At 46.6% G+C, this 72089-nt stretch overlaps 2 protein-coding genes across 3 annotated transcripts; both read right to left on the bottom strand.

Annotated features, from left to right (window-relative positions):
• Positions 1–19905: 19905 nt before the first annotated feature.
• On the bottom strand, positions 19906–56425 carry LOC146186829 (sperm-specific sodium:proton exchanger-like). Of its 2 annotated transcripts, XM_084605738.1 has the most exons (22): positions 56377–56425; positions 53241–53336; positions 52645–52918; positions 51820–51963; positions 50656–50827; positions 49959–50040; positions 49709–49902; positions 48419–48502; positions 47745–47839; positions 43550–43610; positions 43166–43435; positions 42646–42849; positions 41458–41670; positions 39147–39284; positions 33215–33340; positions 32337–32432; positions 32021–32200; positions 31632–31769; positions 26634–26831; positions 22408–22410; positions 20042–20194; positions 19906–19968 (listed from the first exon to the last, which is right to left on the bottom strand). In XM_084605738.1, exons 1-22 carry the CDS (start codon positions 56423–56425, stop codon positions 19906–19908), a joined length of 3033 nt encoding a protein of 1010 aa, XP_084461864.1. The 2 variants fall into 2 exon arrangements, with proteins under 2 accessions (XP_084461864.1, XP_084461865.1); XM_084605739.1 differs by lacking the exons at positions 22408–22410; positions 42646–42849; positions 53241–53336; positions 56377–56425 and having other exon boundaries at positions 52645–52915.
• Positions 56426–56856: 431 nt separating this feature from the next.
• On the bottom strand, positions 56857–66677 carry LOC146186828 (uncharacterized). Its single transcript, XM_084608118.1, has 3 exons — positions 66590–66677; positions 57988–58264; positions 56857–56872 (listed from the first exon to the last, which is right to left on the bottom strand). Exons 1-3 carry the CDS (start codon positions 66675–66677, stop codon positions 56857–56859), a joined length of 381 nt encoding a protein of 126 aa, XP_084464244.1.
• Positions 66678–72089: the final 5412 nt, after the last annotated feature.

Genomic DNA, 72089 nt, shown 5'->3' with positions numbered 1-72089 from the left:
TGACATTTCTTTTCTGTATCACTTGTCTAATGAGAGCTTTGTTTTTCTTATCGCCGTTTCAACCGTTCAAGTGTCTGACACTACTATTGGAAAGTCAAATTTAGTTTCAACCCATCAAGACGCAAAGTTCCTGCTCTGACCTGCAGTACTTTAGAATGAGTCGAGACACTGCCTGATTTATTATACCATACCTAAATACATATCATACCTAATTAAGCTCTCTAAATATAGCACAGACAGCATACTGCCCAGCGGGTTGCCGTATACTGACTGCCCATCAACTCTGGATAGACAGACAAAAGTATTCTCCAAAAATGAGGACATCTCGCCGCTTAGGAAAGTTGACTGTTCACATGTAGAGTACTGGTGGCTTGAGTTTGCCGACCTCACAACGAAGCGAATGCTTCTTGCGATTAATGTCAGATAATCTGACACTGTAGCACTGCTTCAAAAGCTCTAAACGATTTCCTGACACCGAGTAATGTATTGCCGCGAAACCTTCAAAACTGTATATGTTGTTTTTTAACAGCCGGCTGCATGCGGCCATATCACTCCGATTCTGTAACGCGTATCAATTCTGTATCCCGTGTTTGTCATGCTCGTTGTCGCGATACGACGCGTTATCATTTTCTTTGTCGCGAACGATGCGTCGGGATCTGTCTCGAAGATTCCGATCATTTGCGTATGTTTCTACAATGTACCAGTTTGTGTTAGTAGCAGTTTGCGACGTTATCTAGATTGTTCTGAGCAGCCTTTAAATTGAGCGTTGACGAGTGTGACGAGCATTCTTTGTTCAACGATCGACGAGCACGTTTTTTGCTGTCGCCGCCGCCTAGTTGCTTAGTTCTTTTGCGAGCGCAAGTCAGCCCTATAGAGAGTCTTATTAGTGCAATCACCGACTCCTCATTTGTGTCATCGACCTTGTCACCACCACGTGACATCTGGTTTAGGTGCTGCCCTTGATCCTTCAAGCGAAGACCTCAGCCTTGTTCCTGTCACCCTGGAAGACCAGCCTACAGGTCACCGAGCCATCCGCCGACTCCAAGGCCTACAACCCGAACACGGTCTGCTGTCTGACCCCGTTCGACTCCGGAAGGCATCAACTTTATAAATAGCCCAGTCAACAGCCCCCGTCGTCTTCGTGCAGCCCAGGGAGCCCCCCATATATAAAGGATTGCCCAGTGAAGATGAGGAAGACTGGATGGACCTTTTCGACCGTGTGGAAGAATTCAACGGCTGGAACGATGCCGCGAAAATCAGGCAAGTATACTTTGTTCTTCAAGAACACGGCCGAGTTTGGTTCGAAAATCATGAGGCAGCTATGAAGGATTGAAAGAGTTTCAAGGAAGCGCTTTTGACTGCCTTTTCAAGCGTCCTCCGAAAGGAAAGAGCTCAGGCCCTCCTTCAGTGAAGACTTCAACTCCCTAACGAGCCTGTATTCGCGTAAGTTGAGGAGATGAAGCGCCTCTTTCGACAAGCCGATCCCAACATGACCGAATGTGAGAGAGTCAAATGTTGAATGCGAGGCGTTAAACAATCGCTTTTTGCAGGTTTTCGAAATCCGCCAAAAACCGCGGTGGAATTTGAAACGGAAGCGTCTATCATCAAGACGACTTTGGACACCCTGATGCGCCACTACGAGCGATCACTTCAATCGGACTATACTCATGCCACTACCCCAGCGTATCTGCAAGTGGGGAGAATCTTCGGGAACTCATCCGGGAGATCGTGCTAGAGGAGCTCCGCCGGTGGCTGCCATAATCTCAACAATCTCAGGTGGCGACGCTCGTGGACGTCGTACGTCAAGAAGTCCAGCAGGCACTGGGTGCTCATCAAGCGACGACGCCAACGGCTCCAGTGCATGAATCAGAAGCGATGAACTATGCTGCTGCATTACGTCGTCCTGCACCCCGATGCGACCTCCCAAGCCCTCGTCGCTACCCTCCTGCCCCCGAAAGCCGCCCCTTGGCCCCCGTCCGCCAAGTCTACCAACGATCTCCAAGCCCAAGCAAATGCGACGCCTGGAGGACATCTAACAACCGATCGCTCTGCTTCCATTGTGGGGAGGGAGGACACATCCTCCGTCACTGCCCGTACAGGCGGATCGACCTCCGTGGTTTCACTGTCGACGCCCCACGACCCCGTCCTGGCGAGTAACCACAGGAAATCAACGACGTCCTGCGCAGCGGAGAGCACTCGTCGAAAAGGCGTCTGCCACGCTCCCCATCGCCATACAATGCCCAATTTGCGTTGCCACCCAGTCGGAAAGAAACTACAGAAAATTTTCTGATGTTACGACAGAATTTCTGTGCGGTTTTTGACGGGAAACCTGTTGTGACAACAGAACATTCTGTAGTAACATCAGAAATTTCTGTAGTTACAACAGAAAAGTGCTACAGAAGTACAGAGAACAGAAATTTACCACAGAAAAACTAAATAAATACAGAAAAGTACTGCAGACCTACAGAAAAATCTGATGGTTACGAAAGAACTACAGGATATTTTGTCGTATTTTTGACACAGTTCTGTAGTTTTTTCGACTTTGCGGGCCGCGGTTACTTGCAAGGACGGTCTGCTAGCCCCCGTAGGGGAAACTAAAGGCAGCAACCTCTGGAGGTGAGGTTGCTCAACGGCGAGGCGAGAAGACGAAGATCCTTCGCCTCCGACTGCCACTAACGACGACGCAGCCATTTCACCGCCGCTCCACACGACGACATCGAAGACAACACGACCAGAGTGCAAGCCGACACCGCCGCCCAGCGATGTAACAACGGTATGCCCCGGTCATGACCTGAAGAAACGACGGAGCCGAGATCAAACACCAAGGCCCACGTGCAATGCGAGGACGCGAACAAGTGACCTTGAAGGTGACGTCGATGGTCGCAGAGTTACTGCCCTAGCAGACACCGGAGCTGTCTATTCAGTCATCAGTGGACCGCTAGCCTCCCAGCTCAGGAAAGTTACGACCGCTTGGGATGGCCCGTTGATTCGCACCGCAGGTGGCAACCTGATTACTCCATCGGGACAATACACTGCAAGAATAACCGTAAATAGGCGTACTTACCCCATCAGCTTTGTGGTCTTGCAGCTGTGCTCCCGAGACGTGATTTTAGGCATGGACTTCCTAAATGAACGTAGGACTATCATCGACCTTCGATCCAAGCTCATCAAGCTCTCTGCAGACAAAGCGATACCTGCTACGACGACTTCGATGCAACACATCGCTATAAACGTCCTCGACGGAGAGTTGACTGTACCGTCTCGATCAGCGTCGTCGTCCCTGTGGTTACAACAGAAGTCGAAGTCATGGAAGGGGTTCTCGAAGGAAATACTCAGTTTTTATTCGATAGAGGACTTGGCATCGCAAGACGCATCGTCCGTTTCCGTCATGGACAAGCTGATGTGCTCGTCACGAACTTCACCGACGAATACCGGCATCTTAACAAGGGCATGACGATTGCTTTCCTTTACGAGCTAGCGGGAACCCGAGAACTCTTCTTCCTCCCCAGCCAACTTGAAGACGATGCACCCAACCGAGCAAGCAGCCCAATTTCGACATTAACCCAGCGCTCCCCCAAGACAGACAAAACCGGATTCGCACTCTTCTTGAAAACTACAGCGAGTGCTTATCTTCAGCGTCGAAGCTGCGTCAAACTCCGTTAGCAAAGCATCGGATCGTCACGGACGAAACCACTCGACCGCTACGTCAAAGCCCCCACCGCGTATCGCCACAAGAACGCCAGGCAATACGCGATCAAGTTGTGGAAATGCTGCGTGATGACGTGAACCAGCCATCCAACAGCCCCTGGGCGGCACCAGTCGTTTTGGTGAAGAAGAAAGACGGCACACTTCGCTTCTGCGTCTATTACGGCCGCTTGAATACGATAACTAAGAAGGATGTCTATCCACTTCCCCGCATCGACGACACACTGGACCGGCTCTGCAAAGCACGGTACTTCTCATCGATGGACCTGAAGAGCGGATATTGGCAAATTGAGGTCGACGAAAGAGATCGCAAGAAGACCGCATTCATCCCACCGGACGGCATTTTCGAGTTCAAGGTGATGCCATTTGGCCTCTGCTCCGAACCAGCGACGTTTCAACGAGTAATGGACACTGTGCTGGCGGGCTTGATGCGGCAGACTTGGCTGGTATACTTGCATGATGTCGTTGTCTTCTCGTCAAACTTTGAAGACCACCTGAAATGGCTGCAGACAGTGTTGGAAGCCATCAAATCATCGGAACTAACGTTAAAACCAGAGAAGTGCCACTTCGCCTACGAGGAACTGTGGTTCCTAGGTCACATCGTTAGCAAGTATGGGGTTAGGGCAGGCCCGGAGAAAACAGCTGCAATCGCACAATTTCCACCGCATGCTGACAAGAAAGCTGTGCGCAGGTTACTTGGGCTATGCGCTTATTATCGACGATTTGTCAAACATTTTCCGCGCATCGCCGAACCGTTGACACAGCTTACAAAGGCTGATGTACCTTTTAAATGCGAAGCGCCGCAAGGAGCAGCCTTCGAAGAATTTAAGTGCCGCCTGCAGTGCCCTCCTGTACTTGGCCACTTTGATCAAAACTCCGAGACTGAAATTCACGGAACCTAGGAGCCGTTCATGTCCAGAAGAGTGCCGGACAGGAGAAAGAAATCGCTTGCGCTAGCAGGTCCCTCACAAAAGCCGAGGTCAATTACTCTATGACTGAGAAGGAGTGCCTTGCGATCATCTGGGCCACTTCTAACTTTTGTCCATACCTATACGGCCGACCATTCAAGGGGGTAAGCGACCATCACGCTCTCTGCTGGCTGGCTAATTTGAAAGATCCCTCCGGCCGCCTTGCCAGATGGAGCCTACGACTTCAAGAATTTGACTTGACTGTAGTCTATAAGTCGGGCCGGAAGCATTCCGACGCAGACTGCTTATCACGCGCTCCCGTCGACGCTCCCCCGAAAGACGATGACGACGACGCCTTTTTGGGACCGGTAAGCGCCAGCAGTTTCGCAGAAGAACAGCGATCAGACCCTGAGCTGAAAGTGCAAGCCGATTACTTAGAAGGAAAGACCGCTTCCCCTCCTGGTGTGTTCAGGCGACATTTATCATCGTTCGCGTTAAGCGATGGCCTCCTCGTGAAGAACTTCGCACCCAGCAGGACTGCGCAGCTTCTTGCAGTGCCTAAAAACGTCCAGCAGGAAATTCTCCATGCGTTGCACGATGACCCCACAAAAGGCCATCTCGGATTTTCGCGCACGTAGCGTCGAATCCAGGAGAAGTACTACTGCCCGCGGCTGCCTGCCGAAGCTGCCCACTACGTGAAGACATGTCGTGACTGCCAACGACGCAAGACGCCGCCTATCAGACCAGCAGTACTACTAAACCCGATTCCGCCCCCAGACATGCCCTTTCAATAAATTGGGATGGATCTCCTCGGCCCCTTTCCAGCTTCGTCTATGGGTAACAAGTTGATCATCGTGGCCACTGACTACCTTACCCGCTACGACGAAGCAAGAGCACTGCCCAATGGTACCGCGGCAGAAGTCGCCAAACGTTTTGTCGAACAAATTCTCTTGCGACACGGCGCCTCAGAAGGGCTCATCACGGACAGGGGAACGGCGTTTACAGCAGAGTTGACGCAGTTCAGTTCAGTTCAGTCGTGTCCGACTCTTCGTGACCCTATGGACCATGTCACGCCACGCTTCCCGGTCTCTCACTATCTTCCTAACGTCACATAACTTCATCTGCAGTGCCTCGAGGATGCCATCTAACCATCGCGTTCGCTGCCTACCCCTTCTCCGGCGACCCTCAACCTTTCCCAACATCAAATCTTTCTCCAGCGACTCCTTTCCTCTCATCAGATGACCAAAGTAGCTGTGCTTTAACTTTAGAATTTGACCCTCCAATGAGCAGTCAGGGTTTATGGTCGACAATATCGACTGATTTGATCTTCTGGTAGTCCAAGGAACTCTCAAGAGTCTTCGCCAGCACCACAACTCAAACGCGTCAATTCTTCGGCGGTCAGTCTTTTTCACAGTCCAACTCTCGCATCCATACATCACAACTGGAAAGACCATAGCACAAGTTATACGGATCTTACTTGGCAGACTAATGTCTCTGCTCTTTACTAGGCGGTCAAGCTTAACCATTGCTCTCTTTCCCAGAAGCAGGTGTCTCCTAATTTCATGGCTACTGTCTCCTTCCGAGGTAATCTTGGAGCCCAAGAAGACAAAATCTGTTACAGCTTCCACTTCTTGTCTATTGATGCTCCAGGACTTGATAGGGCAAGACGCCATGATCTTTGTCTTTTTAATGTTCAGTTTAAGCCCAAACTTCTCACTCTCTTCTTGTGCGCGAATCAGAAGTCTCTTGAGTTGCACTTCACTTTCTGCCATTAAAGTGGTATCATCCGCATATCTAAGGTTGTTGATACGTTTTCCAGCAATCTTCACTCCAGGTGAAGACTCGTCCAGACCAGCCTTCCTCATGATGCACTCTGCATATAGAATAAAAAGGCAGGGCGACAGTATGCAGCCTTGCCTCACTCCTTTCTCAATCGGAAACCAATCAGTAAGACCATGCCCAGTTCTGACTGTGGCCTCTTGTCCTTCATACAAGTTCCTGAGGAGACAGATGAGGTGAATTGGAACTCCCATCTCTTGGAGAGCTTGCCACAATCTGCTGTGATCTACGCAGTCAAACGCTTTCGCATAATCAATAAAGCAGAAGTAGATGGGTTTCTGGAACTCTCTTGCTTTTTCCATGATCCAGCGAAGGTTGGCAATTTGGTCTCTAGTCCCTGGGCCTTTGGAAACCCAGCTTGCACGCCCGGAAGCTCCCGATCCACATACTGCGGCAGCCTACCTTGGAGGACTTTCAACATCACCTTGCTAGCATGCGAAATAAGCGCGATCGTGCGGTAGTTGGAACAATCTTTGGCACTGCCTTTCTTTGGAATGGGGATGTAAACTGACCTCCTCCAATCCTGTGGCCACTGCAGGGTTGAACAAATCTTCTGACATAATGTATGCAGAATGTTAACAGCGTCATGGTTGAGGTTTTGAAGCAACTCAGCTGGAATGCCATCAATTCCGCTAGCTTTGTTCTTAGCAAGGCTGGCTAAGGCCCATTCAACTTCGCTTTTCTGGATGCCCGGCTCGAGATCAGTAATCACAACCGTCTTATGTTGGGTTTGCACATTCGGTTCCTTCTTGTACAGTTCTTCTATGTATTCCTGCCACCTCTTCTTTATCTCTGAGACTTCAGTGAGGTCCTTGCCTCGTTTCTCCTTTATCACGCCCAGCTTAGCACAGAAGCTTCCTTTGATATTTTTTATTGTCTTATACAGAGCTCTTGTGTTCCTTAATTAGCTGTTGTCCTCAACTGCTTGGCACTGTATATTCAGGAAGGCATTCTTATCTCTCCTTGCTATTTTCTGAAAATCCGCATTGAGAACCTTGAATCTTTCTCTTTCCTCCATAACTTTTGCCATCCTCCTTTCCTCAGCTATTTGCAAAGCCTCTCCAGATAACCAGTTTGCTTTCTTGCATATCTCTTGCTTTGGAACTACCTTAGTAGCAACTTCTTGTATTATGTCACGAATATCAGTCCACATCTCTTCGGGCTCTCTGTCTTCTAAATCTAATTCTTGAAATCGATTCCTCACTTCCACAGCATATTCTAATGGAATTTGATCCAGATCATACCTGAAAGGCCTTCTAGTTTTCTGCGTTTTCCTCAATCGAAGCTTAATTTTGGCAACAAGAAGCTGATGATCGGTGCCACAATCGGCCCCAGGCCTTGCTTTTACTGCTTGTATAGCGCTTCTCCATCTCTGCCGGCAAAGAATATAATCGATCTGATTCCTGTACCGACCGTCCGGTGAAGTCCGTGTGTACAGGCGCCTCTTGTGCTGTTGAAAATGAGTATTCGCTATGGTCAGGTTGTTTTCTTGACAAAACTCTACTAGCCTATGCCCAGCTTCATTTGACTCGCCAAGACCGAACTTGCCTATAATTTCGGATATTTCTTCACTCCCGACCTTAGCATTCCAGCCTCCTACGAGAAAAACGACATCTGATGATGGGGTGCGGTCTAAAAGGCATTGTAGGTCCGCATAAAATCTGTCAACGTCAGCTTCTTCAGCAGTAGTGGTCGGTGCATAGACTTGGATAACTGTTATGTTGAAAGGGTGACCTTGGATCCGAAGTGACATCATTCGGTCGTTTTTGGGGTTTTACCCTAGCACTGCTTTGCCCATTCTTCTGTTTACTATGAGAGCGACCCCATTCCTTCTCTTGGATTCGTGCCCACAATAAAAGACATAATGGTCGCCGGAGTTAAATTCTCCCATTCCGGTCTACTTGAGCTCGCTGATACTCAAGATATCAATGTTCAATCTGTCCATTTCTCGCTTGACGATATCCAGTTTACCTTGCGTCATAGATCTTACATTCCATGTTGCTATGTGATATATCTCCTTGCAACATCAGACTTTCCGGTCGCTTCCCGACACATCCACAACTGAGCGTCCTTTTGGCTTTATCCCAGCCGCTTCATTCGTCCTGGAGCTACTAGGAATCGCCCTTTGTTCATCCCCAGTAACATATGGGACGCCTTCCAACCTGGGGGGCTCATCTTCCGGCGCCATATCATTAATGGCATTGTGACTGGCCATAGAGTTTTCTTGGCAGGAAATACTGGAGTGGGTTGCCATTACCTTCTCCAGTGAATCACATTTTCTCAGAACTTTCTGCTGTGACCTGTCTATCTTGGGTGGCCCTACACAGCAGAGCTCACGACTTCATCGAGTTTCGCAAGCCCCTCCGCCACGACAAGGCAGTGATCCATGAAGGGGAGAGTTGACGCAAGCCACCCTTAAATACAGTCATACAAGCCATCGACGAACAACTGCGTACCATCACCAGAACAATGGCCTTTCGAAGCGCCTGAGCACAATGATCGCGGACATGATCGCCATGTACGTCGACGCTGAACACAAGACCTGGGACGCCATTCCAGGAGACGACCAGAGAGATCCCTTTCAAGCTTGTGTACGGCAGGGCGGCCCACGACGACGCTCGACGCAATGCTGCCGCACGTAACCAACGAGGACAACCTTGACGTCGTGCCTACCTGCAGCGTGCAGAGGAAGCCCGACGACTTGCACGGCTGTGTATTAAAGACCAACAGCGCACCGACAGCCGATGATACAACTTACGACGTCGCCACGCACAGCAAACCCAGGAGACCAAGTGTGGGTTTGGACACCAATTCGCCATCGCGGACTAAGGGAAAAGTTGTTGCGTCGATACTTTGGGCCGTACAAAATCATTCGCCGCGTCGGACCACTGGACTATAAAGTCATTCCCTACGGAACGTCAGCATCACAACTGCGACGCGCACACCCAAAAATTGTACACGTTGTACTACTGAAGCCTTATTGCACGCATTAAGGAATATGTGGTGTTTAAATTTTGTAGTGTTTATGTTTAAGTTGCTTTGATTTGGAACCTCGAGGCGGTGTTTTTTAAGGGGGGAGTAATGCTGCGAAACCTTCAAAACTGTATTTGTTCTTTTTTAACAGCCGCCGGCACGCGGGCTTATCACTGTGATTCTGTAACGCGTATCAATTCTGTAGCTGTGTTTGTTCATGCTCGTTGTCGCGATAAGACGCGTTATCATTTTCTTTGTCGCGAATGATGCATCGAGATCTGTCTCGAAAATTCCGATCACTTGCGTATGTTTCTACAATGTACGAGGTTGTGCTAGTAGCAGTTTGCGACGTTATCTAGATTGTTCTGAGCAGCCTTTAAATTGAGCGTTGACGAGTGTGACGGGCATTCTTTGTTCGACGATCGACGAGCACGCTTGTTGCTATCGCCGTCGCCGAGTTGCTTAGTTCTTTTGCGGGCGTAAGTCGGCCCAATAGTTTCTTAAGTGCAATCACCGACTCTTCATTTGTCATCGACCTTGTCACCACCACGTGACAGTATAAAGAATTTCTCATGTGTGTGTAGTTTTGAAATTGTAAATTATTACTGTTATAATTTTACACTGCCAATACATTTCACTGTGTAAGAGAAGGCTTACACACTTGATGAATTTAAGACTACCAGCAATTAATTTTCAATAACGTTAAAGTGGAAGCTACGAATCAGTTGTAGCGAAGCCATCTTAATACCGCTGCTTGGGCACTGTCATCATTTTGTAAGGAATTTTTAAAGGCTGAATATTTCTTTATCGCTGTAATCATTCAAGAGTGACTCAATGTTATACGAAGCAAAATATTAGGATGACTTGCAAAGCAGGTACCGGATAAACAAATTTCAAAAGAAATGAAGTTCATTATCATCCGTATATAAGGAGGTATTTATTCCCAAACTAAACATCGATAGTTAACCTCATATAAAGCTACTTTACTCCCCTTGTCAGAAACGAAGAGACTGCGCGGGAGACAGCAGTAGTTCTTGGACGCAAAGAGATTTTAATGGGGTACCAGTGAAGTATATAGATTTATTTCACTCCCCTTGTCCGAAACTAAGAGACTGCGCGGGAGACAGCAGTAGCACGTAGACAAAAAGAGATTTTAATGGGCTACAAGTGTAGTATGTTGATGTAGGTGTATTATGTATATTGAGTGCAACAATTAGGTACTGGGAAGATGTGTTTCTAATACGTTTGAGCAATTCCCGAAGCAACATTTACTCACTGCCCATTTTACAGGTAGGTAGAAGCCTTCCACTGTAAAAAAAAAAAAAAATGTGTCAAACACGCCTAAGTGACATCGGCTATGACGGATTATGTTGCGTCGGGCTCCTGTGTCGTTGACGACCTGGGGTTGTTTAACGTGCTGTCAAATTCCCCTAGCAGAGGAGTGCCTTGCGAAACGGCTGCGATTTAACCTCCTCCATTCTCGAACTCAGCAATCGAGCGCCCTACCACTGAGACACCACGACCGAGGTTTAACATGAAACATCAGCAAGTGTCCATCGCAAAGCAGCCATGTCTATCTTTAATACAGTTGGAACATTTCCTCAACAACCCTACTGCAAACTGCAGGACTTGAACAGCTGGACATACGTCATCACGAAAGATTAAGGTTATTCTACTTATTTTACCCCAATAAAATAAAATAGAGGGATAAATTTAAGTTGTACCCATATCTCGCCGCCTTACACGTTCGTGTCATTATAAACATGTTGTCGCGTTTACATGTAGAATAACGTTTTTAAATATTCGTATTTCCCTATACTGTCGCTGAGTGAAAAGGTCTACCCGCAGGTGTTGTGAATTGTGAATCTGTGAATTTATTTTTACAAGCTCTCCAGGCAGGGCTTAGGACTGACATGCATGCCTGTTTTAGGCCACGTTCGAAGCCTCCATTCGTTGCCAAATTCGATCTTGTCAATTCTCTGCTTTTCTACTCCAGATTGTACTTTGCTTTGTGTTCTGGGTTTGACACTGTTCGCTTGCTACTGTTGCAATGTACTTCTCGTTTTGTAAATATGCCTGTCCTCACTCCTACCTAAGCCCTGTAACAGAGGCCGGCAGTATTTGCTAAATAAATGCATAAGGCAAGGGGAAAGAGAAGAAATACTGAAACAACTTTATCGTGCATACAGAAGGCAAAAAGAAGCCTTTTCAAACTTTGTTCTGGTATGGAGAAGTCAGCGGTCGCATGCTTCAGTAGCTGTGGTATTCCAAACAGAAACGGGAATATACGATTTCTGAGCGTTTTGAATAAGTTGTTTTCATGAGGTGACCTGTTTTGCTTTGACATGGCGCCTAACGAGAGCATCGCTTCGTTTAAGGCGCCGCGCGCGAAAGAATCTTAAGCGTTGAAGACCGACAGATGATGTCCTTATCCAGCGTGGGAAGACACCCCTCCACAGTCTGGGCAGCTGCCGCTAAAGGTGGCGTCAAAATGTTTCAAGGCTGCCGGGCACAGCAATGTATTGGTGAAACAGCAGAGAAGGAGCCGCTCATCCCCCGTTGTGAGGCCTTTACATGTGTTAAGGTAAAGGCGATGATATTTTGATAGTACGGATCGTGATGTCTTTGAAGGTGTAGACCGGATTAAACTCGGGTTCCTGATCGGGTGGGGAGGAGAAAACAGCCCGGTGAGAGAGCGCGCCGGCTGCTGCGTCTGCTTCCTCGTTTCCGGCCAAACCCTGATGAGCAGGGGCCTATATATAAGGCAACGGTGCGCGGAATCCGTATCCCGTATGCAATTTAAGTAGATTTGATAGACTAGGAAGGAAGTCTAGCCTTGTTCGAAGTTTCGACAGGCCCCTATCGAGTCGGTAATTATGTATTCTGAATCGTAGTGTGAGGCAGGGAGAACAATCGCCGCCCCTTCTGCGTGTGTAGTACTGTGGGTTCTGAAGGCGAGACCATTAATCGTTTTGCTTTTGTGAGCTACAGTGGCCGTGTACCATCCCTCGTGGTGATGGCCGGAGGCGTCCACGTAGTATAAACCTGTTTTGTTGCCATAAAGTCGGGCTAGGGCTTCCGCTCGTGCCAGGCAAAGTCGATTATGATCTTCGTGTGACATATTGGCTGGCAGAGGTCGCACACAATTCTGGGATGAGAAACGAAGAGAGTGGTGTGATCGATGCGGAGTCGAGCAAGAAGACGGCGATCCGTCTCCGTTTGCGATAAACCCATGTAGTGGTTTGTAAGGTGCGTTCCCGGAGTTCCCAGAACGTATTCACCATCCCAAGGGTCATACGACTGCTGTTTGAAGTAGTGATGGGAATGTCCAGGGCACGCTTCAAAAATTATCGAAGGATGACGTCAAGGGCATCCTCCTGTTGTTTCCGTAGGTGGAAATAAGGTGACCTTATCCCTTCCCAAGGCAGTGCCCCATTTCATTTTGGCAAGAGCCACCCGCAGATCATGGAGCTGGAAAAGTTGATCCATCTCTGTGTTCTCTTGGCCTGCATAAGAGTATGCTGATCCACGGCAGTCTTGGGCTGTACGCAGATACTGGTCCCGGAGTTTCTGTTCCAGCTGAGTCGTGTTGCCAGAGAAAGCATGCATGGCTCTCTGCAAATGTTTCTGTGTTTCGGTTCGTGTTTGGGTTGGGTCGATGAGGGCTTCAAAGAGGCGTCATGTGTAGCGGCTGGATAATTGTCGCGCGGCCGTGTTGCGTCTATACACCCAATTGGAGTCAACGAGATGGGCCGTGTACTCAGATGCTTTCTGGGTGAACTCGGCAATTTGAGCTTTAAGCTTTCTGTTGTGTTTCTGGCGTCGCCAACTACTGACGAGGCTGCATCTGGCTTCCCAGAGGTGTAGGAGGTGGTTATCCACGTCCGCGACTGCTTCTGGGAGTTGGATCTGTGTTTCGTGTGAGCGAAGGTGTGTCAGCAGTTGTTGAGACCATGATGGGTAACCCTGCTCAGAAATGGGTGTTATCATGTGAGTCAAACTTTTGCCACTATTTCGTCCAATCTGGGATAAAGGCTATTTAAAGACAAAACGGAAGACTCACAGGACATTCACGAGCGCTACTAGCAACTGTTTATTCGGGATGTGCCCAGGACATATAAGAAGGAAAATTCGAGAATGCGAGAAGAGAATACAAAGAAGACACTGAAGTCATTCAGCGATCGAGTTATTGAAAAAATATTAGAGGGGTTCAGCGCTTCTGAACCGAACGGGGAGCGAAAGCTTTGGCTGCGGGCGACCTAGCGTTGCATCCAACACAGCCAGTGTTCCGTTTAACGCTTCACAGTACACCCGCGTTCTATTCAGAACCCATTGTCATGCCTGTTATGAACAGCTGTGGGAATAGGAGTAATGTGAATTTGAATATCATGGCAAGCTGGTTCTAATGCCACCTTCCCACATGAAACGAGAGGCCCGAGTTTGCGCTCTTTCAGGCACCCACCTTAGCTGACGCTGAAGGCTGGAGCTGGCTGGCCAAGGGAATCTTCTGCTTCAAAAACGAATCTTAAAATCACACTCAGCAGAACATACATGCGCAGACCTAAAACTTACACATCATCATAATCATCATCATCATCATTATCATCATCATCACAAGCCTGACAATACCCACTGCAGGGCGAAGGCCTCTCCCATATTTCTCCAATTCACCCTGTTCTGTGCTAGCTCCATCCTCTTGACCCCTGCGAACTTCTTAACCTCATCCGCCCACTTAACTTTCTGACGCCCCTGCTACACTTTCCTTCCCTTGAAATCCAGTTTGTTACCCTAAGCGACCATCGGTTATCCTCTCTTCGCACTATATGTCCTGTCCATGCCAATTTCTTCTTAATTTTCATTAGAATGTCAGTAACTTGAATTATTTCTCTGACCTACTCTGCACGCTTCCTATCTCTTAATGCTACCCCTACCATTTTTCGTTCCACGTTTCAGCCCCATAGGTGAGTACACGTAAGATGAAACTGTTGTATACTTTCCTCTTGAGCGATACCGGTAAGCTGCTAGTCATAATCTGCGAGTGCTTGCCAAATCCGCTCCTCCTAACCTTATTCTTCTTGAAATTTCCTTTTTATGATCCGCATCTGCGGTTACTACCTGTCCTAAGTAGACATATTAGCCTACTACTTCCAGTGCTTCGCTACCTAACGTAAACTGCTGTTCCTTCCCGAGGCTGTTGAATATTACCGTAGGTTACCAATCATTCTTCGCAGTTCCTCTCCTGAGTTACTTAGCAAGGCAATGTCATCAGCAAGTCGCAGATTACAGAGGTATTCTCCATCTACCCTTATCCCTAACTGCTAACATTCCAATTCTCTGAATACTTCCTCTAATAAAGCTGCGAATAGTACTAGGAAAATCATGTCTCCTTGCCTAACACCTTTATTTATGGAAATTTTGTTACTTTCTTTATGCAGAACAATGGTTGCTGTGCAGCCACTATATATATCTTCCAGCACTTTCATGTACGGCTCATCTACCCCCTGATTTCGCAATGCCTGCATCACCGCCGAGGTTTCAACTGAGTCTAAAGCTTTTTCGTAATCAATGAATGCTATGTATAAGGGCTGGTTATATTCCGAGCATTTTTCTATCACCTGGTTGATGGTATGGATATGATCGATAGTAGAGTACCATTTCCGAAAACTTGCTTGATCGTTACCTTGATTGCAGTCTAAGGTTGTCCTGATTCTATTAGCGATTACCTTAGTAAATACCTTATACGTAACAGACAGTACGCTGATTGGTCTGTAATTTTTAAGGTCCTTAGATTCCCCTTTCTTATGAATGAGAATAACGTTGGCGTTCTTCCATGGTTCCGGTACCGTCGATGACACAAGGCACAGCGTATACAGGGTGGCCAGTTTTTCTAGGACGATATCCCCCCCGTCCTTCAGCAAATCTGTAGTTATCTGATCCTCTCCAGCTGATTTCTCCCTTTTCATAGTTTCTAGTGCTTTCTTGACCTCGTCCTTCGTCACCGGTAGAATATCTGACTGTTTTTCCTACGGCCAATCTCATACGGTCCTGACTACTTTGGCTACTATCGAGATCAGTATAGAACTCCTCGGATGCTTTGACTATCTTGTCCATAACCGTGATGACGTTTCCAGCCGTGTCCCTTAGCGCATACATCTGGTTTTTTTCCTATGCCCAATTTCTTCTTCGCCGCTTTAAGCCTTCCACCGTCCTTTAGAGCATGCTCAATTTTTTCCATGTTATACTTTCTTATATCGGCAACTTTGCGCTTACTTATTAGCTTTGATATTTCTGCCAATTATATCTCGTCTGTTGGATTGGAAGCTTTCATACTGTGGCGTTTCTTATTCAAATCTTTCGTCTCCTTAGACAGCGCACCGGTATCCTCTCTAACCCTCCAACCGCCTACTTCTACAGCGCACTCAGTAATGATATCTCTGAAATTATTGTTTATTGCTTCTAGGGTAATGTCGCCATCCTCAGTTGGAGCTGAATATTTATTCTGTAGCGAGATCCTGAACTCTTCTGCCCTCCCCCTCACCGCTAATTCGTTGATGGACTTCTTTCTCACTAATCTGCTGCGTTCCTTCTTCGGGTTTAGACTAATTATTAACCTCGCCATCCTGTGGTCACTGCATCGTACTTTCCCGATTACCACTACATCTTGCATAATGGCGGGGGTTGAAGGTAGAATGAACTCAATTTCATTTTTAGTCTCCCCTTTATGACTTTTCCATGTCCATTTCCGGTTCTTCTGTTTGTTGAAGAAGGTATACATAATTCTTGAGTTAACGCGCTCTGCAAACTCAACGAGTACGTCAACCCTGCTATTTCTAGAACCAATGCCATAGTCACCTACTGCCTGGTCTCCTGCCTTTTTTCCTACCTTGGCATTGAAATCGCCCATTAGTATAGTGTACTGCGTCTTTACTTTTCGCACTGCCGATTCTACATCTTCGTAGAAGCTTTCAACTGCCTGGTCATTATAACTACATGTCCGTGCATAGGTTTGTACAACGTTTAGTTTATACCGCTTATTAAGCCTAATTGCGATGCCTGTGCACCCTCTCATTAATACTATGAATTCATCTATAATACCCGCTATATACTTATTGACAAGGAAACCTCCTCCTAGTTCTCGCCTCTCCGGTAGCCTCTCCTTGGTTTACACAACAATCGGACAACTTTAATGATGAGCCTCTAACAGAAGCCCAGCCTTACTATTACCCCTCTAGGCCAGAATTTTCTTCTCAAACCTTGCCGTACGCTTTACACGTCCTGTCATACGAAGCAAAGTATCGCACGAGATCTAAATTATAGTGCCAATATTTCTACATTTTTGGCATGGTGCCGTAGCCGGTAATGAATAAAGCAGCCAGGTTGACCAACGTCACTACACCTTGCTTTACTGTGATATAGCAATAACATACTGCATCCCGCTCTCATGTGGGGCTTTCTATGTTGGCCAAACTGGTCGCGGCATTAATGACCGGCTATGGGACCATGCCAAAAATGTAGAAAATACTCAAACCACTTGAAATCTCACAGAATCGCAGAATCGTTGTCATCTCAAATCTTGTCCTACACGTGCTGTCTGTCAAACGAAACAAGACACCGCACGAGATTGCCAGTGGTGTTCATTATTTTCTACTTTTTTGGCATGCTCCCACAGCCGGTCACTAATTCCGCGACCAGTTTGGGCAACATATGAAGCCTCCATGAGGCCGGGATAGCCTACTCAGACGAAAACAAGTCCACTTATCGAAATGTTGGCTCAAACTGCAAGAAATACTTAAGTAAGCACTAGCAGCAAGGAAATTGTTTATCCTTTTATGGGAGTCGGGTGCGGGAGTATTTTCTTTGGGTTCATTCAGTGACAATTTGGAGATGCAATTTATGCTTGAACCATGAATACAAAATCATTTTGCCGCACATTTTTTCCACACTTTGAAACCATTACCATGTATGTTACCGTTTATGTTGAATACCGACATTTTGGCTTTTGCGCTGTTCCCATGGACCAATGGATTAGTGTCGGGCTTTTCAACACAACAGACCAGCAATTTTCCACTACTCAATTGCTTATTTATTATCGTACCGTTAATGGGACGCAAATTATCATTCCCTTCAGGAGACTGCTGTCCGGTACCGGGACGGAGGGAAAGAACAGGCGCAGACAGCAGCCCAGGGTGGACCGTTGATTGGCAATGGTTTGTGTGGGGAGGGAAAAGAGAGATGTGCTGCCGGTGTTAGCACAGGCCACCGGGAAAGCAAAACTGAAATTTCAGCTGAATACACCACTGTTCGTTCTAAAAAAAAAAGCGATACTTGCGTATGGGCACGGTATTATCCACACAAACGGACATAGAACGGAGTGCCAAGGGCGGAGCCTAGTGGGATCAATTTTCTGGTATGCGAAAGACTTCCAGCAGTGGCCGTCACTTAGAACTAATGACTTCCAGCCTCTCGTTCTGGCTATTTTTAAAGGATCTATGTACGAAAACGGTTTTCCCTAGCGGTGAGAATTCTTACCCGAACGAGGTCACCTTTTCGAAATGTTGCCGACATAGCACCGCGCCTATTATTCACGTACCCTTCGGTGTATGACTACTTGGCTTAGACAAACAGGCGAAGTGGTTTCGGCTCTGCCGTAGAGTGTACGTTGTCCTCAGAAGGCATTCAAGTAATACCGAGTTGTACCCTGCGATGACGACAGTGTAGGAGCCTTGCAGTAGATACGCCACTTGTTGATTATGGCGTCGAGATATACGGGCCGAGGTCGAGGACCAAGGAAGTCCTCAAAGGGAGTTTTTACAATTTCGCTAATATTTGAGTATCATTTTGAATACTTTGATTACACCGTTTCTATGCAGGTAGTGTACTGAAGATACAAGATAGTATACTAGTACACGCACGCAAGAATTCCTTGAGCATTGGGGACCTGAATTACGGTCCATTGCTTCTTACAATATCACCCGGAAAAACCCTCGCGGTTGAATACCAGTTGCAGAAAATCGACGGCAGTGTGCGACGTGACTGATAATGAAGAGGAAACTTTAGGGCGCTCAAATGGGACTGAGTAAAGTGTATTATGTATTTGTAGTTGGAAGGTGCCCATTCAAGACGTCCTATGCATGCAATGCCCACTGCGAGATTTTTCCATGGTTTTTCTGGTGATGTCATGGGCTGCAAAGGCGCGAATGATGGCATAGCAGACATGACAAGCGTGTGATAAATGTGGCAGGGACTTATTGCTTCAACTCGTTAGTTTAGTCGAAGCCATTAATAGAGGCCACACAGCTTTTCAGAAGTGACACGCCTGTCTTTAACCTCATCGTAGATTGCAATATATTTTCCTCCATCTACTACACCCACATCGGAGAGTTTCTCGCACGCGTTAAAGTAGGGAAGTTCTTAAGATGACAAGGTTGTTTCCCCGCGTCCACCCTTTATGCTGTATTCTACATCATTTAGCGAAACCTTGCTTGTAGCAGTAGCAAGCGGTAAGTGCTCTTTTGTCAGGAATTATGATATAACTATGGGTGTTACTTCGTCCATGAAGAAGTAGATGTCAAAATGCATCTGCAATGACATTAGAGACTTTCTGAAACTGAAGGATTGCGTCTACGCCAAAGGTTATCATTCCCCTCGTGGTGTACATTAAATTTTAGGTATCATTATGACATGCTTTTGAGGAACCTTCGTGATCAGAAAAGTTTTCAGGCGAGCTGGGAGCCGAAACTGGGAGATGGGCGCTGTAGCATTGCCCATAACTAGAACACAAGATCTTGCGTCGGCAAATACCACTTTGGTTGTTTTTGTTGCAAAGATGACGAAAACCTTAGCAGAGTCCTTGCGTTCAGTAGATGGTGTTGCGACACGCGTCATATTCGTGTCGAAACTTCTGGGCAACATCTACTGGCTGATCAAGTAGAGCGCTACTGTAAAAATGAAGGGTGACCTTTTTTTAAGATATTGTTTAGTGCATACTCATTCGAAGCCGTTCGTTTGGTTGCTCGGAGTACTTTCGCTTCTTTGTCAGTGAACATGCTGTTAGACTGGAAAGTTACGGCGCCTGACAGATGCATCACCTTGAGGCCAGAAAATGTAGTTAGCTGTGCGCCATGCAGTAGTTCGCAGGGAAAGTTCCAGCAGTGAAGTTTGCAGAGAACGCTAAAGCTGAGACTTCCGATACGCGACCACCCAGGTCAGTTGCGATACTCCCATACTCCCCATTGGTGCCGCCTATCACCTTTTCTTAGTGGCATCCGACGTGCGAGCGACAATGGCATGGCGCCTTAATAAGAGTCTCCGCTTCTGTTAGGATGCACCGCTCCATCAAGAGCGCACGATGCTGCCATGGAAAACAAAAAGTCTTGCCGACGGCGAAACAGTCTTGTTTATTTAAATTTCATGAACGAATGGGAGTTGGCGCTTGCAGCGAAAAGAACGGAGCGCTATCTTGTACGGACCACAGCCGCTCTCAGTACAGATCCACACTCTGACGATGCGACATGACCCTGTCGGTTAAATCGTCAACTCGTTCCTGAAAAAAAAAAAAAGGAATACTGAGCACAAAATGCGATCTAGAAACTGCCAATCTCGAATTCTGTGCTGGCGCGACTGCGGCTTCCCACCATTTTGAAATTGTCCTCATATTCGGCCTGTTTCTCGTCGTCCACCCGAGTCTGTAGCCAGTCGACCTCCGGCGGAAGCCTGTACGTCTTGCTGGCGATTATCACCATGACCGGACGCAGTCGGTTCTGGTGAAACTGCACGGATGGAAAACGGCATATTGAGGAGGACACAGCGTTTTATGGTGAGAAAAGTGCGCAGAAATTGCCTCTAAAATTTGAATGTTACATTTTTTATTCATTTAAAGGTATGGATTTGTAGGAAGAGGCTTACAGATTTGTACCAATAATCTCTTGGTAAGATGCCTAATACAGAGTACCTGTCAGTATCTAAGTGAGTTATATGTCAACTAAAATTTGCATTGGAATTACATTACTTTGAGAAGTATTAAGGGGCAGTTACCTAGCTGAAAAACATCACAAACTCAATAGTTACAATTTTTTCGCGACGAAATGAATCTCGTCCCACTGCGCCCCACTGTATGTAAAGACAACCCCACATCGTGTAGGCCCATTAGCGAAAGATGAAAAGAGTTGAACGGTTTGTTTGATAGTTCGGTAATATTGAACATGCAAAGATATGGTACGTAGGTGCATGTTGTGCGTTGTTTCTTGAAGGAAGTGGGACACCTTTGAGCAAAATAAGGTTTTGGGTAAGTTGGGCACACTGTTGATTCATAACGGCAGCTTCCTTCTTTCGCTGCCGCTATGAATCAAAACTGGGACAATTTCGGCCGCAGCATCACAAATGGTTAGCTTTCCAGCACAAATAAAACTTGGTTGTTATTTATTATCAACACCAATTTACAATTTATTATCAATTCTCAGTGATGGTTTGAGTTGAATGGCGATCCCGCAACGTGGTGGATGTGATCTTGACAGTGTAATGCTGTATTTTCCGAAATCATCGATTGCATACAGGTAATGTTGTGCTGGGCCATGCATGAGCCTAAAACAGCATTCAAAATGAGGATGGAATGAGGCAACTATTCGTCCCGGGAGCTTCGCTGTTCACAAGAAGTTCGGCTTCAAGTTCAAGTAGCGCATCGCTGGACGACCGACCCACGGATGGGCGTTGTTGCAAAGATATTCACTTATTACGTCGTATGTAAAAATGTAAAATTAAAGCGGATAATTGGGCTAGTTGGGTTGTCATTCAAATAAATGCAGCGCGCCAGCAAAACACACAGACAGAAAGACGGGACAAGCGAAAAACTTACAATTTTATTCATGAACTCGCCAGAAGAAATACGAAACAATTAAACATACGAAGCACAAACAAGGTTAGATAAGGTGCGGACCCCAGACGTCCTTATTCACGGTTACCGTCGAACATCAAGGAATTGCGACTGGTTTTCAGATAGCGAATGGATGATGTGCTGACACACGTCCCCGCATTAGCTATTGCCTTCGCCTTGATATTTTGCATGCATATTTGGCTAGGATTCTGCAACCGGAAAAGTTGGATTTCAAGGCATGCTTGTTTGCATTCTTGGCAGTGCTACGCCTGAAAACCTGATGTGGTGTAACACACATTCTAATTGTGGTCGTACAGCCGTGCATTGAGACATCGGCTGTTTTTCAACAGAGCAACTTTATCTCGTACACAATGCCCTGCTGATATGCTAAAAATGTGTTCTGATGTTTTATTTTTTATCTCGGCTTTGTTTTTTAGATTAGCTACTCGACACAACTTCATGAGTTTTACCGGGCTAAAAAAACCACTTTTATGCTGGCTTTCTGGCGATCCTTATGTGAATAGGGCATCACCCCAACCTTTTGCTTTTCATTGTCTCTGCCTCTCCTTTCCACAAATGCACCCAATACTGTACGCTGCGCCTTTTTGTCCTTTAGAATGCATTCCTTCACTGAAACTAACAAAAAGGGTAGCCGGCGCCACCCAGACGGGCTGACTGCTTTATGAGGCTATACTGAACTGTGCGTTAACAGGACTTGTTTACGCATTACGAAAACAAAGCCTGGCAACGCCTCTTTGCCCTAAATTTAGAGTGTGCCGAATCGAACGGAAAGTGTTTTGTCCTACTAGGTTCACAAGTCCAGCAAGCGTGTTTATCAGACAAACGGAGTCTTAAGTCTAGGAACCGCACGCTGTTAACGAGAGGCACCTAATGGGTCAAAATCAAAGGGGCCAAGCATTCTTCAAAAACGTCTAGAACAGAATCGATAGTTTCGCCACATGATCGCGTTGTCCTTTCAAGTAGATAGTCATCTACATATCTTACGACTCTTATAACATTGCGGCCCTCCATACGTGTAGTCAGCACATCATCACCCTCTCCAAAATACAAATCGCTCAAAACAAGCGCTACGCACGAACCAATATGCGCAACTTGCTGTTTCTTACTGTCTGTGCTTTCCGAGTGCGCTAATTCCTAAAGAAGTATGGTAAAGCCTAGCGTATTGTCGAAGCTGAGCTGTTTTTACTGTAGTTCTCTAATCGGCGTTCAGCATTGCGAATGACACAACGTTGGTAAAAAAATTGCAAGCAATCACATGGCGACCTTAAGCCCGGCATGCACCGTGCGCGCTTAGTACCAACGCTGGACAGCCTGTCTCTGGACTAGCCCCAGAGAAGCGTTCGGCTCTGGCACCGAGATAATTATGGCGGAATGCATGGCTGCGTCGCAGTTTGATTTGATTTGTCTTTCGCCTGTTTCGCAGCAATCTTTTACACGTTACAAAGTATAAGTAACAAACAATTTCAATTCTACTATATGAAATGTTGCCGATTACAATATTCAGTTACAAACCCTGAAAAGTAACTGTATATATATTGGCTGCGCATCAATCGTAGTTATGCGTAAAGAAAGTAAAAAATTACTCTGAAGAAAGGTGTTAGGCAGAGACACGATCTCCACAGTACTATTCACAGCTTGCTTAGGACAAGTATTCAGAGACTTGGAATGGGAGCAGGTAGGGATAAGTGTAGATGAAGAATACCTCAGTAACCTGATGTTTGCTGATGACATTACCTTGCTAAGTAAATCAGGAGATGAACTGCAAAGAATCACTGGTGACCTAAACAGGAAAAGTAGAAAGGTAGGCTTGAAAATCAATATGCAGGAGACTAAAGTAATGTTCAACAGCCTCAGAAAGGAACAGCAGTTTACGTTAGGTAGCGAAGCACTGGAAGTAGTAGGCGAATATGTCTACTTAGGACAGGTAGTACCCGCAGATCCGGACCATGAAAAGGAAATAACAAGAAGAATAAGATTGGGATGGAGCGCATTTGGCAAGCACTTGCAGATTATGATTAGCAGCTTACCGGTATCGCTCAAGAGGAAAGTATACAACAGTTGCACCTTACCTCCACTCACCTATGGGGCTGAAACGTGGAGGCTAACCAAGAGGGTTCTACTTAAGTTGAGGACAACGCAGAGGGTAATGGAACGAAAAATGGTAGGGGTAACATTAAGAGATAGGAAGCGTGCAGATTGTTTAGAGAAATAACTCAAGATACTGACATTCTAGTGGAATTCAAGAAGAAAAATTGGGCATGGGCAGGACATGTTCTGCGAAGGAAGGATAACCGATAGTCGCTTAGGGTAACAAACTGGATTCGAAGGGAAAGAAAGCGTAGCAGGGGATGGCAGAAATTTAGGTGGGCGGTTGAGGTTAAGACGTTCGCAGGGGTCAAGTGGATGCAGCTAGCACAGCACCGGGTTAATTGAAAAAATATGGGAGCGGCCTTCGCCCTGCAGTGGGTATAGTCAGGCTGATGATTATGATGATGATGATGATGAATATGATGATGATGATGATGATGAAGTAACTCGGGGGTGAGCTGTAAAGAATAATTGATGACCTAGAAAGGAAAGGTAGAAAGGTTGGCTTGAAAATGAATACACAGAAGACTAACGTAATGTTCAGCAGCCTTGGGAAAGAACAGCAGTTTACGGTAGGTAGCGAAACACTGGAAGTAGTAGGCGAAAATGTTTACTTAGGATTGGTAGTAACCGCAGATCCAGACCATTAAAGAGAAATACCAAGGAGAATGCTATTGGCATAGAGCGCATTTGGCAAACACTCGAAGACTGCGACTAGCAGCTTAACGACATCTATACAACACTTGCATCCTCTCTGTACTCACCTATGGGGCTGAAACGTGGATGCTAATTAAAATGAGGGTTCTGCTTAGGCTGAAGACAACGCAGAGGGCTATGGAACGAAAAGTGGCAACTGTAGCATTAGGAGATGGGAAGATGGCATAATGGGTCAGAGAAGTAACTCAAGTTACTGACATTCTAGTAGAAATCAAGAAGAAGGAATGGGCATGGACAGGACATGTAGTGCAACGAGAGGATAACCGACGGTCGCTTATGGTAACAAACTGGATTTCAAGGGAAAGAAAGCGCAGCAGGGTGCGGCAGAAAGTTAGGTTGGCAGATCAGGTTAAGAAGTTCGCAGGGTCAAGTGGATGCAGATAGCACAGGACCGGGTTATAAGAAATATGGGAGAGGTCTTCGCCTTGCAGTGGGTATAGTCAGGCTGAAAATGACTCAGATTAAATTGTAAGAAAGCTGGAAAGAAACTGAATCTGGGTGGTCTACAAGGAGCTGTGCGGATTTCGGGATATTTGGAATGTTACTAAACACTAACGCGAGTAGGGCTTCGAAGTTTTCGTTTCCAATTTTTCACACGTATCATCATGGAGACAGGTTTTTACACTGAACACGCTCTGCGCTGTACTCGTGTAATGTGCGTTGTATTCTCAATGTAGACTTTAATATGGGACAACCTTTTTGCACTCTGTGCATGTATCTTCGCCCTCTTCACCTTGCCGCTCTTCAAGTCTCAAATATTCTATTGATAATGAAATCAGCAACTCGATGTTTAAGCCACCAAGAGTCTAAGGAAGTGTCGAGTAGTTAACCTATGGTCTCTTCAGCAGCTAACTCCCGATAGCTTGGATATAAGGCCAGACTTCAGAAGCCAGTTTATTATTCAAGAGGACACATCTATAGCGCTTCTACATGTTAACAAAATAATAAAAACTTTTTTTGAAAATTTAAATCGAATCCACGCGTGTTTCTTGCTTAGCCAACGATTTTCTGCCCGGGCCCACCAAAGTGTATGACAATGAAATTCAGAGCAGCGTGGACAAAGCAATACGTTGCACATAACTCAGGAAGACACCCAAATGCCCACTGTCAGTGGCGAAACCAAAAATCGGAAAAACTTATTTATTTGCCATACAAACATCTCGAGCTGGTGTAGGCTCTGCTTTTTCTAATCTTGGTCTCTTCGAAGCGGCAGCTGTCAGGTGAAACAAGTGAGGCGTGCGAGCTGCAGCAAGTCATGTCGGGTCCCCTGTGCTCGTATGAGATCGACATACGATCGAAATGCGGCAAACAAGGCCGCCCAAAGCGCGCGCTCTCCCAGTCGATTAGACCCAGGTGGAAGAAGCGAAATTGAACTGCAGTCAAAACAGATGCTGACACACTGAGCCCCAGCAGATGAAGCTGATGGGCACTAGCGTAAGTGCTAGTCCCGTTGGCGAATGTTTTTTTAAAGCCCGTGCTGACCGCGGTACAAACATAATACAGCAACACACGCATCACAAGTGCCGAGAAAATTGTGGAAACGGTTAAGCTTTAAATGAACTTAGAAACAATGAGCACACAATTAGCCGGAGCTACGAAGTCCAACGGTACGTGCAGATGCAATGTTAGAAAAAAGCCCGCAAAACAGACGGAAATTGAACTCGTGGTGAACGTGTACGGCATACATGGATTGATATCCCATTCGCATGGAACGTTTCTGGTCATTCTGGATGAATTAAAGTCTGGTCAGATTATGCTGTTTTTCTCTGGCATCAACAGAAACAAGCGGATTACCATCAGTAAGAATTTATCTCTGAAGGTTTCCAGTTATAACTGCATGACAATGATACGCTGTCGACAAGCTCAAGTCTTAGTTCTCTTAAAGCCAAGAAGGGAGCCAGTTGGTGCTGCATACTTGTAGCAGGCCCTTCTCAGGTCATAGCAAAGGACGGCTACTCCAGGTACGTTACAGATTTTCGTGCGACCCACCACGAATTTTAGTAAGATACACGCCTCTCATCCCTAAAGCGTTCCGACCAGCGCCAGCCTGATTTAGATTACGGGTCCATAGGTTAAGTATATCAGAAGTCTTCTCTTCCTCTAGCTTTTTCTTTCTCAATTTACCCGTAGTCTTGTGCTACGCATGTTTTGTTTTTTGTTTTTTGTTTTTTATTAAGTCTGGTCTGTTCTGAACATCCGCGCTGTCAACGCTGACGCACTTAAGCGGCGCTACTTCGGAGACGAATGGACGTGGGAGACAACCACTTCTCCGGGTGAAGCACAGCTAGGTGACACAGGTGTCAAAGGGTACAACAGATGCTCATAGTGTACATTTACAGGTTGCCCACGACCTCACAGTTACTCATCGTAGTGTAAATTTGTCGTTTCCTCTGCCCGTGTTGTAGGTTTTCTCCTTAAAACACGTCGTATTTAAAATTCGGCTATAGGTCTTCCGTTGTAAGCTAAATTTCGATAAAAGCTATATGTGAGTATATGTGGAGGAGGTATTTTACCGGGAAGGCAATCTTCATCGTCTGCGGCGGCAGGTAGGCTGGAGCGACGAAGTATTCTTGCGTTTCCGGATCCAAGGCGGTGCCATGTATCAGAATGGCGTCTTCTATGTCCGCCGTCAGGATGAATTTCGAGCAACGTTCCAAGTTGGGAAGTAGGAAGGATTCAAGCCGTCGGTTGATTTTATCCAGCGGCCATGTCTGGTGCGCAATGCAAGTAAATAGGGAATACGATTCGGCTCAGTTGTACAAGGTACCATTTCCCTTTTTGCAGGTGCTGCTCCCCGATACAGCTAGCAACGTAAGAATGGAACGCATGAACTTGGAATTTCAGGTATAATATACTGCCAGCAGTTCTTTATGACTGGCACGTGCATTGGTGGACACTCATATCCCCCAAAACACACTTCAGCCTTCGCCGTGGCAAAGGCCGCTACGGCTACAGCTATCAATAAGAATATCCCAATCGCATAGCACACGACACGCATACTTGGTACAGTGTAATATCGACTGATAAAACATTACTTCAAAGGTTCGTTTTGTTAGACGGCTTTGAGGGAGATTCCTGACTTAAACATTTTTGAAGGCAGTGAAAAAGAAGTTTGAAAGAATTTGGAGATTTTGAGAAGAAGTTTTGAGAATTTAGTCTGATATTTGAATGATAATGCGGCTGGTTTGTCTATTTTGCACTAACCGAAAGTACTGTCTAGCGCACTTACCACTGACTCAAGAAGAATTTGTATTCGGAGAAATTAACAAAGTAATATCCAAAACGTCGGTAGTAATGCTTCAATAGAAGTTTGAAGCTCTTGATATTTTGCCTAACATTATATATCTACATCAAAATATGACATAAACCCCGAACAAATTAAGTTTCCAGTTTAAATAGTTGGCAATAATGAGCTCGAACTGCATTGTACGGAATGTGCATGTTCCGGAACATGCTTAGACTAATATGGCGCGAAAATTCTAATGTTTCAAAGCACTTTAGAGAACATTCGGACGCTTGAAATTTACCCTGCTTCATTAAACCTAATGAGTGCGTGCTAATTCATATATACAGGGTCTTGAATATTTGGGGGCCAGGTTTAGAAAAATTCCTATGTAAAATCTCCTACCCCATTCGAGCTGAAATAACATTCACAAAGTAGCAAAACATAGTCTACGTTATCTGATGAGTGATTCAACATCGCTGCTTGCCCAGATTTTCCGAAATCGAAGAAAAACTGATCACGGTGGCGTGCACAATTTTCGCAGAAGAGAGTCAAAAAGCTGTTTTGTCATGGTGCCTCATCTGTCGGGCAGCGAGGCAAGCTTGCCAACGGCCGGGATGGCGCTTGCCTCACTGCTCGACAGATGACGTACCATGTCAAAGCAGCTTTTTGACTCTCTTCTGCAAAAATTGTTCACGCCACCGAGATCAGTTTTTCCTTGATTTCAAAAAATCTGGGCAAGTACCGATGTTGAATCACTTATCAGATAAAGTAGACTATATTTTGCTACTTTGTGAACGTTATTTCAGCTCGAATGGGGTAGACTTTGCATACGAATGCTTTAAATCCCGGCCCCCAAATATGCAAGACCCTGTATATGCATATATACATATATATGTATATGGAGCGAAGCAAACAGTTCTTGGAGTTTATCGAAATTTTATGCGGTATTTCAATCCAACTGCAAACAATTGTACACATACGTGAAGTGCCTTTTCCTGAGTAGCTATAGACCGTTTTATCATGGGCGCTGCCGGATGGATGGATGGATGGAATATATGAGCATCCCCTTTGAAACGGAGTGGTAGCAGTAGCTATCATGCTCATTTTTCTACCTATATCTTAATTATTGATTTAGATTGGGTAACTGAACTATCATTCTATTTATTAAATTTTTGTTTCTACATTACTAACATTATGTCACTTCTCTGCTTTTAAGCCACCAATCTTCCAGTCGTTTTTTGCTAGTTTCCACCGCAGGTTTATTCACCCGGCCACTGGCATCTCTAAACCCCACAGCTTCAGGAACAGTGACTGCGCCTGCATCAGCATCAGGATGGATACCATTACATTGGAGTATAATATGATCAATTGTTTTACTGGAGTTACCACATACAGCACATGCGTCATCTTCATTGTTAAGTTTCTTTTTGTAGCTGCGTGTTCTAAGGCACTCTGATCTAGCTTTAAAAAGTAGGGCACTGCCTCTTGAGTTATCAACGAAAACTTCCTTCCTGATCTGCCTTTTCCACTTTTGGTATAATTCCACACTCTGTTTCTTTTCCATCGAATTTATCCAATTTTTACCTTCTGTGTTTTTCACCTGTTGCTTAACGCTCTTTATTTCTCCGTCTTTGTGACTAGAATACTTACTAGTTAGTTTCCTAGTTCTTTTCCTCCATTGTGAGTCAACGTTTTTTAAGTACAGGTATTTAAAAACTTTAGCTGCCTATCTGTTGCTGTCCAATTTCCTCAGACGTTCCTCATATAATATTTTACTCTGAGCTTCCCGTACTTCGAACGATACCCAGCCCATATCTCCCTGTACCGCCTCATTTGTGGTTTTGCCGTGGGCATCTAGTGCTAATCGTCCAACGGATCTCCGATTTATTTCTAATGTCGACTGTACCTCTGATAAACCGCATTTCCGAAAGTAAGTCCGGGCACCATAATTCCTTTCCAAATACCCCTCAAAACCTCATATCTATTTTATCCCCACAATGCTTTATGCTTCATTATCCCGGCATTTCTTCGCCCTTTGGCCTTAAGTGATTGCTCATGCTTGCCAATGTATGCCGTTTTGTGTATCTGGCGCCATCTAGCAGCCAAGTTGGGTACAACCGCCATGCTGGTATGTGCGGTCCCATCTGCGGTACACGCGACAAGTTGCGCACATCGGCATCTCGGAGCTTTCGCATCTATGTTTTTCAACAGCAGCAAAGTCATTCGGTCAGATATTACCAATATTTATGCTCCTGATGAGCTCGGCGGAAGGCTACAAACCTGATCACAATTAGTGTGTAACTTTTATGTGGAACAAAGAGGCGGTGGCGCACCACTGGCTGCAATGGCTGTAAAGGAAGCAAGGCAGGGCCTTTCAAACTGTTTTTGATCCTTAAATGATTTCTAGAGACGAGCTACCGTAAACTTTTGAGGAATAAAAGCAAGCGAATGTCGCCGTTTCATGTCGTATGGAGAAGTAATTCTAATCGCGTTACATTTGTTTCGTCAGCCGATCATCCATATACTGTTTACTGCTTGAGTGGCTATGCGGGAGTTCTCACATCTCTACTGGGGTTCTATTCTTAACGATCCATTATCAATTTCGGATCCATTTACTTTTCCCTAGGCTACTTTTGCAGGGTGACAAAGCCGGGGCGTTCAAGCACCCACAACCAGGCAGTTTTTCAAATTATAACTGTACCGCGAGCATCACAGCCATGAAGGCTAATCTCTTCCTCCTATTCTTATAACCCCGAAGGAAAATCAACGCTTAACTCTATTTCACAAAATATATCATCATGACGCGCTACATGACGACTTCATCTCACCACCTGAATACTTTTCCCGTCGCATCGATCGCCGTTACAAGGTTGTAACCGCTAAATGCTGAACCAAAGCGTTTTTTCAGTCTTACCTTCCCCGGACATTGTTAAGTGGTACCGTCTTCTATCCAACATTGCAGCCATTGAAGATAAGCAGCGTTTTCGCGATGCACTAGCTAATTTTTTTTTATCCTGAAGAAAATTGAGTTTGCGCTCTTATAACATTCACTGTATTTTATGTACTGTTGTATGCTATGTAGCCTACTCCCCTCCGTAATGCCATTGGCCCTGAAGGTACAATAACTAAAATAAATAAATCGGATTTCAGCGTTACTACATGACTCAACCACCTTTTTGCCAGTATGTGCGTAGAGTGGCGATGAATTCTCGACGGCGGGACCTGCTATCCTGCAATTTCTTTGACTGGCCGCTAGCAGAATTTGTCTGAGGCGGTCGTCATGCTGTCATCCAGATGAAAGGGAAGCTGGAATACTTATAAAATAGTGACGTTAAATTATGCCCCATAATGACCTCAGCAAAAATTGCTTTTATCAACAATTATATCCCATTTGTCGTCGAGAAATTTGCTTACTTCAAGAAATCACTGCTGTTCCTATGACTATATTTCGATTAGTTATCCGCAGCAAAAGCTTGCGAAATGCGTATTTTAAAACATTTTGCGCTGTTTCACTAAATAATGTTCACAACCAATTTATTAAGCATCGCTCTCTTCAAGTGGGAACGTTCTTTCATACTATCATGAACCTCAGGTGGCTGCATAGAAATAGTTTATCTTTCCCAGGTGACATCTCGTAAATGCTTGCCGCAAGGAATACCTCCCCAAAGGCTACCGTTGCTGCACTGATATTCAGTTTTTCCGGTCCCTTCTCTACAAACACAGTGTTCCGAACGCGCACGAAAGGCTGCTAAGGCAAAAAACAGTCGATTAGGTGTTGAAAATCAGAGGCTGCTCTCTTCATACAAAATGAAAGAGTTGCAACTGGAACAGCGTAGAACGACGTACACGCATACCATCGCTGTTAACATTTTAGTTCTGTTACTCATTTCCTTTTGGTTGTAATTTTCTTGTTAATTCGAACAACTGAATAGAGAAAAAGATTTTGTTAGCCGCGGCACCTCTTAGCAGCTGAACTGCGACCGGCGGAAGAAAGGATCAAAACAAAAACAGGGATGGGGTATGTAAAAGGGTACAAAGTATAAAGAAGCCTAAAGATAGTGCATCGCTCGCATCATCTAACCAGCTTAGACACTTTTCGTCTATTAAAGACACTTTGTGTGCAAAAGACTAGGACCGCATGCGCTTTCTACGTAGAATGTCCTGAAGCCCCCGCTGCTATCACCGCATCCTTACATACCAGAGAGGAGGAACGGTGCCGTGCACTCCGGTTCGAGGCTATTTTCCTCCTCGCCGGGAAAACGGACTATACCGCAAAACCTCTCACCTGGTATTTCGGGTGTGCCTGTAGTACCATGAAGCCAATGATCCTGGCGATGTAGGACCAAATCTGGTAAAGAAGGCTTGGAGGCCGAGTGAATATTTGAATGGCGTCCATGACGCGTTCCCTTGGAACCACGTACGCCTGCGCAGCCCACGGAAAGAATGGAAAAGCTCTTATAAACGACTATATTCTGCCATTTGACACTTGTGCGACAAAGAGCCATACAGCCAATAATTTGCGCAAGCTCTCAACAGAAATTGGTCACAAGGCGTGAACTGGCTAAGCTGTCCCTCTGACTTCTCCCCCATCCCTTTCTTGTTCTCACTCAAAAAAAGGAAAAAAAAAAAAAACATTGAGGTGAACGCTATCGAAGTGCGAATTGCAGGTCTCACATTTATCTGCGTTTCGGCTACCACTCGAGTGATGGAAGGCTCGTCGGTGACGAGTCCCAACACTCCAAGGCAGGCGGGTGCGCTCACGTAGTCCAGGAAATAGCCCTCGTTGTAGAAGAACAGATGCGACGCCGAGTTGGGAAGTGATCCGTCGCCAGGGTTCTCGAACTCGCCTTCGATCTGCACGCAGCCAATAAATAAAATCAGTACTGCGGAGCCCCACCCTTTGTTCCGTGTAATGCAGCGTGTTCTCGCATTCTGGGCTCAGAGTTTCAAGGCCGCTGACGTCGGAGACCGACGCTAACGTGGCACCTACCTTGAGAATTCCGGAGTAGGTGAGCAAAATCGGATTCTCTTGCCCTCGCTCCACGATGACGTCCTCTGGCGAGAAGACAATGGGACGGATTTGTATCTGATAAAGAGAAGAGTTATGCGTTATGCGATTACTCCTCGAGTCGAGATTGTCTAGAGTGTCTGAGACTATCCTCAGTCATTTAGGACGTGAAATATGTACAAGAACCGCACTGTATGGGCAAGGACCGCAAATATGTAAAAGAAACATGACATTGTGTTTATGCTCGTCGCATAACAATGAACACGTGTGGCTGTTCTGGACAAGCATGACTGCCCGTATACTTCGCGGCCTATAGTGACTTCGAGAATTCAAACTACTGTAGCGATTATAAAAAGACATGTTTTGTTATAATGGTGCTAAAAGCAGAAATGTGCGCTGAATCAGCCCTGAATCTGAAAAAAAAACTACACTGCATCAGCCCAGTGTTGTTGCGTAATAGGAATAGCTGAGTGAAATCATTATTGCCGCAATTATATTTAGGCAGTAGACTAACAATGCTGACAATACGGACTTCTAGAGCGAAATGACATAAAGCTGTTTTTCTGGGCGCGTTGATCGTCAAGGAGATATTGAGTACACTAATGTTTTCCATTTCTTACCGAATGGCAAGAGTAGACCACTGTCTAAATCAGCTTGGCATACAGATTGCAGGCAGAGCCGAACGGACTCTTTACTTCTTCTCATCTCGGTACACTCTATAGATTTAGTAAACAACATTCACTTCACCACCCTGCGCTTACCAAGGTACTCAGATCTCTAAGACAGCCACATAATGTAACGTTAGTACAGTGCTTTTTTGTGCTTTTCGTTTGTCCGAGCATAAACAGCAGCTAACTTACAGCGAGGAACTGCCGCACACTGTCGGAGTCTATCCAGGGGATGACGCGGAGCATGGCGATAGGCTTGTAGCTGGTCGGAAGACTGCAGGGTCCGCCGATGACACGCATGCGGCGAGCCTTTAGTGTCTGCGAACCACGGAAGTGCACAATGTGAAGTCACTGCGAGTAGGTTAGGTAATATGGCCGCATCTCATGTTTAGCGGAGCTGTTAGTTGCCTTTCGGACGAATAACGCCCAGAGATTCATATTGTTACCGGGAAACGCGGGACCAAAGTAATGTGCTCTCTGACAAAGACGACGACCGAGGAACGCGGGCACGACGAAGCGTTGAGAAAGAGGACGACGCTAACAGAGTGGATACTGCACGGCTACTGAAATCTTAGCGTCGAGTTCAGCCCATCGCAGTGCCGTTACATTAAGTAAATCCCCGTAACATCTTGGTGGAGGTCGCGGATTAGACAGAATCTGATGCTGGATCTCCGCAGTGGCCGTCACCTCGGAACCGTCACGATGACAACCGACGCGGCTCCATCTACCTCCGCAACTCCAACTGTAGTCGTAGCCCACCCCCGTGACCCTGGACCATTCTGCGGAACAGATGAGGTCGATGTCGAGGACTGCTTTCGCTTTATGAGCGTGTTTGCCAGCACAACAGGTGGGACGCCACGCTGATGCTGGCCAGTGTCATCTTCTACCTTACTGGCACGGCACGCGTGTGGTTCGAAACACATGAAGCAGATATACCCTCCTGAGATGTTTGCAAACAAACACTCCGTGACCTGTTCGGAAAACCGGTTGGCCGTCAGCTCGCCGCCAAGAGGGACCTCGCCACACGTGCTCAGACATCTACCGAGCCTTATATTACGTATATACAAGACGTTCTGGCCCTCTGTCGAAAGGTTGATAAAGACATGACAGATCCTGATAAGGTGGGGCACATCCTCAAAGGCATAGCCGACGATGTCTTCAATCTTCTACTCTGTCGGTTGACTGTTCTACGGTTGACTCCGTTCTGCAGGTTTGTCGACATTTCGAACAGGCCAAACAAAGACGCATTGCACATCGCTTCGATCGGCTCCCCTACACTGCCCCTTGCGCCACGTGCGAGGATCTGTCGACCCTAAGGCAACCTTCCAACACTGAAAATGTCACCCGCATCGTGCGTCGTGAACTGGAAGCGCTCGCTCCTGCTGCATCCAACCCACCCTCCTTGGACAGAAACCTAGCGACGATATTCCTTATTCAAGCCGTCGTTCGTCAAGAGGTTGCCAACTTAGGCGTCCCCTATAGCCACACCGTAGAACCCCACAGATTGAGCTTCGTCCCTCCCAATGTCGCCACCGCTACGCCCCGCAACACCTACACGCCACGCTACCGATACCGCAATCCTGATGAGTGGCGCACCCCTGACGACAGGCCGATCTGTTTCATGTGCTCACGTATTAGCCACATCTCTCGCCACTGCCGCAGCCGTTGGACATCACCACCTCGACGTTTTCCTGATGTTGACCGCTACTCCGATTACGGTCACCACTGTTTCACGCCTTGTTATGAGCCGCCCCGCACTGATACTACTCCGCCTCCACCTGTGTCCAGTCGCTCTCCTTCCCCGCCAGCCCGCCGTTCCCGTTCACCTCGTCCTAGCCGCAGTTCCTCGCCGTCCTCTGCCGGCTGCTTCACGGGAAACTAGCCAATGCAGCTCCCGGAGGTGACGCTGCATTGGTACCCCGACCTGGAAATCCTCTACTGCCCATTTCTTCGCCCTGTAACCTCCTCTCCCTGTTCGCGGATGGTGTTCACGTCTCTGCCCTCATTGACACTGGTGCCCAAGTCTCGATCATGAGCTCATCGTTTTGCCGCCGCCTCTTAGAAAGTACAGACCTCCGCCGCTTCGCCCACTGTTCGTGTTGCCGATGGCGGTACTGCTGCCGTCACTGGGCTGTGCACTGCCCGAGCCACCGTTGCCGGTCATCACATCCCTGTTTTGTTCACCGCTCTGAACCAGTGCCCTCACAATGTGATCCTCGGCCTTGACTTTTTAACGGCCCACTCTGCCCTTATCGACTGCTCCAGCGGCCTTCTTCGTTTGAACCTACCTGTCTGCCCTCCATCTACATTCCGCCTTCCCTCCACCAAGTTCGCTCGCCTGCCCCCTGAATCTGCTGTTTACATATCTCTGTCACCTTTCCTGCCTGTACCTGACGGTGACTATGTTGCTTGCCCTATCACCGAAGTCTTTCTTGACCGCAACGTCGTTCTTCTTCATCTCATCGTACGCGTTACACAGAACAGCACCTACCTTCCTATCCTGAACTTCAGTCTGTCACCCCAAGTTCTCCCCGAAGCAATATCCCTTGCTACCTTGTCCCCTCTCACAGACTGTACCATTTGGGCACTCACTCCTGGCCCACATTCAAGCGTCCTTCCAACACCCGTACTCCCACCACAATTACCGACCCTATTTCCGCAATGATTGCCTCTGACCTCAGCCCCGAACACGCTCAGTACCTGTACAAACTTTTGTTATCCTTCTCCGACATTTTTGACTTTGCTGCCGGTTGTCTGGGCCAAACATCAGTTGTGACTGGACTCACCGCATTGACACCGGCGATGCAAAACCTGTACATCGGAGGCCTTATCGTGTGTCCCTTTCTGAGCGCCAAGTCATCCAGCAGGAGGTCGATAAGATGTTTGGCAACGATATCATCGAACCTTCGAACAGCCCCTGGGAATCTCCTGTCGTGCTCGTTAGAAAAAGACAACAGTTGGCGCTTTTGCGTCGACTATCGACATCTGAACAAGATTACAAGGAAAGATGTTTACCCGCTGCCGCGAATAGACGATGCCATGGACTGTTTACATTGAGCACGCTACTTTTCCTCCATCAACCTTCGTAGCGGCTACTGGCAGATCTCTGTTGACGAACAAGACCGCGAGAAGACAGCTTTTGTCACACCCGATGGACTTTACCAATTTAAGGTTATGCCGTTTGGACTTTGCAACGCCCCTGCTACGTTTGAACGAATGATGGACTCCTTACTCCGCGGCTTCAAATGGACGACTTGTCTATGTTACTTGGATGACGTGATTTTCTTCTCGCCCTCGTTCGAAAGCCATCTTCGTCGCCTTTCTTCCATCTTGGCACTTTTCCGCCGTGCCGGACTGCAACTGAACTCAAAGAAGTGCAGTTTTGGTCGCCGCGAACCTAAAGTGCTTGGCCATTTGGTGAATGCCACCGGCGTGCAGCCCGATCCCTACAAAGTTCGCGCTGTCAGTGCTTTTCCCTCCCTTCGTTCACCCCGTGATGTCCGCAGCTTTATAGGACTGTGCGCTGTTGCTCGTCCTCTCACCAATCTGCTGAAGAAAGGCTTTCCTTTCTCATGGGGACCAGAGCAGGCTAACGCATTCTCCACGCTCATCGCTTTTCTCATCAGTCTTCCTGTGTTGACCCATTTCAACCCGTCTGCCCCGACGGAACTTCGCACCGACGCCAGTGCCACGGGATTGGTGCCATTCTTGCACAGCGACAACGCGGCCAACACTGCGTGATTGCCTACGCCAGTCGTCTCCTGTCATCAGCGGAACAGAACCATTCTATTACGGAACGGGAGCGCCTGGCTCTCGTTTGGCACATTGGAAAATTCAGACCCTACTTGTTTGGCAGACCCTTCGCTGTAATTACCGATCACCACACCTTATGTTGGCTCTCTTCCCTCAAGGATCCTGCTGGCCGCCTCGGCGGCTGGGCACTGCGCTTGCAGGAGTATACCTTTTCCTTTGTATACAAATCCGGTCGGCTCCACCAGGATGCAGACTGTCTGTCCCGTTATCCCGTCGATCCCCCTCCCTCTACTGACCATGAGTCGGACCCCTGTGTCTTCTCTATATCGGACTTTCCCACACAGCCGACGAACAGCGCTTGGACCCAACCCTCAGTCTCTTATCGACCGCCTCCGCACACACAGCCGTGACTCTTCCCTCGCCCTGTTCTTCCTTCATGGGAATACGCTATAACGTCGCAACATGAGACCTGATGGCGCTGAGTACTTGCTGGTTGTTCCCCAACACCTACGACGCCCCTACAGCTGGTCATCTTGGCCTCTCACGCACATACGACCGCGTGCGCCGGCGTTTCTTCTGGCCTGGACTCTACCGCACTGTCCAACGTTATGTAACCGCTTGCGACCTCTGTAAACGCCGGAAGAAACCCCCTGTGCTACCACCTGGACACCTGCAGCCGCTTGCTATCCCGACTGAGCCATTTTCTCGTGTTGGCCTTGACCTCCTAGGGTCCTTCCGCGAGTCGTTGTCAGGAAACAAATGGATCGCTGTGGCCACCGATTATGCCACGCGGTACGTGACCACCTGCAGCCGCTTGCTATCCCGACTGAGCCATTTTCTCGTGTTGGCCTTCACCTCCTAGGGCCCTTCCGCGAGTCGTTGTCAGGAAACCACTGCGTATCACCCTCAGACGAACGGCCTTACGGAGCGTATTAACAGCACACTCACCGACATGCTCGCAATGTACGTATCCGATAGTCATCGCGACTGGGATATTAGTCTGCCATTTGTCACCTTTGCATATAATTTCTCGCGTCATGACACTGCTGGGTACTCTCCATTCTATCTTCTCTTTGGAAGAGACCCCTTACTGCCCTTCGACACTTTGCTTCCCGCCGCTGGCCCCGTCACAACCTATGCCCGCGATACCATCGCCCGAGCCGACGCTGCTCGCCAGATTGCTCGTCACAATCTCACCATCTCTCAAGAAGTTCAAAAATGCTGCTACGACGCTCACCACCGCGATGTGCACTATCCTCCCGGATCTCTGGTGTTGCTCTGGCTTCCGTGCCGTCGTGTGGGGTTGTGTCAAAAACTTCAGCCCCACTACACAAGTACTACCGCGTACTACGCCCAGTGACCGACGTGACCTATGAGATTGCACCGCTCCACCCAAAGTCACCGACTGCTACACCCACTTCCGAAATCGTACATGTCGCCCGCCTCAAGCCATATTACTCCCCCTCCGCACCGCTCGCTTAATAGGCACCGGGACGTTACCTTTTGCCGAGGGGGGTAGTGTTACCGGGAAACGCGGGACCAAAGTGATGTGCTCACTGACAAAGACGACGACCGAGGAACGCGGGCACGACGAAGCGTTGAGAAAGAGGACGACGCTAACAGAGTGGATACTGCACGGCTACTGAAGTCATCGTCGAGTTCAACCCATCGCAGTGCCGTTACATTAAGTACATCCCCGTAACAATATTTACACTTCGGTAGGCATTTTTATTAAGGCGAAAGCCTTCCTTGGTTACGTTTTTAAAAACATATCCGCAAAACGTGGAAGCAGAATGTAACGTGGGATAACAAGTTGCAATAAAATGAGACTGGTGGTCATGAACGTGTATGTAAAGACAAGTGGTATAAAATGTCATGCCCTGTCTACTTATCCCATGTGAGTCATTATAGTTTAGCCATGTATCATAGTCAGTTGTCATGAGGCAGTCAGATCGAAGATCCAATGGAGTTCATGACTTTCGTAACTCAATAATGGTCATGACCATTACTAGTGTCTAGTCATGTTCTCAAAAGTGCTTAGTGATGTCACTCAAAACTGCTCATTTTATGACATTGAAAAGTGCTAAAAGTATTGAGTCATGACGCTCTAGGATATACCAAAGAGCATCCAACGCACTCGCTTTCCCTTTTCTCCTACGTAGGTGTCGGCAGTGCTCTCAATGTTTTTGAAAAATAGGCAACCTTCGCTCGTTCTTTGCAGGTCTTCCTCGAACCCATCGCAGGCGTCTATGGCACAATTTTTCTTTCCCAGAATAATGAATAGGTTTTTAACTGTGGGTTCTTTCAGAGCAGACAGCGGTTGCGCGGATAACATGCTTGTACATGTTATCGCCCCCAACCGTGGCCTCACCACGCAGAGCTCCTGAGCAGCTTCCGCGTCTAGTAGTCCCTCAGACTGGTGGTCGTCGATGTTCCTGGCGACGTCGTCCAAGATAGCAGTGCTCGCCTGGCGACTACGAAAGGCTACCATCACTCCCGGGAACCGAGACTGAAATAAACAGAGTTCCATCGCAATGAAGTCAAGCTGGTGCAATTTTCAAGCATCGCAGAAATCGAGCGTCAAATGCCACGTCATCAATCTCCGTAAGTCATGGGTAATATTAGTGAGACAGTCAAAAACTTTAGTGCGATGAGAAATGTAATTTTTCCTTCTTGGGCATAAGAAATACAACGACTGCCGTGGGAGCTCGAACGTTTCAACAGAGCCCGCATACGTAAAATAAATTCTTTATGCTGACCTCGGAGCCACATATGTACTGCTGCTTTCATCTCATTGACCGTGATGAATTTTGTTAGCTCCAACACACAGCAATGTTTTCAATTTTGCCTCGCTCATATGAACAAGTAGCAGAAAGGTGTTCAAATATTGCTCACTTATTTAGCAGTAAATATTTATTGCTTTTCAGCTTTGCTTGTAAAAAAAAAGAAAATTTGCGCACTGTTTTTTCGTGCACAATACAAGTATGGGGCCATATTACGTGTAATTTGGGGATGTTTGCCTCGATGCCCACCAACATATGAAGAATAGAACCCCGTGCGGCATAATTACAACGTACTATAGAAAATTTGAGGTTGTTTTAAGGATCGCCCTTTTATTATGAGCTTTTTACTCTCCGCTTAATCAGAACATGGCTAAAACGAACTTTATGTGCCCTAAGGGGAAAAATGCTTCCCTTGAAAAACATCGTGAAACGAACACTCTGCTGCTAATGTGCGTGCGGTTTAGGAATAAAGACGATGTGTGTTTCATTTAAACAACTGCTACAACCGTATATGTGGATAATTTCACGAAATGCGGCCCACCAGGGGTTTTCTCAAGAATCCAAATTAGCATGGGGTGCCTTATTTTTAGGGGACGCGGGTGGGGGGCCGGTAGATGAGGAGCGGTGGTCATAAATATTTTTTAAGGCGAAAACCTTTCTAGGCTTATGGAACGAAATGCCGTGAGTGGTATCTGTGCGTCAGATCTGTGCACCTTATCTGTGCGCTGATATTCAATTGCCAATCATCCCGATGACGTCATCACAAAAATAAAACTCCTGTCTCTCTCAGATCTCCAGCCGAGAGCTTTAACCAATTACGCCACACCCGGGATTGTGGAACGGACATCTTAATTCCCTCTGTCTACGTTGAGAATGATAGTAGCAATGACAGACACTGCAGTAAGTGATAATGACAATGATGACATTTGCAATGATAATGACCGTGCATTTCTTTGATAATGGTAATGAGAGCAAATATTATGCACCGTGTGCAGCAGAAAAGGCCTGGCTTTTGCATTTGTGCAGTATATATTCCAATGTGCTCTCGAAATTTTTCAATTTGTCGTCGATGTGATGCCAAGGATTAACACTCATGCAAAAAATTGCGAAGTTATTTCACTTTACACAAAGACAAAATGCGTATTTATGAACAAGAAACAACAAGACTATATAAATTGTCGGCAAACTACATTACACTTCCGGCTACTAGCAATAAACCTCATACAAAAAGTTGCTGTTGAACACCCCATGCGTACGTAGACTTGAAAACAATGCTGTAAAACACGTGCGCCTTTGCACAATGACATACTAGAACAACACACACACACAGCATAGAAATTCGATTCCATTACGCACTCTGAACGTGTATTTTACAGCCTTGATATCGGCCATACGAGTTGCATGACCCTGACACATCTAGATGTGTATTTACGGCTGCTACGCAAGAATTGGTACATTGAAGGGGATGTCGGGGTCATGTTCCACCACAAGCAAGCTATGGATAATGTGTGCCTTCGCGTACATGCCTGTCTTCCGGCGCTTTTAGGCGAAACTCTCGGCAATGTGCAAAACACAAATGTTCGTTAAGAATGAAGTGCATTCGGGAAAAAGAAGGCGGTGCGTAAGCCCCCCTTCCCTCCCTAGGTCGTGTTTAGGGAAATTGCTGCTGTCACCGACGTGCACTTCTTGGTTGAAATTTTTCGAAAGCGCTGAAACAATATGGACGGAGAAGAACCAGACAGGGGCGAGCGCTCATCGCTGTCTGTTTAATCTCCGTCCATGTTGTTTCAGCACTTTTGAAAAATGTCAAACCTGCACCAAATAGCCTGATCCGCAACCCTTCTGCACTTCTGGGAAGAGAACGTAATGTCGCGTATCAAAGAGGCAGCCCAGGCACACCTGAATCTCGACGAGTCGTCGCAACACGAGCAGGCGGTTCAGCGTGGCTCGACCACGGATCTCTGCAATGGTGTCGCTGTTGCTGACGAACTTCCAGACATTCTGCTGAACTTCTTCCTCGCCGGTAACGATGGCATGGCCGATCTGGTAAGCGTCGTAAATCTTAGCGTCCAGGTAGCGATGCACGTATGCAGCCACCCGTTCCAGTACATGCTGTGAAAATGCGAGAAGTATTAAAAGCGTTAGGCTACGATCGGAGGAAAACCTTAGAAAAGACGGTTTCTGGCTAAGTTGAATGTTTTCCTTCACTAAAATTTTTAATTCGCAATGGAGTTCGTTCTGATGGCCTGTCACAACATAAACCAGGAGACAGAATGGGAAAATAGGTAGTTATTTGTAACAGTTATCACAGCCGAAGAAATGATGACTGGAGGAGAAAACGCACATATACAGCGCATATGTAGTTACGACGACTCACAGATGTTGACAACAGATGTATACATAGAAATAATTTTATAGCTGCAAAAGTGGAAACCGTTCTGAAACGTCCTACGAGTGTGTTCAGTTTAGATAAAATCCTGGATCTTTTCTGGTGTCTGGGAAATTAAAGCTCCCATTCGCTGTTTGCCCCGTTTCACACTAAGACACTTTGGCAGTCTGCATGCAGTACTTGTTTGCCGTGTTACATCGGAGTGCTACGCACTGTCACGCCACTTCGGTATTTATCATTTCTGGGTTATTTCGAGCAGTCAACGTACATCCGACAATTGGGATAGTGGATTCCGACATAGCTGCGACACTCGCTAATATTTATGGAGACTGTCAATATTTACACAAACCCGCTAGAATATTCGTAAAACAAATCGGGTTTGCCTGCAACTCTGGTAGACATACATCAGTGGTGTGGGATTTTCTCTTTATGCCTCACTCTATGCTCTGTCATTTCTGCACGCGGAAAAATCTCACCATGCGGTGGTCGGGCCCATGAGTGTGCTCCGGCGTACTTACGACTATGATGACAGTGACGATATTTTCTCCTTCAGCTGTCACCAGTTAAATTGCTTTTCAAATGCGGTTCAGGATACCTCCTGTACCTTAATAGTAACCAAGGATGCTACCTATTCTACAGCTGGTATTGATCGTACTATGCACACGACATGGCTGCGAATAAAGAAAGGGGAAGCCCACCTCGGCGTACTTTGCGGCGTGCAGGAAGCGCAGCGAGATGGCGGCCATGAAGCACACGATGAGCGCGCTGTTGGCCAGGTCGTTCTGCTGCATAAGGAAGAGGCCGCACTGCAGGGTGAATATTAGCATACACACGGCCACTAGCACCAGGTCTAGGCGGTTGTAGTTGTCCATATTCACGATTCGCTGGCCATACGCCGATATCTGAAATTGAAATGAAAACGGCGGTGTTCGTTCTGTAAGAAATTCAGACAGCCGCTTGGGTGTATGGAAGATTCAGTGAACAGCACCAATTTTCAGAACAGAATATGAAGTTTAGTAGACGTGTATTTGGGTATGTATGCGCATATGTACAAATGCATTCTATCAAGCTAATATATGCGCCAATTCGTATAGTATGTTTTACTTAGAACAAAAACGGCACTGTAGTGTACCGTTGAACATTGATTAAAGTTCACAGTATTACGCTGAAGGACGCCTACCTGCGACAGCTGAGGTAAATCAAAGAAACTTGACTTACCATGACGGTAACCTCTATGGTGAACATGGCGAGGTAGATGGCTTCGACGCTGATTGCGGCGACGAAGGCGCTGCTCCGAGCCGTCACCAACAGGATGCGCAAGAGCCCGGCCAGCACGAAGACTATGGCTAGAGTAGAGCTTGTGACGACCGCCTCGTAGTAGGAGTGCTCGAACAGCTCGACCACACGCTCGCGTAAAGACCTCTGGATCACGTCTATGGCGCTGTCCTCCGTGAGTCCCTCCTCGTGAACGCTGCCGACGTTCTCCTTCTGGAGAGGACGTAGAAGTAAAGTTACTAACTTCTTCACTGGTTGCGAACCAACCGTCGTATATACACCGCTTGTATTTTAGAATGTGTTAAAGGGTCAAAAGGTCTGACTTACCAGCCAAATAACCCACTGTGGTATTGCCAGTATCGACCCAATGGTGTCCATGTCCAAATATCTGAAAATATCCAATGCGGGCGTTAGTAATGATAACATGGAAACACGCGTTAACTTCGCCGCTGCGCGTCCCTACAGGCACTTCGTAGAATCAAATTAAGTTTACTATAATATGGAACTGGAAGTCAGTGCCTTGAGGCTTTAAGACAGGCAGAATGAAGGCAGCATTACACGCAGAAGTACGGATAAGGAGGGCTGGAATATAATGCTAAATTGTTATTAGCAGCCATATTGATCGGCACCAATACCCACATGTTTGTCGGCATCAGTATGAACAGAGCAGGAGCAGGCAGAAAGGGAGAAATGCGGCCATGCAAAACACGCGTGTGAGGGGATTAGTGACGAGTGTAAGGCCATTGTCCGGAGGTCGCGCCAAGGAACCCTTTACGCGTTTACTTGTTTCTCCTCGCATTCACGCTTCAGTACATAAATAGAGAATGGTCCACTCATATTTGCTATGCTTGTGGACGGGCGTCTTTCCCTCGCGTTCTCTGGAGGTCGTGGCGCTTCTACACGCACGGAGCACGCGTCCTCTACAATCTCAACGCCGGGTCGACACGTGTGTTTCAAAGAAACTTGTGCGTTCTTAGAGCAAGTCTGAATTCCGTCGACAACGCGACAGCAACCACGGGTGTTCAGTTAGAGGCAGCTCGCAGTACGTGACACCAGAGTTACGCGCCGGCGAACAAGCTTTGTGAGTGGATTGGTTTGGTCCCAAATCGACTCAGACTATGAGATACGCAGTAGTGGAGAGCTCGAAAAGCGGCCGCCGTGGTCGGAATTCAATCCCGCATCATGGGCACAGTAGTCGAGCGCTCTAACATCTGCGCGACCGCGACGGGTGTGAGTGGATTCTAGAGCATGAGTGCTTGCATGAGCACGAGAGTCGCGGCAGCGGCGCAGTGCCTTTCACTGCGATGAGACTCCTGTGGCTTTTACGGTATTTATCGTGCTTACGCGTTTTCACATATAAGAAGTCTTAAATGTCTCTACCTATTTTGTTGTGTGTGTGTTTTACAAGGCACACGCTGAATTCCCTTCAGATGTATTCTGTGGCTTATTTAGACCAATGTTTTAGAGGCACTGCACAGTCTACTTTTGCGTTTTAGTTTGTCATTTGATTTAATTTTTTAACTGCACTACGATTAGTGTTGAGTAAATATTGGGCGAACGGTAGCTTTTCATCCAAGGTCATTTATAGTCCGCTGCTTTTTCAAGAATAAACATTTGTAGAAAACAATTATTGCACAGATAGCGTCAATCTAGCACGACTGCTTCGGACAGAATAATAAAATTAAATTTTCTTCCTTTTGAAGTATTGGGTGGCATAGAACCGATTTCAGGTATTTCAAACAGCAAAACAAGTAGAGGTTGAAGGGAAACCTCAGTCCTATAACCAAAATTTTGAAAAGAAGTCTTTCTTCTCTTGGGGTATAAAAACAAAAGTCGCGTCTCTTAGATAACTGGCCATGGGCAACAGGTACCGAGATGTCTTTTTGCAGCCAAAATCCATGCAGCCAATACCAGTGCAAAGTTTATGCTCGCTTCTCACTTGACTCCGCGTACTCTCATCTCTTCTGAAGACCATTCACGTGGTGAACGGTGGTCATGGTGGCGGCTTCCTGCTTTGCTCGGTGGCACTATTATACTACTAAAGGGCGACCACAATCGGTGGCTTGTACCAACTTTAGTTCCTTCACCAAACCGAATAACTATTTCAATGTAAGAGTTGTATCTCATCGTGAGCTATTTCTCTCATCAATATTTTGCACTATTACGTATTGAGAGAGCGCTCTGGGTCGCCGATTGAACTGGTTGGGATTGCTTACACCTACCTAACGTAATCATGCTTACTTCTGTCGGCTATACTGAGGGCTCTCCACATCCACTTATCAGCAATAGCCTTGGAAGTATAAGGACCATACCGGCGTGCTCCAATCAGAATTCAAGATACGAATTCAAATCTCGCATTGAAACAGCTCCTCGGTTTGTTTATCAAAATCCCTTGCTCTAGGTGACCAGTTGAAATTCGAAATACGTTTCCATTTGGGATCATCTTCAGCAAGGTGCCTCTCGAAATTATAGTTGAAAGGCGTGATTGAAAAACTAGTGCGTGCAAGAACCAATATCCAAGAAACCAGGAGGAAAAAAGCTACGTTCGCAAAAGAAGAATTGGAAGAGAACGTGCAATCCAGCGGCTCGGACGGCGCTAGGAGCGAGAAACGAGGAAATCAGAACGAGGGTGCAGCGTACCTGGAGGACGCACGGCCACATAGCTACGGCAAATTGTGTTCCACCAGACCCGAGTGACCAGATCTGGGGCCTGCCTCCTGTCTCCAGCCCTGAACCTGTTGCAGACCCGGGTGACCAGGCTTGCGAGTTGCCTACTCGTGCATTGATCCTTGATTGGGGCATATAGTCGACGCACGCATTCGGCGCCGTGCTGGACGCAGACGCCCAGGAAGCCTGGCTCTACTGTCGTTGGACAGCAGCTTGAGGCCTCTCACCTGAACCGGGCCCCCTCCAGCGTTCTAGCCGCATGCTGGACTTACCCAGATTCACCTCAACACTGGGCTTACCTCACCGATCTTGTCCACCAGACCGCGAGCGTCTGCACCGACTCCTCTCTCATCCTCTAGCACCTGGTCACTTCTCACAATTTGTCTTCATCTTGTTTTTTAGTCTCACTATCGTCGCGTCAAATGCGTGTATAGATAAAATATGTGCTTCTAGCTGGGCCGGCCTGGTGTATTTTTTTGTACCACCGAAGCAGCCCTTAGGTGGTAATTATAATCTAAAAAGAACCTCATCATAGCGATCTGAGTACGTCTGTCTGCAATTTCTTGCCTACATATGAAATACAAGTTGCGCGGTAGGAAAATAAAATAAACACATTAGCTGCTGATATTCCGCTGTGCAGGCTGGAATGTGACTTCGAAGATTAAGGAATATCTTATGATGGAGGTTGGTTCAGTGGATTGACCTAGAAACTGGTATTGCCAAGGGCTTACACGATACTCTAAAGAGAAAGTGTAATGGAAGACTATCTGCGAGTAAAATTACACCTCCGGGGACTGTTAACAATTTTATGTTTCAACGCTGAAATCATGACCGTGCTTCTGAAAAAGCGGAATAGAAGTCTGTTCGTTTCTCCATTTGCGTATGAGTTTTACAACATCATCTTTACTGCTCTTACAGGAAGGCCGAGACAGATTAGGTGGGTCGTGAGGGAAGGAAACCGCCCCTGACCGCTGATCAAATGGCACTATGTCAGGTGCGTTTATTTCGGAAAGATGGAGCTACTGTGTATTAGCTCTTGTATTTTTTGTGTTTCAGATATTATTCGGCCTGAACTGACAGCTTACGCTTTGTCGGGCTCCTGAATTGCTGCTCTTGTCGCCGTTGAACAGACAAAGCGGACTGTATGCGGAGGGAGCATTGCTTCGCAAACAGTCAGGATTCGCCGCACAGCCTTCATCCTGTATAGGTGATAGCTGCCAGGCGAAATAGTGTTGCAGAAGATGAAGATAACCTAATACGACATGAAGTGCAAACTTTACGGAGGTGCTGTCGAATCAGTCAAATGCATTGTGTGGCAGAGCTTTGGCCTGTATCCACGAGCTTCTGACACATGAAAGAGCACCAAACAAGACTCTCCCGGTGGACCGGAAGGAGCAATCTACGCCATGGAAGCACTGACTAAGGAGCTCACTTTTATCCAACCGGGCGAACCCCCTCAGTGCAAGTTAATTGAAATAACGAAGAGGCATCTCGAACCTCCAAAATTGGTTCCGCACACGAAACAGGCGCTTTCTCCTGAGGATTACGGGTACCCTAAGCATGCTTAATCTCAGGCTGTGTAATAGGAATTATTCCTTTTTTCAATTACCCTTAATTGGTATCCTACCGATAGCAAGTTGTGTCAAAGTCAGCTAGCCGAAATACGCAGGGGCATAGCTGAGTGCCTTAAACATATGCAGACAGCTTTGGTTCACAAAATCAGAGTTTTCAGAAGAAATGCCGAATTTATAACATTTGGACATAAATATCAGTTTCTACCTAGAATTCGCATTCCCGTTTAGTGTCCTTTAAACATATACAGCGTGTCTGGAAAGAAAGAGAAAGTTCCACTTACACTTTCTTGTCAAATGGGTACTGAAGAGCTGCAATTAACGTCATTTTGGTCCTTTGCTGAATTATTCCTTGGCGGTACTGACGAGCATAGCTGACCTTAAAAAAAAAAGAAGATTTATAAAAAGCTTCTTATAGGGTTCTTGTGATATTAACAAATAGCTCTACAGCGGCTTTACAAAGGGCTAAAAGCTCCCTCCGCAGGGTAATAGTAAATAAAAAGTGTGCAGGAGACCTTCCTTTCACCGTAGTCTATTTCTGATGTCGTTATGGTGTGTTTAGCATAACTTCGAGATGTGTATTTACTTGTTCTATTATATCGTGACTTAATTTGCTTTTGCAGGACAACCGATCCTGCGGGAGAGCACGCGAGAGATATAGTTTTCGTGTATGACCATAATTATGAAGATATTAAGTTTTTCATGGAGGCTTCGTGACTGAGATACAAACTGCGTCCTACTGTGTCAGCAGTAAGGCCGAGAACATGAACGAAACGGACACTTCAGTTATATCAGTCAAAAAATAGTCAATATTTCGTGCCAATACAATTCGCTGTGGTCTCTTTATATATCTTGATTTCTTTCGTAATTGTAAGTAGGAAAGCTAGTTTTCATGACTGTGTTCCTGCGAACTGGCTATGTCGATTGGCTTGTGATTACTGAAGACCCGGTAACGTACCTGCTCAATTCTGAGGACATTTTCGACTGCCAATGTGTCGATGTGCCTGGGAACCTTTCGAAGTCGCACAATGCATCCAGCCCTCTGCAGAAAGAAAGAAGCTACCATCAAGGTGGCGCTCGTGTAAACTGAAGCGCATAATAACATACCAAACCAGTTTAAGCGCAAATACGTGATTATAGCTAATTTAAATGCTGTGAGGAGACTACTGTGACAACGTATTCAGAAATGTGGCGCAACAGACACAAACACAAGAGAAGATACACAACACACGCGCACACTACCAACTGTAATAAGAATCTGAAAGCACTTCCTCTTCACCACTCCTCCTCTTATACACTAAGGTGCATCTCATCTTCCTCTTCTTTGCCAAGGGGATAGTGGCACTTTCTTCCTCGCAGACCATAAACATCGTCCAAACATGGCAGTCAAAAAATTCTACACTGTCTTGTTACTCCACACCTCTGCTTTTTCAGTAACTCGTACCACGCTGGACAAGCAAATATCACCACATAGTCACATAGACCAAAAACCACCGCCACACATATACAGTAGGACATATCCATCCACACCACATAACTTGTGTAGTCCCTATGTATTGAAAAACTTTAACCTGCCAACGTCTACGAAGCCACGAAGTCCATGTACTTGAGGGGAAAAGATTTTTTAACTACCATAGCCCCAAAACGTAAGAGGAGTCCAAGCATAACAGCTTTAGGCCAAGAATAACAGCTTGAGAATTTTTTGACTGCCATGTTTGGACGATGTTTATGGTCTGCGAGGAAGAAAGTGCCACTATCCCCTTGGTAAAGAAGAGGAAGAAGAGAAGAAGAGGAAGATGAGATTGGTGACTGCCATGTTTGGACGATGTTTATGGTCTGCGAGGAAGAAAGTGCCACTATCCCCTTGGCAAAGAAGAGGAAGATGAGATGTACCTGAGTGTAGAAGAGGAGCAGTGGTGAAGAGGAAGTGTTTTCAGATTCTTATTACAGTTGGTAGTGTGCGCTTGTGTTGTGTATCTTCTCTTGTGTTTGTATCTGGTGCGCCACATTTCTGAATACGATGCAGCACCAACTAGCCCCTCAAGCCGTTATTTTGAGATACCTACTGTGACAAGACTACTGTGACAAAGCTACTGTACTGTAGGAAGCTGAATGGCACTTACGATAGTACGTTTGCGCGTTCTCGGTATAACCTGAATCACAAAAGGCGTCTAGAATAGCAATAATTTACATTTAGGGCAGCAGATTCAAAAACAAAATTGTCAGCGTCTAGCGGGAAAGGGCTCACGAAGGCTGTCTGTAGTCGGAAGCTGGCCTCGAGCGGGTTCCGAATGAGCGTGTTCCGCGCCACCCAGTGCCAGTCTGCCAGCAAGAACGAGTCATCCCTCATGTAGAGGGCACGAGCCGAGTCCGCAGCCTCCTTGAGGTGATGCACCGCGTCACGCATGGCGCGTAGCTCCACATCCGACACCTCGAGCATGCCTGCGCACAGGGTGAGGGTTAGGAGGAGCTAAGGAGAGGCCTTCTGCTGGACGCACCTAGGCTGCCGAGGACCACCTGCAAGAGGGTGACGTTGATGAGCTGCGTGAGAACCATGTCGCCGACGACGTACAGGTACGACTGGAATGAAAAAAAAATAAGCGTCAAAGTTTTCGTGTTATAGGCTGATATTGTAGGATAATTGCCGTTTATACATACGTGATCGACGCCATTATTACACATTCAGACGAACTTTCGGCTTTCCTTTGTGCGATGCGTACTAGTAATTCTCGCTTCGTCTTCGTAGCGTGAAATGAGCGTTTTCTTGGGAATTATATTCTGCAAGCCGCACTATGAATTGTTTGTGGAATAGAACTTTTGTTCTCTTAAAGCTCTGACTACATTCATGACTGCCGCTTAGTTTTAGCCGATGACGAAAAAATCATGCATTCAAAGCCTTCCTTGTTATGAAAATGCAAAGCTGGCCAAAAGAAATTATTAAACGCGAGATGAAAATTATTTTAACTTTTATTCGAGAATGAAACATTTCCATTGCTTTGTTAAAAAATACAAAACTATTGTGGCAAGGGCGTCTCGTTACAAAATGCTGTGTTTTTTTTTAGTTTTGTTTAATACAAAAGTTGCCCGCGTAATCTCTACGAGTTCTTAGAGGAAGCGATTCATTACAGGCAAAAAAAAAAAAACAAATTCAGAACCCTTGAATTTTTTAAGCACTTCAGTGGTCGAGAAGGAGACCTTCGTGATGCTCTCCGTGTAGATGCTCTCGTTCCTCAGGAACTGAGCAGTGGCGAGGGAACTCAGGTAGGTTCCCTTAATGCCCGCCCAAGAGAGCACCATCGCCTGGCGCACAGTGACCTGGTAGCCGAAGTGCCCGATCGCCGGATATAGAAGCACCACTGCCATACACCTGTGGTCGGAGAACAGAGAAGAGGTTCAAAAGTGACCAAGCTGAAAAACTAAAATCAATACAGCACTTCGTATAGAGCTTTGAAGCTACCGCTTTTCAATAGGCGCCCGAACGAAAAGTGACCCAGACTTAAGAAAACACCATACTATTTAAAAGCGAAATCTTGAATATTGTTTCGTCGAGTGAAGGTCTTTAGCGGTACTGGCTTTATTTTCCTCTGCTTCGCTTCTACTTCGCACACACCTTGCTTATTCTTCAAACACCTGGCCAACTTTTTTCGCACTGGCAGATATCTTCACAATTACAGAACATTGAGTAACGCCGTGGCCCACAGCCTCCCAGTCTTCTGCCTACCCTTACACTCCACCGTCATCGCTGCCCATCTGATTCACCTGCTGCTACCTAACCCTTCGAAATGCCCTCGACAGCTTTGTGTCGTCTGGATCCGGCTGTGGTGTCCTTCAGCTTCGCGGACCATCATGGAGGAGTAAAAACCACATCAAACTGTACCTGACCATGCTTAAAAGAGCTTCCACTCTCTAAATTAAGTTCAGGCCCTATGAGTCTAACCTCGCTTAACGCAGCATTACCAAGTATAACCGGTCTTAGCCGAACTAAGTCAAACGCAATTTATTTAATTTTAAGTGTGTTGACCTATGCAGGGTCAGACATTGCCAATTCAATACTGATACTGGGAGGATGGTTTGTGCTGCCATAAGAATAACGCGGTGGAAGGAGTCTCCGAAATGTGCGCCTAACAAGGAGAGCTTCCATCCCGCACAGAGAGGTTTTTAAACATAGTTTGGCTTGCAGCAGGCTCGTATATAGGGAAAATGGACCCCAATATAGTAAGATGCTTTGAAGCATTAGCTACTTTCTTATACAGGTAAGCAGGTAAGGATTTCGTCGTATGTTTTGGCAGTGACACAGCACGAGCGATACGAAATTGCAAACGCGTTTCAGCGGCGCCATAGCAAACAAAATGCATTTACCTTATGGCGCATTCGACGACGAAGCAGTTCCACAAGAGATTCCAGTCAAGCGTGGAAGCGTACTGGATGAGCAGGAAAGCAGTGTACGCGGCCGACAGGCAAGAAGCCAAGGTTTCCGTCACGTCGTACATCAAGTCCCAGTACCTGCGAAACGAAGGGAAATAAGAAACCCAATAGGGCGGTTAGATGCAAGGACAGTGCTTTAACGGGATAGCCTACTGTGGTTTGTAATATTAAGATGACATATTAATAGTTCCAAGCAGCGAAAGACAGAGAAAAATACCAGGATGCGTTTGTTGTTTGAAGATAAATTACATTGGCGAATTTCGAGCTGTTCACGACGTTCTAGGAGAGACCATTCCTTCATGGTCGTGAGAAAGTTTTGATGCTTCAATGACTGTGCTTGATAAAATATTTTATGAACTGCAAACTGCGACAATTGCTATTTTGGTTCTGCTGCCCCTATCTCAAGCTTAGTTTATCGGTGTGACCATGTAGCTAACCCCGCGCTCCCTTCTGTCCAATATTAATATATCGGTGCGTGGATTCTGATAATGAAAGCAAGAGAGGACAATATATTTTGACCAACATACCAATGCACCCTTTAACTAGTGCCCTAAAGCATGCAGAGTTGATTCCACATCATAGTGCGTCTCCCTTCGGTAAATAGTTAAGGGCGCGTGACCTGCATCCGCAATCATGACCCCAACATATCAGAAGATTTTGCGATGGAAGTATTTTTCAAGCGAATATTCGCGGCCAGTTCTGAGCTGAGCAGAGGACAACTGAAATGCAAGTCTAAGCGGAAATAACACGGATGCTCACTCCTCCAGGGCACGGGCAAGTTCGGTACAGGCGACGGAACGGTGTAAGTTGACCGCCATGGTGTAGATGACAACGCCGGTAACACCAGAGCTGCTCATGTTCTCCAGCATGTAGTAGGTAAGGTAGGTGCCTGCTACGACCACGGCGACAGCAGAGTTTCCACCGATGACCGACATGTTGTTCAGGAGGAAGATGGTGACCGCGCCCGTGAAGAAACCCACGGCTATCGCCGAGCATTGGTTGTGCAAGGGAAACATCAGGTCGATATCACCTCCTGAAGTCAGGAAAAACGCAAGGCACAATTTGAAGACCATGGCCAGTTTTCTTGTTATATCTTCTGGCACACTACCGAACAGATATAACAAAATATACTTCTTTACAATGCCGACTGCATTACCCCGAAACAATCTGATGCACACGAATAGAATTCACGCACTTCGACGCTTCGAGAAAGCGGCAACAAAACGAGCGCTAAAAACCAACGAATTGCACTCCATTATCAGACATCATCATTTCCTCTTTACGAGCAAGCCATAGCGCAGGCGATCGATCTTTACTTCTTTCGTGAATAAAGTAATCCTGTACTTTGCCCACACCTTCGTGGCAGCGGTAGTAGCCGAAGATGCCCCATGTCAAGACCGCGTTGATAAGCGACTCGGATTGCACCATGGTGGTCATCACGGGGTATCGACCTGCGAGCATACCATCAGCTGTTGGAGGAGCAGCCAACTGCAAATTACACTGATTCGTCATAAAATTCACAAAAGAAAAAGTTCAGAACTGCATCCCCGATAACTTATACATTCATTTATTCAAGTGATGCCTTTACAGAATTACAGAACACTGTCCGTAGCGACATTCTGTTTTGATCAAATATCTAGTCGTAACGCGTAAACAAATTGCCCACGATTACGTTACGTTATAATGCGAAATTTGAGCGCAGCTCATGACCTTTTTCAGCTTTTCGATATATTGAAGCAAAGAATTCGAGCAATACATGTATGTACAATTACAGATAAGTTTTTATTTTTCACACTTATTCGTTCTGCAAGAATCACTCCACTAAAAAGTATTGATCTAAACGCTTGTGTGGCCTACGCTACAACAGGAAAGGCGGCGATGGCACTAGGCGGAGTAACTGTGCACGCCGCGGCAGATGGACTTCAGCCGGCTGCCTCGCTCATGGCTTAGAAAGAACAGAAAGAAAAGAAACTATATAAGCAGGCTGTTCGCTGTGGCGAACGGCGGCAACTGCACATTTTGCTCGAGCGGTGCGTGCTACCGGGCGTTGCATCGAACAAAACTAGCGTTCAGTTGAACGAATCCAAGTTCACCCGCGTTCAAGGCTGAATCCACTTTTATTCCGGCTCCTGTCCCTACAGGGCGGAAGGGGGGGGGGGGGGGGGGGGGTTCACCTGCTCCCGGCGCTTGTACCTGTTGTAGGCTCTCATTGCACCTGCCACAACTGCGGTGGCGGACGGCGGCTGTTGCGAATATAGTGCACTAGAATTCTAGTACACTATAGTTGCGACGCTTGTCTATCTCTCTTTCCTGCTCCACTCGGTCGCCCTCCGCCGCAGAAAGCGCGCGCGCATGCGCAGTGCAGAACCTAGTTACGAGGGACTACGCCGACGCCGCGAAACACATGAATGCTTTCTGGGAAAATTTGGCATTGCAGCGAGCTTTTAGCGTTGTCACATCCCTTTTAATGTCTATAAATGCACCCTCTCCTCCCTAACGATTTCAGCTATGACTGAAAACAAGTAGGAGAAAATTTAACCTGTTACTTTTCAGGAAGATGCCATTTCCCCAGTACTTCAGGCTCCTCCTCAAAACCTCGCCGTATGTTCTTCATAGCTTGCATATCTATCGACAGAAACCTTAGGTGACCACTAAAGGCATCTAAAAGATTGTGCGACCTCTCGTCTTGCTTACTGTAGAGCAGACTTTTGCTACAATCCACGCAGTAACTGCGTATAATTTTCCTATCGTTCAATTAATTGCTTGAAGCTGCGCGCTTTGAGCTTCATTTGCTTGTTTATCAGAAGATTATTAATTCGAGGTCTTTGAAATTTGGCTCAGATTTTACCTGTGTACGAAAAGTCCTAGTTCCTCGCCTAACTTCTGCTCTTCCTCGTCACTGATAGTGTCGAAATTAGGCTTCACTGTCTATATCGAGAGTCATAATCTTGCCCCATTTCAATAGTTAATGTTTTGCCTTAGGTGGCCACAATTAAGCTGCATGGCAGCTTTTCCCCCCAGAACCTTGCCTCTGCCATACCTGTACACCCCTCCACGTTTCTTCCCACGTTTTCCGGAATGATTTCAAACCACCCCTAAACGTTCTGAAAACTTTCTCTGTGATGTTTACAATACTTGTTATGCAGTGAACCCTTGCAACATTTGCCTTATCTGTAATCGTTACGCATTTTTGTTTTGTTTATAGGGTATAGCGGACCAGAGCAACTAAGGTATGAGAGTGGCCGCATTGGAGGGCTCAGGATAATTTAGACCTGCAGGGAGTTCAATAACTTGCACTTGCATCGCACAGTACGTGGACGCCTTACGTTTCGCCTCCATGTAAAACTGGCCGCCGCGGTGGGGATCGAACCCACATATCTCGGTTCAGGGTTCAAGCGCATTAACCACATTATTCTTGCATCGTTTGTGTTCTGAGAAAACTCATGCATTGGCGTAGATGGACTTAGAATGACTTTGAAGACGAAGTGAAGTTAAATTCTCCAATTGAAAACGATGTTTCTCTAAGCTAGAGAAGGAAAACATTTCGCAATACGCGTGGCGCCACAGGTGGGGGGATTTCGAAAGTAAATGGTATGGTCCACGCCGAACATCTCAGACGGTTCTCGGAAGCCATGTAACAACAGCATTCAGTTCAATACTGGAGTCGGCATTTTAAACGACATGAGTATAAACCGAGTGGCGAAGAAAATATTGAAGTCCTTGTAAGCAAGATGATGATTCAGCGTCCACGCAAACGACCACGAAGACGGCTGAGTTCCTGGCCGATCAGCTGGCGCGCGCACTCGAAGCTCGGACTGTCTGTCTTGTTCGGATGAGATTGTTCCTTACTCTACGATCGTCGTTTGTCACCGGTCGCCGTATCCAGTCCTGTGGACTGGATACGGCGACCGGTGACAAACGACGATCGTAGAGTAAGGAACAATACTGGATACGGCGACCGGTGACAAACGACGATCGTAGAGTAAGGAACAATCTCGTCCGAACAAGACAGTCCGAGCTTCGAGTGCGCGCGCCAGCTGATCGGCCAGGAACTCAGCCGTCTTCGTGGTCGTTTGCGTGGAAGCTGAATCATCATCTTGCTTACAACGACTTCAATATTTTCTTCTTCCTTACATCCTTTTTATTAGCCACGATGTCAGTGCACGTTAAAGAACCCCAGATGGTCGAAATTTCCGGTGTCCTACACTACGGCGTCTCTCATAGCCTGAGTCGCTTTGGGACGTTAAACCCCACAAACCAAACCAACCAAACACCGATGCGTCTTTTGCTACAGGAAAAGAGAGTACATAGGAAGTGGCAGGGAAATTTTAATGAGAACAACGATTTGATGGAACGGTCCTCCGAGACCCTGAGCTAATTCTCCTATTTAGCACGTCTACATAGTTGTGCTTTAACTTTTTAAAGACTGTAGTTGTGATTAAAGAAATATCTATTTCGTGAGAGGAGAGAAAGATGTTGGTGACTGCTAACCTTCTTCGAAGAGTTCATCGGTCATGGGCAGTCGCTCGACGCAGGCCATGTATAGACTGAACAGCAAGGTCTCGCGGAATGACCACGTGTCGTCGGCGACTTTGTTCGTTACGTACATGAGGGAGACGGCCAGCGTGATGCCTGCACCAAAAAAAAAAGCACATACTCGACCCTCAAGATACACCCTTCGGCTTTGTCACTTAGCGATCAACACAGCTCAGCTCTGTTGTCCTTGGGCAGGAAGCTTTCGTATAGTGTTATATCGGCCGATTTAGAGATGGTGTGAAGCTATACTGAGTAGTGGGAAGGTCACACATTTTGCAGGCGCTTTGCGCAGACAGCGTGACCGCATCACAAACGAAACGAGATGCTTTTGCGCTGTGCCGCGAAGGTAAACATAGCCGCAGTGAACTTCGTCTTTAACTAATTAAGATGTGCAAAACAATGTTAGGTATGGTTTGGCATGGTTTTACTTGACGGCTAAGCGATAGAGAGCCTGCACAGAGTTTGGCAAAGTGCTGAACACCTCCAGTTGGTTTGGTTTTTGGGGAAATGAAAAACGCAGCATCTGCCTTACTTCTGTGATGACACCTCCACTTACAATTAAAGGCGTACTATTGGACGTAAATACCGTATGAACACGTTTAAGAACCGCTCTAATGTATGCGCAGCGCCCTCATTTCCCGAATGAAATATAAAAAGAAGGATAAGGGCCGCACTCAAACATTGCATGTTGATTTGCTTTTCTTGCGAAATACATTCCGCATTGCAGTAATCAAGTCATACCATCAGATTTTCGTCCTTGATGTTCTATTTTGTTAAGTGAAGCTTATTCACTTCACTTCCGGTCAATATTACGTTCTATAAGTTAATTATTGAATTATGCACATGACTCGGTTGCACCAAAACCTCAGGTTAGGTACCTAAACGGATGGCAGCGCAGAAACGGCAGGGACTTCGACGACAAGGATGGCACTGAACTACCAAAACTTTTATGTCGAATCAATCATGCATGCATAAAAACACTCTACACAATATGGCCTTTCGCTAAATTTGCAGAAGGCGGAGTATATTATTATTTTATTATATTCTAGTATATTTTATTAAGCCGAGGAAAAGCATATCTCTGCCAAACTAGGACATGCTTGAATGACAGATTAAGAGAAAACCGCAAAAACGCAAAAAAGAAATGGCCGTGAAGGAAAAGAAATTGGTTGTTGTCTGACCACTGAATGCCTGACTTGTAAGGACCGTTACCGTGACCTTGGGAGAACTTTTATTAGAAAAAAAAAGAACAAAGAACGTGTAACCCGAAAAATCGTGCAATCGGTACTGACATGTAACCTGGGGAAAGGATGCGTCAGTTCCACATCTATCACTACATTCGAAAAAAAAAAAAAGCTGACCTTTCTGCGCTTGTATTGACAATAACACCGAATAGTGCAGAGTGTATAATGTATACCTGAGCCATTCCAAATAAAAGTTGGAAGTTAAGCGTCTTCCTTGCCTCGTCTAAATACTACCTGCCTCTTTCGCGCTGAAATCTGTTCAAAACATGTACCAACAAGCCGAACTGCCATATTAATTAGGTTAGTTCTTTTTGTGCTATGCCTGTTCATTGAGGGCGTCGTACCAAATACTCCAAGGCAGAAGATCATGATCTCGATTTGGCATCTCCGAAAGATGTAGCTGTTGATGCCCTGCGTGGTGTGAACTACGAAGGCCGGCATGAAGACTGCTATGGCATGCAGACCCAGGGAGCTGAAGAAGAAGTCCGTCGGCTTCGTAGTCTCGGTCGACAAGAAGACCATGATGCTGACCGTCGCTGCCAGGAATACCACGAGTGTGTACGGTATGCGGATGTGCCTCTGCATGGTCTTCACCACCGCTGTCAAGGGGGCGGCGCCAACAAGACTCGTATGAGTAGGAGCATTTTTCACAAGCCTATCCTAGGCTTCAAAAACGCAGCGATATATGATTTCTCCCACACGCAACAACTGTTGACGATAGACGTCGACTCAAAGAATTTCTGTCTGGTTATCATTATTCTGGTCTCGTGTTTAGGGCTACATATGCAAATTATTAAAAAGCAAGGTACCACAGATTGGTTATGTTTGATGAGGAAGATTTGCTCAAAGAGAGGTGTGAGTAAAAACTTTGCAAGGAACACTGGAACGCTTCTTGGGTGTTCTAGGCCGAGAGTTTGCTTTTCTTCTACCGCATTGCTTCCAATTCAAATAAATTTTATCGACATTATTTTGAGCTCAAACTCATGCACTGAGCAAACTGTACCACTTACGGGCGACAAGACTGCCGGTAATGTAGCCTGACATAAATAATAAGGATTTGAAGTCGTCTTCCGAAACAATTGGATTTATTAGTTTTCTTAGGCGTACTGTGAACCTAATCTTTTACTATTGTTTTCACGCAGGCTCTTTGTACGCAAAGCGTACGCAAAATGCAGCTACGCTTCTTTAAATGGATAAAGGAGGAGACGTAAGCACAATGTAACTTTGCTCGTACCCTTATTTTAATATTGAAGAAAAATTCGGCATGCATTGATGAATGAGTGCTCATCCCACTCATACAGAAACACAAAGGCGTACATTTTGGCTACTTGCTATACTGGATTTTTAGACATAGATATTTAAATTAAAGAGTACAGCCGCCTGAACGATTCAGAGCGCGACCAAGGAAAGTAAACCTCTCCATAGAAGTCCATTGTCCTCCATCTAAGACGCTAGCGCCCGTTCCTTTCTAAGCGGCCGAAAGGAGGTCTAGTGAATCGCTGTGAAAACAATTTTCTTGTCGCGAGCGAATCGAGCCAACCCCAGCGAAAAAGAGCACTTCCCGTTGCGACAACAACGCCACCTCAGCATCTTATAGGGCCACATGCGTGCACAATGCGCATTCCGTTATAAACATTAGTTTCCTTCAGTCGCCAGGTGCGCTGAGTAGTTCAAACCGAAACTAGCGAGAGTTTCCTGCCTTTGGCCTGGATTCGACTAGCGCCAGTGCCAAGAAATTTTGAACGCCGGGTGCAAGACGACGAAAGTTGTTGCATGCCCAGTTTAATTTTACTGCTTTTTTTTTCTATGCCTGGTCACCACGAAAACAAAGCGCTCTTGAAAGTTGCGTCTTTTTCACTATAAGACGAGCTGGAATTTGTAGCCTTGACGCGTGAGGCTGCAACTGCTAGCAAAAGGCAGAAGAATGCCCATTGCATTAGTCGTGGCTATAAGACAGGCACAAAAATTCCCAGTGGCTTAGCTGTAGTTAAGCCTAGGAGATTGTCAAAGCAATATCCCTTCCCGCCTCTTCTTACGACGTTCAGCTTTCTCTTGAGGCGATTCTTCCGCACGCCGTTTCATCTTGGCCTCGTTACTTTTCACCCTATAGACGCACACGCCTTTTCAAGTCGCTTTTGCCGTTCCTCTTCACTTTCTTGAGCACGTTGTAACGTCTAGTTGCATTCTTGCGCTCTATACTGGTTAGAGAGGACCTTGATAAGCATGTAGACACAGAGTCCTCACCATTCAGAGCAGACATTAAGTCCCGCCCCGGTAAGCCTTGTTCTGCTTCGTTGGCTTGAGAAGAAGCACGCATTCGCCGAGCCGCATCTTGAGCACGACGTCTGGCTCGACGCTCTTCACGTTGTTCGTTTGTCTCCGTAACTCGCTGTCGCTTCCTGGCTTCACATTGTCGAGCCGCCTTCTCCCTCTGCTTCTCAGACAGCATGACGAACTGTCTTACAAGCGCTGAAATGACATGCTTTATACAGCGCAGCCTCCCCTCTACTTACAGAAGAGATAAGAGAGGCGAAGTGTCTCCAATGGAAGACGACACCACCGGTTAGACAACAGCGCCAGTAGTGGGAGAAGCGCAAAACGCCCGGCGTAGCTCCGAGCCACGCTACGCTGAAGAGCCGACTTGGTAGCCCATCTTCGCCTCGCTTATGACGTCACACCATGGATGGATGGATGGATGGATGGATGGATGGATGGATGGATGGATGGATGGATGGATGGATGGATGGATGGATGGATGGATGGATGGATGGATGGATGGATGGATGGATGGATGGATGGATGGATGGAATATAGGAGCGTCCCCTTTGAAACGGGGTGGTAGCAGTAGCTATCATGCTCATTTTTCTCCATATATCTTAATTATTGATTTAGAATTGTTAACTTAAACTTAACCACCTGCTAGACTACAGCGCACCTAGTGGGAGAAGCGCGAAACGCCCGGCGTGGCTACGAGCCACGCTACACTGGAGCCGACTTGGTAGCCCAGCTATCGCGCTGGTATGACGTCAGTAGTCACGTGGTGTAAAGCGTAACTATCGGACCACGCTACGCTGAAGGCTAGAAACCTGGCGTAGTATTGCTTTCGCAATAAAACAGTCAAGCCAAACAGTGCACTAGCTATCGTCAGCCGTCAAAACATATAGAAATCATGGTCTCGCAACGGGAGCTATAACGTGTGGTGTTGGAGTGAGTCCAAGTGTCACCCGTTAATAATTATGAGGCTTATTAACGATGCGCCTTTAACGGTGCGCACACTCCCAGACACCCTTAGAGTGAGTGGGGGTAGCTGCACCGGTCGCAAAGGAGATGTCCTCGACTTGCGTGACAAACTCAGCCGGAATTCAACTATCTTGTAGTGACAGAAGGGGGTGGCCGTTTGCTGGCCAGCTTTCGCCGGTTCAAGTCAGAGTGAGGATCGGAGTAAGAAGTAACAAACAAAACAAACTTTATACACAGCAAGAGACGATACAGAAGAACACGCAAACCCTAACATTGCACAAACGAGAGGTTCACAGAAAAATAAACGCTAAGCATGCAACTACAGTGGTATTCAATAACACAGAGGCTTTACAACACAGATCAAACACGAGAGAATCACATAAACAAACACCAAATTGTTCACAGGGCACTGTTGCAGTCCGACGCCTCGGGAGTCACGATGTGGCCGCCATACAAGACGAGCGCCGCTAACTCGCAGGTCCGTAGGCTTGTCAGCAGCGAGTGATCCCCGGGAGTCCAGTTGTCGTACTTGCGAACACGCCGCAACCCCTGACTGGCTGACCACGGCCGCTCAATGGAGGCGCACTTGGTGCGGCCCGTCGCGTCGCGCCTCAATGGCTGGGGAAGCGCGTATTGGGAGAAGTTACAGTTTCCGCCGCGGGGGCGCCACCACTCCAGGACAAGGCGCCGCCGGCACGGTCGAGCAGACGACGCGGAAGGAGCGCGCTGGCTGGGTTGGCGCGTGTTATCGTTTTGACTACTCAGCATAACAGCGTCCTAAGCGTATGCAGCATCATGCCAGGCAACTGCTGTGCGCCGCTGTGCACCACGAAAGCAAGAAAAGATCGGTTACCATGGGTTCCCGTGCGATTCACAACGTCGAGCAGCATGGCTGAAAAACATATCTCGGGAAGGTTAGGACGGAAAAGGAAGCCGGTGGGAGCCGAGTGACAAGTCACTGGTATACTCACTGCACTTCACAGATGACGATTACAGGAAGAACATAAAACTGAAGATCCTGCTTCCTTCAGCTGTCCCCTCCGTGTCCCCGAACTGCCCACATTACAAGTTGAGTTACTCATGCGGGCTCATGTTGAGCCAAACAACCTTGAAAAAATTAATGTGCGCTAGTCAATAGCTTTATTTTCCCCACTTGTTATAGCTACACTTCATTTCCTCCTGGACAACCCCCCGTGTTATCCTGTGTGTTTCAAGATAGCTGCGCCACGATCACTTTTGTGACGATGATATCAAAATGGTATGCCTTGCCCAACATCGCATAAGTGAAGCCATAGAGACACCAAGAGGAGCCGCTCTATTTGTCAGATGACGAGTGACTCTCTTGGTTAGAGTTGGACTTTGCCAAATCAAAGACGTTCAGGTCCTAGGAGGCACGTCGAAGCAAAGGCTAACCAAGCAAATTAACGTACGAAGCAACAATCATGACAACCAGATCCACAGTGGCGCAAATTAAGTACCTTCTTGATCACTCAAGTATCTTGCAACGTCTTCTGTGTGCCTTACAAGTGCATTGCGTTTAACCGAATCTTATTTTCAGCTTTCGATACGCCCTAAAGCAGGCCCTCAACAGCAGGCCTGTAGTATCGCTTTTTAGCAGCCTAAGGCAATTCAAAGGCGGGAACGACAGAGTTGACGCAAGGGCTGCAGTTTTCACCTCGGAGAAAATACTGAAGGTACAACTAGCGAAAAAAAATATATATCGACTGAGATACACATTTTGCCATGCTTTGTGCAGGTTGGCATCTTGCAAGCATCAGTCTGCAAATGCACCTATCAACAATAGACAGCTGTAAAACTTGGCATTCGTGATTATGAAAGTCGTACCTTGTCAACTGCCATATCACGTCTGCTGCGAGAGAGTTTTCGAGTCAGCTTGGATTCATTCATGTGTGGTGTGAACCAGCAGCTGACATAGAGTTAGCACCGATTGAATTTTTGGCTGGTTACCTTGCACGTCCATTTGAAGAGAAAGCATGAATAGTTTAACAGAATCTGATGAAACATTTTTATTTATTCTGTTTTCAGTGCCTGCCCGTGTTCTCATTATTTATATGTTACCAAAGTTCAAATAACTTCTAGTGCTTACTTTAGAGTGTCAATAATTTTATTTTATTAGTCCCCATCCATTTATTAACTTTGTGCCTTGTGATTCCTGCAAAACCCTGGACTTATCAAAATTCTTGATGATGGACGCCTATGGTATCTGAAAATCACCACGCACTTTTGTTAGCAAGGTGATGAAGTTCCTGCAGGTCACAAGAAGCAGCAAGCTATGCAACATGTTAATTTCATCCATTCTTCCCTATTTTGTGCAATTTCCAGAGTTGATTTGCGAGAGAAAAGACCGCAGTCACACTAAGGACCTAACTAAACTAATGCGACCACTGCTGACCAACTGGACAGGCAACATTAATCAGACAGTGGAAAAAATCACGCTTGCACATAAACCTTTTTCGAGAAAAGTTCTTCGCTTGTAAAATAAGCTTGCGTGTCTTCTGTGCATCACGCGGCTTCATAAACGAGAAAAAAATTGTCAGAGCCTGCGGGCGTGTCGTTGAACTGGCTGTCTTGTGTTGTTTCTTTTGCAACAGTTTGTGTATAGCTAGTATGTTTTGGTGGTGGTACCCACTTGAATATTATTTCCAGTGAAAACGGAGGAACAGGCTGAACAATAATGTTGAACGCTACGTCCAGAAAAGTGCACGCTGAATAAATGGCCCCAAACCATGTCCCGATTTCAAGATTGCAAATATCTAATACGTTATTACAGTGGTTGAAACGCAACTAAATGGGTGCGCACTCAGCGAAGCACACGACTGCCCCGTTCTCGTTGTAAACGGAAGACCACGAATGACTTGGAAAAGCCTAGTGATGATGACTTGCCGCTATCACCTTATCAATAGCAAACTTGCACATAGCATCACATACTGAGTGAAACGCCGCTCATAATCCTAAATTGAGCAAGCGCCGACCACGCGGACGCCGAAACGAAAGCACAGCCACGGCCGCTGCGCGCAGCTCTCCGCCCGAACTCGTCCCGGAGCGGTGGCGCCGCTGCGGTGGCGATGAGAACTAGGCGCAATACGGCTCTTCTGGGCGACGCGACGGGCCGCACCCAAGTGCGCCTCCATTGAGCGGCCGTGGGCTGACTGACTACACAAGCGGCCTCCATAAGCCTCCATAAATAGGGCGCGCCGCGTCTGTCTGTTAAGACGCGCCAAAGCTAGCGCGCACACACACTTAGCTTCGCTGGTTAGCACGCTCTCTTTTCTTCCCGTCGAGTCGCGTGTCGTCATTGGCTAGGAGCCGTATAAATTTCTGGAGAGCTCTGGCATATTTCAGACTGATGAGTCACCGTCATCGCCGGGTGATGAGAACGAGGGCGACGGTGACGCGTACAAAGCTACGCGCTCTCTCGCGCGGGGAAGGAGGTTTTTCTCGATTTTTCCATGTGACGCTGCGCGGGCCTAGCGCCGCGACGGCTTAATAAAAATGTGATTTCGTGACGCCAAGCAACGCTGCTAGCTGATCATTCGCGTCGAGCTTGGGGGCGATTGTGCAATGTACTCAGTGAAAATAGCGCAGTGCGAGCCATTCTTCGGATGCCACTCCGTTCTTTGTAAAAGTAAATTCACTGAGATTACGTGGAGAATTTGTGAGTGAAATGGCGCTAGATTATAGGAATAATGTGGAACTTTTGTGCAGGAGTGCGCAGAACTCTGCGGATATTGTTTCACATATAAAGTCTCTTCAAAACAGACCACCGTCTGCCAATTCAGCATCGTCGTTTATCCAGAGATTTGAAGACCAAGATGATCACCTGCTCCAAGCGTCCATTACAATGTACTGTACGTGGATGCAAGAATACAAGCCTGTTACTGTCTGTGGAGACCTAACCTGAATAAGAACTCTGCGCGTTTCAACTTTCGGAACAATCTACATCTGTTTGCGCTCAGCTCATGAAGGCACTCTGCTCCATGGCCACCATTACTATGCTCCCTACGGCCCACGTTGTCATCCGCACTGACGCACTTCAAGCGGTACGCTTTCTCCGACGTATCAGCCGTTGCCCAAAATTATGTCGAAATTCACCAGCTTGCGGCGCGCATCCCGCAGTTAGTACGTATTGAGTGGGTCCTACGGAATCTTCGCCCTTCCCAAAGTCAAGCATACTTAGCGACTCGCCTCGTGACTCAAGACTCATCATTACCACGGTTCCTTGACGTGGACGACGTTACCCTACACTTATCAAGAAAGGAACACCTCCGGCGCCGCACATGTGCTCTTATCCCTCCGTGTGTGGTATCCCTCCCCCGCGGTCTCACCCGTACTAGGGAGGTTGCGCTTAGGATGCGGGTCAGTGTTGCCCTCACACCAACTGTCACTCGGATGTGGTCTCACTTCCGACACTTATATCCTCGCCCAGATTGTCCAAAGTGTAAAACTGAAAATGTTGAAGAAGGCATTCACCACTTGCTGTGGGACTGCCCAGCACTGAAACCGACACGAATCCGGCACCTGACAATAGCTGGCCGTTCAGCAAGCAATCCTACCTCGTATATCGCGTGGACGCATGGACCACATCAACGCTCACTATAGACTTCATAAAATCAGCCAGCCTTTTTCCATTCATTTATTCATCTGCTCATTCTTCATCTCATACCCTACTGATGTCCTGAGGCAATGAATATTGTTACGTGGTGACATGGCAAGTGATGGTTGGTTGGTTGGTTTTGTGGGGTTTAACGTCCCAAAGCGACTAAGGCTATGAGAGACGCCGTAGTGGAGGACTCCGGAAATTTCGACACGGCGACAAAACAAACAGAACGACGTGATGACATGACGATGAAATATGCTTTAATGGCCAGCGGGCCTAGCGCGAGCTCTCCGCCCCGCGCCACTGCCCGCTTCGTCGTCTTCGTAACATGGCCCGGGTCCACCGAGCTATCGTCCTGATCGATTGCTTGTAATCAAATGCATAATATGAATAATGAACACAGGTGGAGGACTCGGAGATGAAATGCTTGGCACCACAATGAATGCGAAGATGGGATGAATGCTTGTCCCGGAGCATCAGGTCCAATGTCCACCGTTTGCCGAAGGCCAAGGCTCATGGATACTCCGAACGGCTTGGGCTTGGGTGCTGTCTTCGCTCCAGTAGTCGGAAGGTCGCTTCATCGTGGGGTCCATCGGGTCGGTTTGGGGTTCTTCCTGGTCGTCGGCGTTAGGGAGGGGGCATGGGAGAGCGGCTGGTCGGGTCGGAGCAGAAAGGGCTGGAGCAGAGCTGGGCGGCGATCCCCACGGGCTTTTGGCCGATGGACCTGGCGTGCGGTTGGCGTCGACGGTGCGTGGCGAGGATGAGGATGAATCGCACCTCCAACCAAACGTTACGTGGTTGCATGACAAGCGATGGAACACGGAGACACAACAGAAACAGAACTACATGATGACATGGCGATGAAATATGCCTTAGTGGCCAACGAACCTCCACCTCGCGCCACTTCCCGCTCCGTCGTCTTCGTAACAATATTGTTACAAAAAATGTAGACCAGAGAATAAGAGCATACCGGATTGAATTGCATAGCGCATTCCGTTTTCGTGGTAGACCGCTATTCCTAGCTTATGCTGACCAACGACTCTGTGCCACCAAGTGAGGCACTTACCCATGATGGTGAGGAAAGAAAACAGGGCCAGGTAGGGGTCGCTCTGTTGATCGTACCGCACCAAATCTCGTTTCGGCTCGGCAGCCATCGCAGCAATGTTCTGCGTAGCAAGAAAATGGATTAGTGGCACTGGTCCAGCGGATAGGAGCAAGCAATGCTATCCATGAAACACTCGAGGCCTCACGAAGACCGGCTGACCACATACCCGAAAAGGAGGAGACGTGCGATATGGACCTATCCCGTGGACAGCAGGAAGACCTCGTCACGCAGAAGGAACTCAGGACCACAGAGGTATCTCGAAGTAGGAGCAGAACGTCCGCTGATGAAAAGAAGCGCTACCAAGCCGTGATGCGGGCGCCCGCGACAGACAGGACAGGAGCGTCTCGTGAGCACGAAGAATTTTCTTCTTCTGCTATCAGTGCAGACACGTGCACTCACATGTAAAGAAAGAAAGACAAATCGCTATATACTGGGGTCAGCTGAAGTTCAAATGGCGTGAAATCTCCGATAACTATACATTTATTTTAGCAGATCCGCAGCGTAGAAAAAATTGACTAATTCAGTAGTAAAAATGGCTCGTAGACTCTAAATTGTGAAAATGAGCTCATATAGTACAGACAGTTTTATGGTTTCTAGCCACCATAACAGTGTGCCATTGCCACGAACCGAATGAACAAAGTTGAGACGGACGAAGTGAGTGTGTGCATCCGGAGCGTGATAGCTGGCCGCATCCTTCGCGGCGGGCTATGTTTTGGTGACTAGTGCGCTCGTGTCTTGCATGGTTTGTCAGGCTTACGGGCTGCGAATGCTTCCTGCCGCTTAACGTCGCGAATGGAAGAAATTTTGCGACTAGCTAGTGAAGAAAACAAATGTGAACTTGAAGGCATGGGAATCTGTCTGAGAGTGACAGGTTAGAGCTGGCAGCATGGAGTGATAGTCTGAGTTGAAAGAATCAGGCCTTTTAGCTTCTACTAGGTTGGCTTAACGTTCGTCAGCAACGCCGTGTATGCTTCATTTAGCACGCTATCTAATCCAGCAGTGGCAGGTTATCCTGAGAATATTGAAAAGGAGAATTTTGGCATGCGGCTCGTGGAAATCGCAGCATGCAATCTGCATGGCTACGCTTAGGTTTGACTTGAAAGTAAAGACATGGCTTTTGCACATAATAGTTTACTCTATGGTTTCAGCCTTATTTATGACATATGGGGCACTTTTGACCACTAAAGTGCGATAAGGCGAAAACGTCTGTTGCGAATAAGTGGTCTGAGGCCCTCTACGATGGCACCCTTTTCTCCGTTTTCGCTCCTACCTTCGTTATGACGCGATAGCTTAAGTTACCAGCCAGCATATAAAGCCCCGCTTTAGCCGAGCCGTAAGAACGTGCCTGCGTGGCCTAGGGATAACGTGAAATCAAATGTTTAGGCAGGCTGACTGTAGTATCACCCTCCCATACGAAAGGAGAGACCCGAGTTGGCAGCTCCTGCCAAAAGTAATGTCACGAAACCTTACGCTCTGTTAGTGCTCCGCCATGTCAGTAGCTAGTTACCGCCTCCCACGACCTCCTCTTCTTCTTCTAGCGGTTGCTAGGCAACGGCTCAATGTCAGTGCGACCATGGCCAAGGTGCAACCACGACGAAAGTTCGATAACGTAAAAGAGGCGAAGCGGTTGGCGTAGTGTAGCTATCGCTACAAAACGCATCTTCGTTTGCAGATCCCACTTAAATTTCCAAAAGCAGATTCCACTGTTGTTTGATAAAAATAAATTCGCAAACAAGTTTAGCTTTGCAGTGTACTCTCAAATTTGACACAGATGGTCCTGCTGCTCCAAAATGCAGAAAGGCTGCTTAAAATAAAGTTCCTTATTAATATTGTGTTTTAATGCGGAAGCTTTTCTTGGTTCATGGTGAAAATCTCGTGTAAGCGAGATCTGTCTGCAGGATTCTGCGAGATATATTCTTGTCTGTAGTGTTCCTGTCGTCATCATGAGGACGTGGGCGGCGTGATGACGAGTTATGCCGTATTGCAAATTCCTCTCTTGCAGGAGGACTGCAAAGACCGTGTTCCAAAAAAAAAGGAAGTTTATGCTGCGGGGCACGAGCCTCGGCCTTGCTAGCTGTTGCAAACGCCAGCGGCCGGCGTTGCCTGCCAACGGGTCGGCGGCGGCGAACCCGTTAGAGCCCAACGAGACTGATGGCTGGGGCAGAAAGAACAAGGTTTATTGTGTGGCTTGGGTTTTTATACCAAGCCAAAGAAAAAGAAGAACGAAAGGAAAGCTGCAAGCAGAGGCTGCCGTGACGCTTGGTGATGATGAGCATAGCGGAGGCGGGCACACGTGGCGCTGACGAAGCATTTAGCAGTTCGCAGCACTAGCAAAAGCTATAAGCGGCGACCGATGTACATACCATGTGAGCGACTGAGACGGCTATGTCCTGCTGGATTCTCGTTACGGAGCGAACTCCAGCAGTGCATAGCGGTCTCATTCGCTAGAATATGCAAAGACGCGACAGAGAAAAGACAGAAGATCGAATCTGCATCTGAATGCCCATTGCTCACAGCGGACTGAGTGAAAGCTTTTGCGAAGTTTCCTGGCCCGCACAACATCCTTCGTCGACTAGTTGAGCTGGGCTGTGAAGTCGTTCCTGACGGAATCACATCGTCTCAACTCCGCGCCGGAGCCAGGAGTGTTCGACGTCGATTGTCTGAGCAATATACACCTTAATGAACGCTTCGTGATGCAAATCTCAGTAATTTTACCACCTTTCTCTTTCAAAACATTGCACCGATGCTTTTTAAGCACTGCTAATGCTGAAATGTCTTCAATGCTTCATTATAGTCGAACAAGCCTTTATAGCTTTGTACTGGATGGTAGAATCGAGCACACATATCTTGAATATTTGTAGTTCTGCGTATAATTATCTGTAAAGTCCTTCTTGAGCTTTAAATTTGGTGCGGACGAGGACAGGGTTGTACCTATTTTCCGTCTTGCTTAGTTTAATGTGGGAGCAAGACATTCTATTAAAGTTTTTCTTTTTTTGTTTTGCAACCATTCAGCAGTTTTCCCGCCGACTGGACTGCTGTCAATATGTATCAAACTTGAATACTGCAGCGAGAAGCAAAGTGTTTCCGGCCGCAGTTGTCGCTTGTATCACGTACTTGGAGTCTTATTTCCTTACGTCATTGCAGCTTGCATGCGCCATTACTGACTCGCACAAAAGTATGCAGAAGAATGAAGCGGTCACCTCAGCCACTTGCCAAATGAAATGTTTAAACATAGACCTTATCGCGACTCTGATCTTCGAGACACCGCAATAATTCCGGTTGATTGCACGAAGTCGGTTGACTTGACTGAGCGCACACTGACAAGGATGGGATGTGATGCTGTACCGCAGTAGTAATATTTCTTCGCGTTTATGTTCCTTAATTTTACCTGGAAAATGACCCTAGCAGTGCGTTAAATACAACTATTCAACCTTTTTTCTTTGGGTACAAAAATAAAATTTTGAGAGCAGAGTGAAACGGCATTTGTTATGCAAAAGCGTGAGGAGTTTGGCGTGGTGATTTGTGGCCATTTATCGTGATAAAAATAAGTTAAGTGGAGAAATATGGGAGAGGCCTTCGCCCTGCAGTGGGTATAATCAGGCTGATGATGATGATGATGATGATGATGATGATGATGATGATGATGATGATGATGATGATGATGGTGGTGGTGGTGGTGATGATCGTGATACATATTGTCCCTAAATGTTCTAAACGCAAGCGTGGAATAAGAAAATTTGGTCGCACGAGTACAACCGCGGCAAAAGCCGTCGCCCGTATATACATTGCCCATCATGAATCGTCATGAGGTACGCTTCAACTGAGAAGAGAAAGTGCGTAAGAGCTATTTTTATTCAAAATTTCACACACTTCGTTATGAACAGAGAAAGGTCAAGTACATTTGATGTGCATAAGACTGTTCGAGATGTCCTGAAATAGGTGTCCTTTTGCCGACAACAAAATTTTGGAAGTTTTATTCTGCCATACATAATAGGAAATCTGTAGCGTCAAGCTTATTGGTGCGAAGCTCAGCTACAATCTGCTACGTATAAGGTAACCACTGAGGTAGTCGCTAGGAGAATCAGGCCCACCTTAGACTTCAATCAGTTAAGGCATTCGTAAAGGCTACTCTACTATATATGATATACATATAGTGTCAAGCAGGTGATAGGAAAAGTGTTAGGAATATAACCAACCTCTACACATAGCATTCATTGATTATGAAAAGTCGTTAGACTCAAATAAACCCCCCAGTGATCATGTAGGTATTGCAAAATAAGTAAGTAGATGGGGAAAATGTGAAAGTACTAGAATATAACTCCAGTGGCTGCACACCAATCTTCGTCCTCCATAAACGAAGTAACAAAGAAGACGGAAGGGCGTTAGGTCTGAACATACGACCAGTCCAGTACTGTTCACAACTAGCCTAGAAGCATCAAAGCGCTGGATTGGGAAGGGTTAGTGGTGAAGAATCTGTGATTACCTGATGATATTGTCTTGCGAAATAAATATCTGGACGCATTACAAAGTATGAGTAATGATTATAGACAACCAAATCAGAACAGTAGGCCTAAAATTAATGCGCAAAAAACTATACTGACATTCGATATTCCCAGGAAGGATAAGCAGATTAAAATAACTAGCGAGTTGCTGGAAGTGCAAGCAAATATGTCTCTTTTGGAGATGTAATAACGAAAATAACTAGTAGATTCATAATGGAATGAAGCGCATTTGGCGTGTAACCGCATATCATACCTTGCAGCTCACCACCATCCCTCGAGAGGAAAGTATATAACAGATGTATTTCCCCGGTGTTCACCTATAGGGTAGAAAGAGACGTGGGGAATAACGAAAATGGCTCTAAATAAGTTAAGTACAACTTAGAGAACACTGCAACGGAAAATGGTAGGTGTAATGTTAAGAGACAGGATGCTGTCAGAGCGGGTCAAGGAATAAAACTCGAGTTAACGGCATTCTAGTCGGAATCCACAAGAAGACACGGACATGGGCAGGACATCTAATAATGCAAAGGAAGGAAACCCAATGGTCGCTAAGTATAAAAAAATAGACTCCAAGAAAAGAAAAGCTTAGCCGTTAGCGGCAGGAAGTTAGGTGTGCGGATGAGGTTATAACTTTGTAAGGGTCAAGCGGATGCAGCTAACAAAGGACGGAGCTAATGGGAGGTGGTTTTGTCTGCAGTTGGTATAATCTGGATGATGATGATGATGATGATGATGATGATGATGATGATGATGATGATGATGATGATGATGATGATAACTGTATTATAAACTATGTTTTTGGCAACACGTTCTTTCAACAAATGTAATTTTTTTATGTTTTATTGCGTATCTGTGTATTTATTTGTACGGTCGTACTGCAACACACATATATATAAGTTTTGCTGTTTTGGTTGGATAGGAGCTGTTTACCCCACTATGTTACCTGGGATGGGAGCTTT

This window comes from Amblyomma maculatum, chromosome 6, assembly GCF_055883805.1.
Source record: "Amblyomma maculatum isolate TAMU_Amacu chromosome 6, ASM5588380v1, whole genome shotgun sequence".
Classification (NCBI taxonomy): Eukaryota; Metazoa; Arthropoda; class Arachnida; order Ixodida; family Ixodidae; genus Amblyomma; species Amblyomma maculatum.
This window is presented reverse-complemented; position numbering and strand designations above follow the sequence as displayed.

Coding starts and splice junctions, on each gene's coding strand:
- LOC146186829 (XM_084605738.1), bottom strand. CDS start 56,425: ATGGCCTGCGTCGAGCGACTGCCCATGACCGATGAACTCTTCGAAGAA. Junction 48,503..49,708: donor TCCGACTACAGACAGCCTTC/GTGAGCCCTTTC, acceptor TTCTTTCTGCAG/AGGGCTGGATGCATTGTGCG. Junction 41,671..42,645: donor ACGCCGCAAAGTACGCCGAG/GTGGGCTTCCCC, acceptor GCATTTTCACAG/CATGTACTGGAACGGGTGGC.
- LOC146186828 (XM_084608118.1), bottom strand. CDS start 66,677: ATGGCTGCCGAGCCGAAACGAGATTTGGTGCGGTACGATCAACAGAGC. Junction 58,265..66,589: donor TTCTTTCCTCACCATCATGG/GTAAGTGCCTCA, acceptor CCCCCTTGACAG/CGGTGGTGAAGACCATGCAG.